We start from the raw sequence: 72,089 nt of genomic DNA on the forward strand, positions 1-72,089 counted from the left end.
GGGGTTGGAATTTAAAGAGGTGATGAAGGTAAAATGAGGTCACTAGGCTGGATCTTGATCCCATAGCACTGGGGTCCTTATAAGAAGAGGAGATGAGGACCCAGACACACAGAGAGGGACAACCATGTGAAGACACAGGGAGGAGCTGACCATCTACACACCAAGGAGAGAGGTCTCAGGAGACACCAGCCCTGCTGACACCTGGACCTCAGACTCATAGCCCCCAAGACAGGGAGAGAAGATGTATCTCTTGTTTACACCGCCCACTCTGATATTCTGTTATGGCAGCCAAGCAAAGCGTTACCAACCTCCACATGGATGTTGGGATCCAACATAAGACCCAATACAATGATGACAGTGACAATGGCGACCTTGCAATTAACAAAAGAGTCAAGCAGATGAATAGATACATTGCCTCTACTGTTTCAGCTTCTTGAAGCTACTGGAACACAGGCTTCAGCAAAGCACGTGTTGTGTTGCATTTTGACTCCATGTATTACGGGAGGCACAGTTTCAAAAGGAGAGTGAACATGATGGGCAGGAGGACTGAAAAGAAGGTAAACACTCACAGAAGAAGGGATGTAAGTGAAGACGATGTGTCGTTCAATTGCATTGTTAAAACCAGCCCACGGAGTTATTTTCCTACACTTTGTTGTGGAAAAACGTGTTACAGCTCAGTTGTGACAGCAACCTGGACCTGGGCGAGAGACCAAGCAGCACTCGGAGGGTTGGAGAACTCAGGTTTATTACACCTGCCAGCGGGCCCAGAGGAGTTAACACTCCAAGCGGTGGACCCCGGCTGTAGGTTTACACAGGCTTTTATAGGCTGCGAGTTTACGCTTTGCAACATCATATGCAAATGAGGTATAACGAAGGTTCACTAATTAGGAGCAAGCTTTGTAGAAATGGACCAATCAGGAGGGAGAGAAATAACCAATCAGGAGTGAGTGCCATGCAAATGAAGTACTACAAATGGGCCAATCAGGAGTGAAGGAAATAACCAATCAGGAGTGAAGGAAATAACCAATCAGGAGTGAGCTCGGAACCAATAGAATTTTAGGGGTAAGTTAGCCATTTCAGAGGCAGGAAGTGAGCTAGAGCCTCTGGGCCAGGGAACAGGATGGTGCTGGCAGGAGAGCAGTGGCCCTGCCTGGGGGCCCTGCCAGTCTTTTTATGGGGCTTCCCGCCTCAATTTTACTACATTATTCATCTGAGATGTCAAAGACCAAAGACATTTTGCGGGGAGGAAATGCCGAATTGCTCATTACACATTTAGATAGTGAATTAGGGGTGCTCAGTGTTGCTTATTATCAGAGAAATGCAAATCAAAATCACAGTGACCGTAGAAATAATAGCTGAAGAAAGAGTGAGCTTTTCAATTACTTTTTTTTTTTTCTAAGCTTGAATCTCTGGAATCAGCTGAGTTAAATCCCAAGAACTAAGTTCTCAAGTTACCCTGTACCTCCTCTGGGTGAAGTGTTCAACTTTCTATTTCTGCTCCACTCACCAGAGAGTTTCTTGGGTTTACAGACGGGGCCAGTGCCCACCAGAGAAAGCAAAGATTTGCAGTCTGCTTGACTTCAATTCTTGAGCCATAATGTTTATTCCGTATCTTTGGACCTTGTTGGGTTACGGACAGGATGCCATAAGATGCTGTGTGCCAAAGACCTGGCTCAAAGGATGTATACAAATTATCTTCCTATTTCTGTTTCCTAGGGTTTCACGTGGTGCCTCTTGCTGGATGAAATGAGCCCATTCTGATGTCCTGGGGTTACATCCAAGTCGAACATAGAAACACACATTTCCCCTAGTGTTGATGGAATTCCATATGCAGGTCTACACACACACACCACCTCCCTCTTCGTCTGCTGCGTCTTACCTGAGTCTCAAAAGTACTGTCATCGCAATTGGGAGCAGTACCAATGGGGAAAATAGAACTGTGGGAACCCACGACTTGAGAAAATAACCAGAAAGCCATGGCCGATCAAACTTACTTTCCTTTTCGAATTGATGACTCCATCTGAGGTGAGAAAGAATGGTGAGCGTTCCTTAATGACCTTGTTCCCTACAAGGCGTCCTGAACCTGGCTCCTGGTGGCTTGAGAAAACCTAGATCCTAGCACGCTGCTCAGCCTGCAGTCATAAGCTGGAGAAAGCAGTTATTAGGATTAATAGGATTTGAGACCAAACTGCTTGAAGAAGAGTTCTTACCCTTAGAATTCCAATGTTTGGATGTGCAACAAACATATGTCATAAAAGTCATTAAATACGTGTTCCCATGAGCAAAACAAGGAACATCTTTAAAACGTGGTCAGGAACTGTGCTGTGTGAGCTGCCCAAGTACATCCTTCGCTTTTCAGAACTCTCAGCAGGAGCCAGAACAGCAAACTCCCAAGGGACAGAGTTTCCTGTTTAACTTTCTCATCCAAGACAGACTTCCTGGTAGCTCTCTCTCTCTCTCTCTCTCTTTTTTTTTTAATTATTTTTTTTAAAAGACAAAGTAGCTTAGGAGAGACCATTGAGGGGAAAACGGGGAAAGTCTAAATGCATCCTTTTGGTTCAGTGATGTTAGCTGATATCTCATGGGCTCACTGAGAACCAAGGAGACGTGTGGGAAGGGTGAACTTCAGATTATGTCTGAAGATGAAGGGGGTGGAGAAAAAAAGGCTTTCAGTGTCAACAACCCCAGAATATTGTTCACTATATTCATTTAAGGATACTCCTATTTCTTTATATATCATCCATGTATGATGCAGGGTATGTTCACCATCTTCCATGGTTAGAAGCAAACTGTATTCTGTCATTTCTCTTACCAGTCCGTCAGGTTTCAATTCAGCAAGGAGTGGTGGATTATATTCACTGAAGGAAGGGCAATCTGTGGGTCTCTTATCTCCCTTAGGAGGGAAAAAAAATATTTAAAGTCTGGAACTGAGATAATGAACATGCAAAAATAGATAGATCTCCTGCACTGAATGGTGTGGCCAAGTGACAAAAGGCAGCCTTTGCGGGGGGGGGGGGGGGGGGGGGGAACGCTTCCAAAAGTTAACCCAGTCGATGAAAAGAAGAGGATTTCTGAAAATGTTCACAGTTTCAGCAAAGTATCGTATGTCCCAGAAGAAGTCACGAGGAGGGTCCCTGCTGCCCCCGAAAAAATTTGTTCAGTGGGAGGCAGCTCTGTTTTCCCCGGATGGAACCGCTGTGTCAGCAGTTTCCTGCACATCAGCTGAGCTGCAAATGGGATTTCCACGGCCAGCCTGCTGACGAGGCTGGACCGCTCTGGAGGGGACCGCTCGTCCAGATGCTCCGGGCCGCCCTCCTCTGTGGTTGGCATGAGGTCAGTCCTCCTGGGGAGGGAAGAGAGACAGACGGCGTGGTCCGGCGAGGGAAGGGCGAGGAGCCGGCATGCATCACCAGCCAGGGGAATCCCAGGGAGGAGGTGAGAGATCCTTGCTCCCTGAGAGAGCGCGACAGGATTGCGAGCTTTATACACCGCGGTCTCCCGGAGACCACAGGAAATATCGCGGGCGAGAATCTGGCGGCTGCCGGAGGGAGCAAGTTTCTGGAGAGGAAACTGGCCTCCCACGCCAAGGACAAAGCACAGAAGGGAGAGAATCAGAAAGTCTGGAGGTGAGCTGAGGAAACCTGAGAGCTCCAGCCGCAGGAACGGAAACGCCGTCGTGCAAGTCTCACTGGGTTCCTCCCTTCCTTTTCTTCTCGACCCACTGGTGCCTCCTCTGCCGTGTAGCCTCCTTGTCCCCCCTCTGCCCTTTCTGTCCCTCTTCCCCACCTCCTTGCTCTCTGCTCCCAGCCTGTTTGCTAACCTTCCCCCAAGTCTCCAGCCTCAGAAAATAACTTTGCATCCAGCTACCCAACCCCTCCTTCCTTCTCATCCCTTTGCGTCTTTGAGGGCACAATCTCCTTCTAATGCAAGGCTGTAAAACGCTGCCAGCCGAGAAGGTTCTTCCCTGGTGAAGTTGCAAAGCTGTGACAGCTGCATGAAGGTTCTGTGCAGAGCTGGAGAGGACTTTTATCAGGCCAGGGAGGCAGTCCTCAAATTCCCCCAGACCCGGGGCTGGCTCCGTGTCATGCTGGTGGTTAACGGACAGGCCTTTTCCGTGAGATGCATATATATATATATATGTATATGTTTCTGAAGGTCAATAAAAGGTTATGAAGATTAACCCATGAGTCCACACAGAGCAATAGTCATTGCTTGGGGAGCTTCACTTTAGGATCAACTGACATTATGGCGTTAGGACATGGCTTTGACCTCCACCTTGTGTCTACATTTGTTCAGTGGGGCTGCAGTATTGAAGCACCCCAGATGGGGGGGGGGGGCTTAAACAATAAACATTTATGGTCTCCCAGCCCTGGAGGCTGGAGTCTGAGACCAAGGTGAGAGCAGGGCTGGTCTCCCCTTGGTGTGCAGACGGCCGTCTCCTCCCTGTGTCCTCACGTGGTTGTCCCTCTGGGCATGTCTGTGTCCTCATCTCCTCTTCTTAGAAGGACCCCAGTCCTATGGGATCAGGACCCACCCTAGTGACCTCATTTTGCCTCCAAAAGTCCAGTCCCTTAAAGGATTCAAGGGTAAGTCAGAAAGCTTGAACAGGAAAGCTGAACCCTTTGATGAGGGTTGCAGAAACTCAAATGTTTTGAGCCCTTTTAGAAACACAAGGAAAACCTGCATGTGGATGGGACGGTATTTTTAGATCATCTGCATAAAGTGCAGATTCAACTGAGGTCAATCCTTCTGTGTTTCCATTTTTGTCAAATACACCCCACCACCAACATATGGTGAAGTGTTTATCAAGCTCGGAATAACAGAGCAGGCACATAAAACCAAAGCCACCCGCAAACCTCCCCCGCAACCCCGACCCAGAGATTAAGGAGGTCTACCATTTTAGTAGCCAAGGAACTATCACTGCAGTGGAATCATGTTCCTGGCTCCCTAAGAAGCCATGCTAAGTCACTTCACTGTTGTCTGCTTGCAGGTGAGACATGGCGGCCGTGATCTGGTGCCTCGCAGCTGGCATGCCTACAAAGTCTCCAGGCTTGGGTCTAATCGGAAGATTATCTCCATGTCTAGACAGTCAGTTTGGCTTTGCTCATGCACAGAGAGTGGGCTGGGTCTGTCTACCAAAGCCTTTGACCGCAGAAGCCTGGGAACAGCTCTGCTGTCCACGAGAAATGACACACACCCACCGCACAAACTAGCCTTTTGAATTCCAGTGGACACACTGGATCCATTTGACGAAGACCCTCCTACACATTATTTACCTAAAAGGCTGCTTGCTGAGGTCACTTTTTGGCAAGCATCGTCGATCATCATAAATCATTATTTCTTACTCTTCATATTGCTGTGTTTTTTTTTTTTGTTTTTTTGTTTTTTGGTTTTTTTTGCATGAGTTATTCTGTAATCCTCCAGGGAGATTTTCAGATTCCTAATGACCCTACCTCCCTCTGCACATGAAACTTAAATTGCCTTTGTGTCTTCTCAGTGGGTAGCATGTCTGGAATAGTAAGAGGCAAAAAAGAGAGCTAGTTGACCATTTTGCAGAAAAATAAAGAGACAGATGGCCATGACCCACCTTCCTCGTGGTAAAGCAACAAACGTGTTATAAAATCATCCTGACACTATCAACTGACTGCTCTGTGTTCGGTCCCGGGCTAATGGCTTCGCAGACATTATCTCCGTGAGTCACGACTGTTGTGATTATTTCAAGTGGGAGCTGGAGTCTGAACTCAGCCTTTGGCTTCTGTCTCTGCGTTCTTAACCACAAGTCTACACAACAGACAATTTTCAGAGCTAAGCATACTTATTATATGTGGGGTTTTTTTTTTTTTTCTTTTCACATCAAGATCTTGGAGAGCCTTCAACATATAAATAAATGGATTTTTTGTGTGTGTGAAACAGAAACTTTTTGCTAGAAATTCTTTTTTTAACTCTAATTTTTTTTTTTTTTTTTTTGCTTTTTCAATTTCATCTCCCTCCAGGCAGAAGAATATAACTGAACAAAAAAATGACAGTTAATGGAAGACTAGCTTATGATCATGGAGTGGGTACAGACAACCCTTGTGTTTTTTGTTCCAACATAAACCAGGAGTGGGGCCACAGCAGACACCAGCTCCCAGCCAACCCTCTCGGCTTTGAATCCACGGCTTCCCTGGAGGTGCGCTTTGCCGGTGGTTTCCACGAGGAGCCAGAGGATATTTCTCAACGTGCAATTTCTCAACCAGAGATCCCATGCAACTCTGTCTCTTAGGTTCCCCCCAAAGCCCTCGCAGCTGTGAAAAAGAAAGCATCTCTTTCCAGAAGTACCGTTTTGGATGGTCCTGACTTTTTCCTTGCTCTATTCAGCTGCCAGTGGATAAAATGGGATAAAGCTCATGATTCCCTCTTTTTTTTACCCCCACCTGGTTCACATTTCCATAACTCCAAGTGGTGAGAAATTGCCTGTCTGTGGGACCTGCCCTTGGGAGGAAGACGTGTTCAGGCTGATCTCATTGGGCTGTTGCGTTGTGCCGGTCGGGCTTCAGGCATGGTTGGTTCCAGCAGCTCTTCAGGGAATTTCTTTTGGGGAAAAAAAATATTTAGCACTAGTAATAATGTGTTTCGGATGATACAATTGGGTATGTCAGGGAGGACAGATGGGTGGTACAGGGAATGGGAAATTTCATTCCTCTGGAAAATGTGACTTTGCAGAAATGTGTCTTGTGTTGGCGGGAGCCCAGGGCAACCCTGATGAAAAACTTCTGTTGCCACCATGTGTATGTCTCTCTTCTCTCTCATGCTCCCAATGACCACCTACCTCCTCATCCCAGTGCCTCCAACTACTTTAATCAAAGATGGAGAATGCCTTCTTCCCCATGGGCAAGTGACACCACCGCCCAAGAAGGAATGGGAAGAATACATTTGTATTTGAATTTTTTCCTCCACTCTTGTATCTTTGAGACATCATTACAGGCTTTTGTGTTCTCATGCATCAAAGTCCTGCAGGTCAGCGATGCTAGGGTGATACAGAACCAGGTGCCAGCACCTGGGAACCAGGGAAGCAGGTTGCGGTTGCCATGACGCCACCGTGTTGTCATGGGAACACGGCCAAGTCCTAAGAGCCCTGGAACTTACATTTCCTCTTCTGGGAAACCCAGGCGTCTGGGTCAGTCCGAGTTTCTCAATCTTGATTGTGAATTAATGTGACCCGGGGATGTTGAAGAACAAATCCAGTGCCAGGTTCTGGTCCAGGAGATTCTGTTTTCATGGATCTGCTGCTCAAAGTGTGGGTCCTGGACTCACAACACCAGCATCACCTGGGAGGGGTTGGAAATGCAGAATTGGGGTGGTTGCGGGCGGCTGCCTCAGACTTGCTAAACCAGAATCTGCCTTGTAGGCGCTGGTCTGGGACGATTTCTCAGATCCTCACATTACGGGGTTTGTTTCCTTCTTGCAAAGCGTTACGCGTGACAGCATATGTACTGAAACTAGAAAGCACCACATTTTATTTTACGACGCTCTTACCTGCCAGTCCATCTATGAAACACATTCACCGAGCACCCTCTTCACATGCTTCATAGATATTCCATCTACAATTTTTTCATTTTCTTTTTTAGATCTCTTTAATAGACGCGCGCTCTCACAACCCTTTAATTTAATGCAGGACAAATTATGAGCCTTAAACCTCTTTCAAAGTCAAACAATGTTGAGAAAGAATCTTTCGATGGCTCATCTTTTTTTTTTTCCCCTAAACCAAAGCTAAACCCCAAAAGAGCATCTCCTCCAATTCCAGGGCACCACGTGGTCTCTTAGAAACAAATTATATGTTAACAATTCGCGACCGCAAAGTCCCAGATGATCAGTAACTTGGCGAGTAGGCACAGCTTAAAGAATAAAGCAAAAATTTAAAAAAAAATTTTTTTTTTTAAAGGAACCAGTCTTTCAGCTACGGCTTTTATTTTTTCATTTGGAAATTGGCTTCTTTTTTTTTTTTTTTTTTTTTTTGCTGTTTGTATTCCAAAGCAACTTTCAGGGATGGCCACTTGCCGTCTGCTTTATTCAATTTAAAGCTCCTCTGATCATGTTAAATTTTTTTTTTTTTTTGACGACTACTCTTCTTTTGTTTTAATCTACCTGCTTAGTGACAGTGAAAATGTGCGTTTGCTCTAAGTGGCTGTGATTTTCAGGATCTTTGCCAAAATCATCAAAGTAGAGGCAGTTGCTTCTCATTATTAACTTAAATGTTTTCTTTTCCTTCAGGCACTGACACGCTGAAGAGCATGGTTTCTTCTCCTTTCCATTAATACGTCTTTTCCTTCTAAGGAATTTGCATTATTCAGTGACCATGTCTTACGTGTTTTGCATTTCTTGTATATTCTACTATAGTAAAATCAGAGCGGATTTTTTTTTTCTTCTGTGCTGTGGTCTCAGTAAGAGCAGTTGAAATAAAAATTTCTAAAAATGCCAATTTTCCCCCCTTCTTTTGCATGTAGTGGAATTTAAGATCCAAGGGCTTTCTAGACCATCAAAGTTGACTTCTGACTCCAGCGTCAAGACGAAGACGTCCGAGCCTTTTGAACCAGTGTCATTTTTATTTTTCCAAACGCTAGTCCTTTAACAGTTTGCAAATGCAAAGGACCTACTTTAAAAACACCCAGAGGGCGGGAGGCTGAAACTGATCAAAGAAGGAGCGGATGCATACATTAGTGTCACATGTGGAGATGAATTTTTAAGATACATTCGGTCTGCATTTCTGATTTCAAAAGAAAAGCCTCTGTTTCCTGTGGGTTTAACAATTTGTCTCTGCCTCTGATTATCCTGACCTGGAGATGGGAGAAGAAAGGGCAGACAAACAAAACTCAGCCAGCAGGACTGACTTTGGGCGGGTGATGGGACGGCTCCTAACATGATGAGATTTGAGGCAAACAGGGAAATTCTTCCCGCAAGAGAAAATAACAATATAATAATAATAATAACTGTATTATGGTATATATCATATGGTAATCAATAGAATAATAATTTTTATAGCATAATTACTCCATAAATAATTTTATAGAATTATTATTCTGTAAATAGACTAGTAGTAATTACTATCATTCTATGCATGCTATCATTTTAAGAATGGTCAAAGTTATTATTATTCTCTTGATACCAATGAGTCCAATATTCAGTCTAATATCAAGACACTTATCTCTTACTTCTCAAATTGCCTATGGCCAGCAGTAGGGTGGTCACACTTAGAGGACGTCCAGTGAAAGCTGAGTTTCAGATTAAGAGGAGATATTTCTTACTCTAAGTATGATTGTATAAATATACCACAACTTCTTTATCCAGTCCACTTATACTAAAACAATAAACGGTTCATCAGAAAATCAAACTGCACTGAAGTCTTGCATTTAATCAGGCAACTCTCCATCTTTAGGGGGAGTTCCATCTTTAATAACTCTGAAGGCAGGGGAGTTCAGGCTTGCCTCTCCCCAAGAGGAGCAGCCGTTTAGGGGCGCGTAGAGCTGTAGGAATGAGGCACCGGAGGGCGACGTGGATTGCCACAAAGGACGCAGGCATTGTGGGAATCTCTGCCCAATCCATCAATTGGTCCTGAGCCAGCCTTGCTGCTGGGGCCAACCCCACAGATCTGATATGACCTTCTCCCCTCACTAAAGAAACAGTGGATGGAGAATGAATTAATGAGGAGATAGATGCTGATCGCTGTCTGTTTGTTGACTCTGCATGAATGCATAGGGAGGGGTTTGAATGTCCCATAACCTCCTTTTCCTTGAATGTCCCATAACCTCCTTTTCCATAACCACCTGGCATTCACACTGTCATTAAAAAGCAGGTTACCCTTTCCTTCTGTCATCCAACCTTGTCTCACCAACCCATGTTCTTCATGACCTTGGTTTTACTTAGTCAAATAAATGTTTTAAAAAGTCATTTATGAAAGCTTTCCTTTGAAAATATATATGCACCCCAATGTTCATAGCAGTACTATTTACAGTAGCCAAGACATAGAAGCAACCTAAATGTCCACTGACAGATGACTGAATAAAAAAGATGTGGTACATATATACAATGGAATACTACTCAGCCATAAAAAAAGAATAAAATAATGCCATTTGCACCAACATGGATGGACCTAGAGATCATCACTCTAAGTGAAGTAAGTCAGACAGAAAAAGACAAATACCATATGATAGCACTTCTATGTGGAATCTTAAAAAAAAATGACACAAATGAACTTATTTACAAAACAGAGATAGACTCACAAACATGGAAAACAAACTTATGGCTACCAAATGGGAAAGGAGGGGAGGGATAAATTGGGAGTTTGGGATTAACAGATACACGTTACTATATATAAAATAGATAAGCAACAAAGATTTGCTGTATAGCACAGGGAACTATATTCAATATCTTGTGATAACTAATAATGGAAAATAATTTTTAAAAAGAACATATATATATACATGTATATGTATAACCAAATCACTATGTTGTACACTTGAATCTAACATGATACTGTAAATCAACTATGTTTCAACTAAAAAAAAAACAAACCCTTCTATTCTTTATACACATTCTCTGAAATTTATTTGGCTTCTTGTTGCCTGCAGTATCTTCTCCCTCTTCCATTCTCTCACAAATCTATGGCAATACTGATGTCAGGTAGATCGTAATTGGTTCTGAGTGGGGGATTGGATAAATCAATGCATGAGGAATTAAAATAAAATTAGATCACTCTTCCCCCAATGTAGAGAATCTTTGATTTACCTGGAGCCCAGAAGTCTAGTGGAGAGAAAGTTTTCTCTCCCTCATTACCTTGTGTGCAGTACTTGGTAAAGCAGATTGCCCTCCATAATGTGGGTGGGCCTTATCCAATCAGTTAAAGGGACTTCATGGGAACAAAAAAAGATTGGTGTCTCCAGAGGAAGAAGGAATTCTGCAGGAGATGGCCTTTGAACTCAACCTGTACTATCACCTCTTTCCTGGGTCTCCAGCCTACTGGTCTACCTTACAGATTTTGGCCTTGCCAATTTCTACAGGCATGTGAGCCAATTTCTAACAAAAATAAATCTCTGTGTACATGGCATTGAATTTTATTTTGATATCTGCCTATCTCTATGTCTCTGTCTCTCTCTCTCTGTCTTTCTATCAGTCTCTACATATATCACCTATCATCCATCCATCCACTACCAATCAATTTCTATCTATCATTCTATTGTCTATCATCCATCCATCCATCCATTCATCTACTATCTATCTATCTATCTATCTTTCCATCCACCAACCCAACCATCCATCCATCCATCCATTCATCTATTATCTACATATCTATTTATCTATCTACCTACCTATCTATCCACATAGATTACAATAGATATAGCCACCCTACTAGTTTCCAAGATCCTCGAGACAATATTCATCTTCCTACTTACAGGGCAGATATATTACTCACCCCTTACATAAACATCCACAAAGTCCAAAACTGCCCACATACTCTGACCCTACTTTATTATCCAGTTTCATTTTCCCTATAAGCATTTCAAACTTATGTCCTGGACTCTCTTATGTCCAGGCCAGGGGGGGGGCCAATATTCCTAACTTGTGCCCTGCCTATTCTCAGTGCCAAGATTTCAGTTTTAGCCTAGCATTCTTGACTGTGTGAATCATTACATTTTTTTTTCTCCTTAATTATTTTGACTTATGAAATGGTCACCCCAGAATATCCTTGCCTGGGCTCCTCTGAATCAGAGCTTCAGGGCAGAACTTTTCTTGGCCAGGTGTTTCCCAGGTGGACGGGAGACAGACTGAGATGTGGAGCCAGGAAAGAGCTATAGAGGATAAGCCAGATTATGCTGCGGAGTGGATACCTTTTGCAGATGACTTGACCTTTGGGAGGATGGTGTTGAGAAATTTTGTGTCAGAATTGCTCACCAAGGGATGGAAGGGTAATCGTTGCTCCAGAAGCTTTGCACTCTCCTTAGGCATCACCTCACCTGCACTTCTAGGTTGTGCTTACCTGCCTGCAAGAGGAGAGGAACCTGCAGGGAGGCCCTGTGACAGAAGAAAAGGAGTGGCCCTCACACCTGAGAGGGGACCATCAGGTTACACTCTGGGGAGGGTGGCTGAGGGTTCTTCTGGGAATTGGCCACTGCGGTAGTAATTGGAAAAAGAGGTGCAGCTGGGAGGATTCGGTGTGACACCCCAGTGGTGTCCTATGAACTGGTCTATAAAAGCAAATAAAATAGAAGTTGGCATATAAAAACATTTTGAGTATCAAGTGGGATTCTTAGGTTCAGACATCAAATTTGCTGGCTTGCGATATCCAGATGTTTCATCAGTCACCAGTCTAGAGGTTGCGTGAAGATATTTTTCTGGATGGGATTTACACTGAAATCAGTAGACTTTGAGTAAAGCAGATTGCCCTCTGTAGTGTGGGTGGGCCTCATCTAATCAGTTGAAGGAAGAGGGAGGCAGATGAGAGAGAACCAGTGAAGGGGCGGGGGACAGCACAAGAATGGCTTGACCAGACACAGTTGATGCAGGAAGGGTCCATGAGCCCAGAAACATGGGAGGACGCAGGAAAACTGATTTGCCCTTAGGGTCCCCAGAAGAAATGCCATTGATTTCAGCCTGGCGACACCCACCTGGGACTTCTGACCTCCCAGCCTGTAAGCTGATCACTTGTGCATTGTTTTAAACCCCCGAGTCCATGGTCACGGCAGCCCTCGGAAACTCACACAGTGACTCAGAGGAGATGCTCGGGTGAAAAATGGCACCAGAAATAAAACGTGGAACAAAGAGGTGTCACTTCATACAATCGGGTGGAGATGAGAAGACAGAAGATAAGAAAAGAAAGAGTAAATAGCTATTCCCTTTTGCCTTTTCCAGGCAGGCTCATGCCCCTAGAACTTTCCTTATTGGACGACCGTGAATGTTAACAGGGTGGCATGTGATTCCACCTGGGACTGATAAGACCAGTTTCTATCTTTCAGTCGGATGTCAGGAGATGCGAGGCAATGCTGGCTGGCTTCTCGACCCACAGTCCTCAAACTGGGCTCTGAACCATTCGCTCCAAAGTCTCCCCTTTTATCCCATCAAGTGTTCACAGACACATGGACATCCTGTGTGTGTGTGTATGCGTGTGTACCCTTGGACCATTCAGAAAGGGTCTGTAAATACTTTCCAAAGATTTCTTCCTATAAATGTTACTTCCCTGTCTCCGTGTAGTGGAGGTCACTGAGGGGAGACACTAGCTTCCTTTGTTGAGGGTCTAAACTCTTGTTGGCAGCTTTTGGGGTCTCCCATGGTTTTCCAGGTGATTTCTAGGAATTAAACTACAGGGCATTCCTTAGGACAGAACTGCATGGAAAAAATACATATTTACCATTCTCTCTGGGAGCCAAAAGGCAAAGAGTCCAGGCACTAACGTTTCCCTTCATAACTTTCAATCTACATGAATTCCAACTGTCTCGAACAATTAAAATCCTGCTAGTTTCCCTTATGTCTGAATACACAGCCAAAAAAAAAAAAAAATTGGGTGGCTTCAGATAAGAGAAAATTGCATTTTTTTTTCCTTTAGGGCACTGTGTATATATTTTTATTTCAGAAATATAAATGGATAGTATAATGACTCTTAAGTCCTTAATGAATAGATCACACACACACACACACACACACACACACTCACTCACTCACACACTCAAACTCAGGTTAAAACCTGAGTTAATTTTACCCTGTAGAAGGAAAATATAACCATCTTCATACTAAAAATATCTGCTTTTTCAAGATTTTTCTTCTTCCCTGATTCCTTGTGGCTCCCCCCTCCTAAATCCTGAGGGAATTTTGTTTCTCTCTTGGGATCTGAGAGACAGCCCCGTATCCATACAAAGGGCATACCCATCACCTGGGGGAACATCCATGGCCCCAGAGTCCAGAGCACGCCCAGGACCAATTAAGTAGGAATCTCGGGTGTGTTCTAAAGCTCAGGGTGATTTCCTTGGGTCTGAGAACCACGCCCTGAAGGAGCTTCACCCCACAACAAGGGTCTCAGAGCCAAGGAGACACCTCCAGGAGGTGGGTGCCCTCTGGCTCTGGCTTCCAATAGTAATAGATGTGTTCTGCTCTCGTCCCAAGAAAACCCCACGGCTCTGTGTGTCCATTATTAGACCTCGTTCCTTAGAGGCTATTTTGTATCCATTCGGCATCGTACCCCCTAAACCTGAGGGTGCCCATCCTTCATCCAATAGGTACTGGTGGTTCCCAGCCGTCTCCTAGAAACCGCAGTGAGAATCCCATTGACCCACGTTCTAGGGGGAGCCGCTGGGTACCAGGCCATAAATACCGAATCCGAGGATTTATGACCGTTCCCAAATTCAGACAGGCCAAAGTGAGGGGCCAAGCTTATTCTGAAAAGCACAGGAGCTGGAGAGTCACTCTGAAGAGATGCCGTCTGAACAAAATCACTCAGCACTTGGAGAAAGAGGCTTCCAGCGGGCGTGAAGGGCCGGAGGGGGATTTGCTTTGCACGTCCATCTTGTAGGTGGATCAGCGGGATTGAAGTGTATCCCTCTCCTGGGGCTGCTGTAAGAAATGACCACCCACTTAGGGGCTGAAAATAACACACACGTCCTCTCTTATGGTTCTGGACACCCAAGTCCTAAAATTAAAGTGTGGGCAGTCATGGTTCCCTCTGGAGGCTCCGTGGGGAGAATGCGTTTCTTGTCTTTCCAGTGTGTAAAGGCTGTCTGAATTCCTTGGCTCACTTCACCGCCCCTTCCTCACAGCAATCCAACCTGTTTCTCGGATCACGTGTCCTTCCGCTCGCTTTGAGCCTCTGACCCCCCGAGATGACCGAGGGCACACCTGGAGAAGCCAGGTGTGCAGACCTGGTCTGCACCCACACCCACTATCTCTACACCCGATGGGCAGAGATGGCTAAATGTCTCTAAAGCCTTTTACAAATATTTGCAAATGATTCAGCATGAATCGGTCGTGAGAAACGCTCGCCCAGATCAAATGATGTGCGATGACATTCAGCTCCATCAGCTGCAGTGTGGCCACAGCCCTCCGCCCTACCTGGGCCCACCTGGATACCCATGAGCGTAGGGCGCTCTATATTGAAAGAACATAGAAAAGCAAAAACAAGGGCTTTTAACCAGGACATGCACGCACATGTATTTATTCTAAAGAAAATAAAACACAGGAAGCACAGGGATTTTTTTTTTAAATATGTAACAATTTAAGGGGCTGCCACGCAGATGAAGTTCCACAGGTACCTTACATATCCCCTCGAGGGCATCTCTGTGACCCATGAATGCTACAGAGAGACAGATTTGGGGCTGGATGTGATGGATTTTTGGCCTGCCTCTCAAAGAAATCAACATTGTGTCACTGGAGAGAGTCAACTCATTTAGTCTGGCCAGGCACTTGGATGTTATGGAATTAATTTAGCCATTGATGGGGTGATAAAATTAGATGGGAACTCTGTAAACCAATAGGAAACTGCACCCCCCCCACACACACATTGAATTTTATTTCCTTTCGAAGCACGGTTATCTGTTCTCTCAATTATTCCTGAAACAGCCGTCCTGAGCTGAGCCCATGGGCTATTATTTCCCTTTTTTTATAGGTCTCCTAACAATTCCAATTAAAGAAGGATCCAGATTTTATATGACTTCCTCTGGATCTGTACCTGCTTTTCGTCCATCAAGTTTATATTCATTATGGCAACGGTGTATTCCTTTGCAATTAACTTAGCCCCTTAGACTGTATGCACGGGCAGTTGTTTCCTTACTGTGGAAAGTATGCAAATTGTATCTATATTCCTTCAAAAAATATACACAGTATATGTATATATAATTTTCCAGGTATTTAATAGGTGTGTTGGCCCCAGGGTTGACGTTTCTGCATGAACATGTTGCTTGCTTTTTATCTACTGAGCAGTCATGAAATGTTTACTCTCTTCTTGAAAGGCTGTTATATAATATCACGGCATGATGGGTGTCACTTAAGGATACAGGATATTCAGTGACGTAAACAAACTCAGCTCCTCGCAGATACCCTTGCGGAACATGGCGGGGAGAAGGGTGGGTCCATTTAGAACACCGACCTCCTATTTCAAGATTCCAATTCACATGCACTCAGCACTTTTTTTTTCCCCTAGGACCAGCAGAAAGAGAGGCTCAAATCATGTTGTTAAATTCATGTAATATTTTAAAATTAATTTTATTTTTTTGGGGGGGAGGAGGTAATTAGGTTTATTTATTTATGTACTTTTTCTTTAATAGAGGGACTGGGGATTGAACCCAGGACCTCGTGCACGCTAGGAATGCACTCTACCACTGAGCTACATACACCCTGCCTAGCAAATTCATGTGATTTTAAAACATTCAATTATGCAATCTAAATTGCAGTGCGTGGCTTACCAGGCACTTTTAAAGAAAGAAAGAAAGTTTGAGGGTAAAGTCGGGAAACTGGAGACTAGGATTCTTAGATTTATGTTGTCCTGTTGACAGCGTGATCCTCGGATTAGAAGAGGAACCCAGGTGGCACGTGATCACCAGGGTTGATCCCTTGGAGCGATAACGTTCTGTGTGGAGAAGAAAATACAGGGCAAAACTTTACAACATGGGATTTGGCAGTGACTTCTCAGATAGAACACCAAAGACACAGGCAACAAAAGAAAACAAAAATGGACAGAGCGGACCTCATGAAAATTAAGAACTTTTGTGCGTCAAAAGACAAAAATCAGAAGGTAAAAAGGCAGCCTGCAGAATGGGAGAAAACATTTGCAACTCACATCCTTAGTGAGGGATTAATAGCCACAGTATCTGTCAAATGTCTGAAAACGTCAGAAGGAACCAGGAGTGATTTCTTTTCACTTCTTGCAGAGTTTTTACACACAGTCAAGCTTGTATATATGGACGGGTGCCATTTACAATACTGTAATACATGAAAGAATAAATATCAAGGCGTACGCTTATCTTTATCATGAGTATGCCCGAGAAATAAATGGGGAAAGACCAGTCGTAAACCATTATCTTAGTAATCGTTCTCAGGAAATCTTGAAAATTCTTAAAAAAAAAAAAAAAAGAAAGAAAGAAAGAAAGAAAGGAACCCATGGATACACAACTGTACCTTCTAATAATAATAAAACAGCATCATAATGAAAACAAAGCAAACACACATTTTCTTTATGATATTCCTCTGCCAGTGTTTTTTGTTGATTCATAAAGTGCTGAATGATCATTTGTTCTAAATGATGCAATTAAACCAAATCAAACCAAAAAAAAAAAAAAGGGTTAACATTTGAACCCTGACTGCTATATCATTGAGAACTTTTTGCATTGCGAGTAACAAAAACCCAACTCGATTTAGGAAAGCAATCCAGGTGCGCATTGGCTAAGTGGGTGGGTGCTGAGAAGGTGATGGAGAAGTTTCCGGAACCAAAGGGACCCACGCCGTGCGTGCAGATGATAACTAAGCTGAAACTCGAAGCTGCCACGTGCTTCTACCTGCCTCTCCTCCGGTCGTCAGCCTTTTCTGGGCTCCAACCTGTGACACAGTAAAGCAAGGAAGGAGAAGGGAAGAGGCGTTGTCTGCCTACAACACACACCTGTACTGACGGCCCTGCCGGTCGGTGTTTCCTGTTCCCTGACGTGCACGGACAATGGACGGTCACCCGACCCAAGGATGTCTTGTCCGTTTTCAGGAAAGGCTGAAACTCTCTCCATAACTTATCTGTTGCCTATTAAGGAGGCTGGCCCTTCCAGTTCACGAAAGAGGCATGTTTCCGAAGAATTAGGAACCTTACCTGGTGTTTTGAATGCATCCACAGGTGAGAGGAATACTCCAAGACCTTTCCTTAGGAGACCCACTGAGGGGCTGGGTCTCACCAGCCTTCATAGCTCAGAAGCAGCTTTTAATGACCTTCCATTAGACCTTTTAGGGCAGCTACTATGTGAAATCCCGTAGAAGCGAGTTGTTTTCTCTTCCTAGAGGTGGGGAGCATGCCTGGAGGAAGGAAACTCAGCATCCATGCAGACCAAGACGCTTTGTCAAGAAAGAAAAAAATATATCTTGACCCTTCCTGGAATTTTAAATAGCCACCATCACAGAAGGTCTCTCTGAAGGAAATATTTTCACGTCGATGGAGAGACCCCTTGTAATCTTTATTTTGAAAAGCGAGCTGGGTGTCGGTTTCAGACAAACAGCCGCCCAGAGCTGACGTCTTCGAAGGGACGCCCCAGGACGGGCTGCTTTCTTACTCTGTGGTACAGAGGAAAGAGGGAGCTGCCATTCCAACATCTTATCCACCGGCCGTTGGTTCTCTGCCTAATGGAACTGGAAGACCCAGCACAGAATAGCGTGTGTCTGTCTGTGCCTTCCCGCCTTCCCTTGTTCTAGCTGCTTCTGGTTCAGATAAGGGGCAGGGGTGGAGACACACTTTCCAACGTGCCAAGACATCCCTTTCCGCGTGCTCCCCACGATGGGTCAGGCTGAGGTCACGTCTATAAACGATGCTTTTTTCCTGTAGGTTGCTACCCCCCTGGCTGAGCAGAATTTTCTCCAGCCTCCCCGCCTCCAAAATCATTTCTGTTATTCAGAGATCTGGGGAGTTCCTCTGACATGTAGTTCTTTTGTTTTTTTCCCCTCTTCATGCTATTCTATTTAAAATCACGCTGCCGAGAAAATCTGGAAGCATTTTGGTAAATGCAATGGAACGGGAGACTTCCACCGCCCGTGGTAGGAAGGAACGAAACAAAACAAAAACTACCCCCTGATTTTCAGAGCGAGTGCCAGTAGCCTGTACTCTCATTTAAGGTTTACCCTAGACAGACTGGGGGCACGACTCACACGGAGCCTTCCTAAAAGTCTGTTTCTGCTCAAATAAAGATACAGCCCCACTGGCTATTAGCCCACCCCTGGGATTTCCCAGCTATGCAAGTAGACATTTCCTGTGCAGACTTCTTTTTCTGTTTTTTTCCTTCCTCCCCAGTCATCCTACAATAGCTAGGGTCAGCTCGCCTTCTGTGTATGGACAGCAGCCTGTGCTGCACTCACGTGATGCAACATTTACTTTTATGAACCCCCCGCTCAGCAAAGAACCCCGTCATTCCGCGGTGACGCCCAGCCTCCCTTGGAACGTGAAACTCTCCCATTCAAGAGTCAGAGCCTTTCAGAACTTCAGCTCATGCGAGAACTAGGCACTCGGTCCCCAGAGATCCTGCCAGGGGGCAGGGGTGGGGGGTTTCCATATGTCGCCCTATAATTAGACAAGGGCAAGTACCTGGCCATAATGCAAGCAAAGGGCCGTGTGCATGGGCCTGAATGTTGGTAGGTGCTATGAGATGGAAGCTGGGGAAGAGATTATCCATCAATGGTAGGGAAGGGACAATGACTGGACAAAAACAAGTACCTCAACATGACGACGTGCATGGACATTGAAGGAGGAGGAGAGGAAGGAGGAGAAGGAGGAAGAGGGATCTGCCACCATCCCCTCAAAGCCAGGGACATCAGCAGACACCAGGTCCCGGGGACAGGCTGGCAAGACCCTCCCGTGTCATGTGTCGCCCGTGGACAGCCTTCAGAATTGTTTCCAGGACGATGGCACCCTCCAAGTTCTGCTGACCCACTGGAGGTTGAACAAAGAAAGAGTGGGCGGCGGAAGAGGCAGGCGGGAGCTGAGCCATGACCACCCATTCCGCAGCACTGAGAAGGGGCAGGTCGCTGGGCCCAGAGCTTCTTAGGAGTCAGAATCCACTGGACTTGGAGGCCTGTTGCACTTCAAGGTCCTGCAGGAGAGGCACCTGGGGACCGAGACCTGAGTTTCCAGTTGAGCTGAGTAGGTGGACGGCAGTGCCGTGAACAAGGATCAGGAGATATTCCGGGGGGGGGGGGGCACAGGTTTCTGATAAATACAATCAAAGGATTTTGGGAATGCCGAGAAAAAGGACTCCCAAAGCCAGTCCCTGGAAATACGTCCACACATACAATTGAAAAACAAAACTATAGAATCAGCAAATGGACCCACTTACGAACCAGACCTATTAATGGCCTGCCCCGTGGACGCTGCCTTGGGCCAGGGCAGTGAGGAATTCCCAGACACTTCTTAGGAGAAACCAAGCCAGTCCAGACTCTGCACCTCAGCAGCAAGTCGTCTTAAGATTCATTTCCAGGCACCTCCTCACAGCCCTTGGCCGGGCGCCAGGCGGCCCAGCCGGCTCAGTCAGGACACCTGGAAGGGTCCCTCGTGGATGCTGGCCCGGGACACCCCTGGTTTTTCTCTTCGCAGTGGGAGCTCTAAGCCCGTCTCAGCTCTGCCCAGGTGGGCTTGCTGACGACCGTCCTCACCTGACCCCCTTCCCCACCTTTCTCAGCTCTGATTCCTCCTGGGCGCCAGGACCCCGCCTTCTTTGCCCCTCCCCTGCTGCCTGAGGGACGCACCACCCTCCCCAGCCTGTTTCCTGCCCTCTGCACAGGCCCTTCTCACTTGCCCCAGCGAGTATCACCAGGCTCCCCAAAGTTCCCGGCCCCAGCCCAGCCCCCTCAGGCTCTCCAAATAGGAGAAGAGCATCCACCTTTTTTTTTTTTTTTCTTTTGGCAGGAGGATTCTAGCAGGGGGAGGGAAGCTGGCGGCCAGGAGCTACGGGAGAGGCGGGAGGGCGTGGCCGCGGGGCTCACGTTGCAGCCGCGCCTGAAGCTCGGGGGATGCCGGCGGGGCGCAGCCGGCTCCCGCCAGCACTCGGGTTCCGAGGCTCCGCCAGAGGAAACCCCGTCCCGCCCGGGGGAGTGCAAACTCGCTTCCTCCTCTCCTCCCCGGAGGGCAACACACCGTCTCCAACTCTGCCGGGAAGAGCGCTCTGGGTGCGGACTTTGGGCTGCAGCTCGCCCCGCGCCCCCAGCTTCTGCGCCTCGGCCGGGTCCTCGGACTTGCCCTGGGACTGGAGACGTTCCTTCCCGCAGCCGCGCGCCTTCGGCCCCTGCGGTTCCTCCCGCCGGCGCGGGCGAGGCGTGCCCGCTCCGGACGCAGCGCCATGAGCGGCGGAGAGGAGGGCTGAGCGCAGAGCGGCGCGGCCAGGGTCCCTGGGCTGCGGCCCGCGCCCTGTGTCCCCGGGGTGGGGCAGGGTGGGGGTGGGCCGAGGCGTGCACTCGGGGAAGTCTCTCGGCGCCGGGAATAAAAGGGAGCCGGCTCGCCTTGCGGCTCTGGGAAGCCGCCCTGCCTCGCCCCCAGCGCCGGGAAGGGCATGGCCCCGGCGGACCCCCGGCGGTGACTCGCGCGCCCCGGCCCCGCGGATGCTCTGGGCGCACGGCTCCCGTGTGTCGCGGCTTCCGAAGGACAGGTGAGGACCGAGCGCGGCCAGGGCGCCCGGGGGTGGGGTGGGGTGGGTGGTGCTGGCTCTGTCTGCAGGGGGTGGAAAGAGTTGGGGGCGGCCAAAGGAGGGACTCTGCTGGGTTTGGGACGAGAGGGGAGGCGAACAGACACGTCGAACTGTTAATCTTGGCACCACGTCAAAGGGCTGAGGGGGCTGTTACCCTCCAGGGGAGAAGCTGGCGGCATCTTGAGGGAAGGTGCGTGGAGCAGGTCTAAGGAACGCTAACCCTTTCTCTTTACTCCTACCCTCCCCTCTCCGAGCGACCCCTCGCTCAGGCACCCCCGGTTTCCAGGGAGTCACCAGCCGGATCTCCAAGTAAAACCGGCTGCGCTCTTGGGTTGGTGGGGGGAGAAGCCACTTTTGCGGAGCCTCTTAACAAATTCCTCAGGTTCCCGGCACTAAAACCCTCTCCCCCGTTCCTCACCTCTCCCCCACGCCGACCCCGCTCCTCCTCCTCCCCTGGAACAGAGAGACGGAAAGCCCCCGGGGGTAGCGGGGTGGCTGAGCCGCGCGGAAGCTGGGTAAGTCGCCATCTGGGACAGTGTCCGGCTCCCAGGCCTCGGAGGTCTGCAGGGCCGCCGGGCCGCGCCCCGGGAAGGCGTTGGAGCGGCCGCCGGCAGCCCGCCGGGGGCGCAGGGCCACGCGCCCGGCCGCTGCAGGTTGTCCCCCGCCGGCGGGGAGGAAGGCCGAGCGCCGCGAGCCACGGCCCCGGCGGTCCTGCAGGCTTGGGGCGCCTTCCCTCGCGGCCTCGGGGCTAGGGTTCCCTGGGGCGCGTTCCTGCGGACTTCGAGGGGACCTGCGTGGAAGGCGGGGCGGAGAGCGAGGCTGCAGAGGAGGCAGCGGGCCGTCGGGGCCAGGCCCGCCGGCGGGCGCACGGCGCGGGCCGCGAAGCCCTTGGCAGAAGCCCCGCGCGGAGGTCAAGCGCGCGGGCGGGAGCGGGGGAGGCGCGGGCTCGGAGAGCGAGGAAACCGCTCTCCGCGGGGCTTCGGGAGCCGGTTCGCCCCAGGGCGCGGAGGAGGAGCCTCAGTGTGTGTGTTTCTTTTCTTCTCTTTTTTCTTTTTTTTTTTTTTTGCAAAGCTGCCTGCACCGTCAGCTCCTTCTGGGCAGCTGAAAGGCGAGACGCGTACAGGCTTAAGGGTGTATCTATTTCGAGGTCCTGTAAAGGATGGAAAAGCTGCGGATTGGGGATGCCCGTGCCGCGTGTGATCCGATGGAGAGCTTATGATCAGAAGTTAGGGGTTGCCCAGAGCAGGGGCGAACGGACGGGCGCGTTTCTCTACGCTGTTCTTTACTGCCCGTGTGCATTACCCCTTTCTAAATAAATCTCGTGCAAGAGTTGACAAAAATATCCCACGATGAAGGCCAGAATGGATGCATGAAAAAAATAATCGCTGACGTTCTAAAGGAGGTAGCTGATGCTAATACTTACCTGACCATCTTTTTCCTTCCTCCCTCCCTCCCTCCTTCCCTCCCTCCCTGCCTTCCTCCCTTCCTCCCTCCCTCCCTCCCTCCCTTCCTTCCTTCCTCCCTCACTCCCTCCCTCCTTCCTTCCTTACCTCCCTCCCTTCTCCCTCCCTCCCTTCCTTCCTCCCTCCTTCCCTCCCTTCCTTTCTTCCCCTTCTCTTTCTTTCTTCTTCTGCTTTTTGTCCTCTTGATCATATTTTTGTTGGCCTGAAGATTCTTAGTCAGGCACTTTCCGTCGTCTATCCGATAGTAGATTTTTCAAGGATTTCCCCCAAACTTTCTCCCTGATAAACAGTGACAGTGAACCAGCTCAACGTTCTGGTTCTTCCAAGAAAAAAAGTTTTTTAAACAGAGTAAACAAACCCACAGACAATGGAATGAATTTGGCTTTAGCGAATGCCTCTGTAGGCACGTTTAAGAAGATATAATTAAAACTTTAAAGGATGTCATTGAAAGAAGGAAGCAGTCCTGATAGCAAATTGAGATGCTTTCTGTTCACGTATGTACAATATATTAATGGCTCGGAATTAACATTATAGGTGGACACATATGTATTTTTATTATTTATTATGGAAACATAAATGTATCTCTTGTCTCTATACAAACACAAATATACATATATATATACACACATTTATACAAATACATATGTGTGTGTAAATATACATTTATACAAGTATATATTTGTATATGTTTGTGTATCTTTGTGGGTGTCTGTGTCGGTGTGTGTATTGCGTATGCTCTCACAACGTAGTGAGAGTTCCAAATCGCAGTATCCAAGTCAAGAATGGAGGTTACGTTTTACAGTAACGATGAACGTTAATGGCGAATTTTTTTTTTTTTTAATTGTTTTATGTTTCTTGACGCAGATGTTCTGCTTTTGGGGGAAGTTGCATCCCACAATGCACGGTGCAAGTAAAATCTGCTGAAAATACAGACGTGCTCCCTTGGCACTAAGCGCCTCTGGTTTTGTGGTTCCCCCCCGACAGGTGTTCTGGGATAACGCCCCCCGACAAGATGCCAACGCGGGCGCCGTGGCAAGCACTCTCCGTGGTGCTGATTCTGCTCTGGGGACACCCGCGCGCCACGCTCGCCTGTCCTCACCCTTGTGCCTGCTACGTTCCCAGCGAGGTCCACTGCACATTTCGCTCCTTGGCTTCAGTGCCCGCCGGGATCTCTAAACATGTGGAAAGGATCAATTTGGGGTTTGTACCGCATTCTTTGTGAGCAATTTCAGCCTCCTCGCGTGCGTGTTTGTTTGGTTTTCCGAACGTGTCTGTGCATTCGCGCAACGGCAGATGTATCCTCCTTCATTCGTCCCCCTGTTTTGAGTTATCTGCTCCTATCTGCACTGAATCACGGGGACGTGTGTAACTGGTCTTTTGGGGGGCTGTCATCTGAATTGATCCACCAGCCACAGCCTCCATCACAAGGCTTAATAATGAACCGTCATGGACAACTTCAGTTCCTCGATAAGTCTCCTTTGATAACAATTCTTCAGTACACTGCAGATGCGAACGCATATGACACACAGATAAATACACTCATAGTATTTAAGTAGACCTCAGAAACTACTAGAGAATAATAATTTTTTTTTAAAAAAAAGGATGAATCAGACATTTCTGACACCTTGTAAGTTACCCTCATGATGTGATTTTGACTCTGATGAAATAAGAGTTCTTTCAGATTCTGCCTTTGGAAAACATTGATGTCTTTGGAACAGATATTTCTGTGCAGCATTTCAAGGAGGATTTTTCTGTTTTTATTCTGTTTTAGACACATCGATGCTCTCTATGCCTCAGTGTGAGTTGCTGTGAATTGTAGCTGCCTCATGTACCATTTTCATACTTGACAATCACTCGTACAATGTTAATAGCGAACAATCATTTGGACTCCTTCAGCAAAATATATTTGCCACTTTCTACCATCTATAAAGCAACAAAACGATTAAGGGTTTGAGGAGTAGCCACCATGGGGACATTTTAGAGAAATGGCCAAGCTTGAGTCAATGAACAAAAAGCCATAAATGTGCCTCGATATCTTTGAGTAGAGAGTTTTTTTTTTTTAAATTCTCATATTTATTCATTATAAAGTCCAGCAGTAAAATCAAAGAATGAGAAGTTAAGACAATAAGATAGAACCTTCCCTCATCCATAGCAACAGACCATTAAATAACTTTCTCCAAAAAATGTTGACAAACTTTACAGTGTGATTATCTGAAAATCTAACCAGAAGGATGAAAGCTTTTTGCCAGAAGAGGGGCAATTAACAGTTTTTTTTTTTTACAGCTTTTAAACCAGTTCCTGTTCGTACAATCGTACAGTTTATTAAGAAGAGGAACTTGCTTTGAATCAGGGTAAAATGGGTCATGCTAGGTTTGTGGGAAGGAAAAATGGAGTTTGTGTGTGATTTCTCTTCTCTCTTACACCTCCTGGTGTGCAAAATGCCTCTGCCTACGAATTGTGTCTTCCGCGGGCCGTTCCTTAGCATAGTGCCCCACTTCCTGGGTTACCCACTTAATCCCTCAATTCTGACCCCTTTGCAGGGCACAGAATGGGGGGTCCTGTCAGATAGGCCATAGGGGGCCCCCTAAAAAGGGTAGGGGTGAGGGTGTGACTCCTGCCTAAGAGGCATGAATACCTCACCTGTTGTGTGTTGGGGGTCTGGGCTGTCAGGTTGGAACTGGGTTTGGGGAAGATACTGCAGGCACCCTAAAAAAAAAAAGTTTAACTGATGGCTCTAGTCGTGCAAAGACCTATAAACTGTATCTGTCAAGCTGTTTGCAGCTCATTCACATTGTTCAAGATGACTTTCTTCTGCCCAGCTTTAAATTGCCGTGCTCTGTAAGTGGGGGCACTTAAGTAGCGTTTCAATTAGAACACAGTTTTTGGAGGTTTCATTTCAAACAATGGATGGTGAACACGATGCGTTATGGTATCTTAAAGGCATTGCCCCTGGGAAGAAATTTAGATACCAAAATGCTTGTTTTTCGTACTGCGGCCAATAGTATCTTGAGATGGTTTTGTATTGTGTTAAAGATAAAATGAGGGGGGGGGGGACAAGTAAGGAATAGCTTCACTGCGCCAAATCTATGACTTCCATCTGGCTTAATTTGTAACATGATTCAGTGTGTCACATTTTTAAATCACTCTTATAATGTCACAGCACTGTTTCTGAAAATCAGTCTCAAAGTAGAAAATGAGGCATTGTGCATTCTGTTGGGGAAAAAAAGGGGGAAGGAAAAAAGAAACAAGATCAATGTTTACTACAGATAGAACTCAGGATCTGCACTGTCTTTTAGCAGTCGGCAAAGGGTTTAAAACTCTCAAGGAATGAGGGATTCTTGGCAGAGCACTCATGGAATTTTTCATTCCCACACACATTTTTTTTAGGGTTCTCATTCAGCATTGAAAGAACATTGGTTTTTCCTGTTTCAACAGCCCCAAAAAGCTTTCTCAAAAATTATCTTCCAAATATTTCTGAGTACGAAAAACAATCATCCACTTAATGTCTAATTTATAGACCTTTAAAGATTTCTTTTTCCCCCTTGATGAAAAGATGACTTTTGATGACATCTTTCTGGAATTTCCCACATGCCCATACTGCTTTTTGTTTTTTTATTTTAAATTTTACTTCAGATTTTATTTTAAATTTAAATTTTATTTTAAATTTTACTTTATTTTAAATTTAAATTTATTTTAAATTTTACTAGATACTCATAGATATCCATGAAGCAGTTTCACATATATTTATTTTTCTTTCTTTTTTTTATTGAGATATCACTGACCTATACCATTATGAGTTTCAGGTGTACAACATAGTGATTCCATATGTGTGTTTCTTGCAAAACCATCCTGTACTTCTGATATTAAGAAACCATTTCATCTAGGTGGTTATGTAGTCACTAATTGCCAATCAACAGATGAGGAAGGTAAAGAGGTAATCAATTACAGAACGGGGCTGTATCCCAGGTCTTCTCAGCCCCCATCAAATTCTCTTCCTTGAATGCCACGTGAATTTCCCCATCTCTCTGGTGGTTTTTACACAGACGCAGAGAGAATTCATCCCCACCCCTCAGGTGTGGAGGGAGACGGAATCACCTCCTCCGCTTGGCATTCAGGTGTTTCCCTTGCCTTTTGTGTGTCCCAGAAAAGTTCCTCCATTCTTATGTCTGACACCAACAACACTTGCATCTGTAGCTCTTGGATGTCTCTTAAAGACAAGCACCAAGAAGATAATATAGGGGGAAATCCTGTAGGATTTATATAGGTGATAGATAGATGATAGGTACATAGATAGATAGATAGATAGATAGATAGATAGATAGATAGATAGATAGATAGATAGATAGATTAGATGGACAGATGGATAGATTCATGGATGGATGGATGAATGGATAGGTAGGTAGATAGACAAATAGATTAGATAGATCGATAGGTAGGTAGATAGATAGAATGGATGGATGGATGGACGGATAGATAGGTAGGTAGGTAGATAGATAGATAGATAGATAGATAGATAGATAGATAGATAGATATGATGGATGGATGGATGGTTGGGTGGATAGAAAGACAGATAGACAGACTGACCAACACTCTCTCATGCTAAGGCAGTTTCCACTCCTGATATTTGAGGCTGAGTTACTCTCTGTGTTGGGCCCGTCCTCTGCACTGTAGGGTGCTGAGCAGGGTCCCTGTTTTCCACCCACCAGGTGCCACTCACACACCCCAGCCAGTTGTGACACCCCCAAAATATCTCCAGACCTCGTCCAATGTCCACAGTAGAACTGTTAACTCTCCAAGTTCTTTGCTGTTTTGCGTCGGAGGTGGAACCCTCTGCCGCCTTTCTGTCCCGCGGACTTGCTGAGGATAAAGGCCTGCTTGTCCCTGTCGCTTGATTTGTTCTCTGCTGAATCCTCTGATCAGGGTTTCTTAACTGGGCCATTTCTCTGTAGTATTTTACCTCTTACCCATCAAAGAGAGCAGAGGTCAGCTGAGAAGACCCAGGAGCAAGGCACTACAGAGGAACGGGGTTGGCAGGGCTCTCCATATAATGGTCCATTGACCGCATGAGTCAAAACGAGAAACAAGAAACGTGATTACCTTTTATGATATTTCCCCGTCATGCGCAATTTTGGATCCTTCTAGTGGTACCCTAAGAGGATGGGGTACATGTCATTCCATATGAAGTTTCCTTTGCCTGCCTTGGTCTCATTAAAACAATGCAGTGATGAAAAGCGTTCTTTGAAGAGTCAGAAGCAATTGAGGTGAGCGGTTTTTGCGGTCGAAGGTCATGTTGCCTGCACTCAGCCAGCATTTATAGCGGAAAGGTGCTTCCTAAGGCTGGCTCTTAGGGGAGTAATTACCCAGCTAAAAATTGGGATCCGCTTTGAGGCTCATGGGTGTTGATGAGAAAAACTGGACCTGGCTGTCATCTGCTGAGTTAGCTATGAGCTCTTCGTGTCCTCTGCAGACATAGTTCCTTTTATTTAGGTGACGAGGGGAAACAACAAATGGTGTTACGATAGGTGTGTTTCACTTGAGCAGAAGCACTGACCCAGCGTAACTGCCCGACAACAGAGCAGAGTCCAGGATTCTCCATTCATCTTGTAATTCATTCTCCAGGGATTAACGTTGGGGATTCTCCGGTGCCACTAGCAACGGCGGAGAAACGAGGAATTTCTGTCCCAGTCAAGGAAGCATCAATTGTCTAGGCGGAACCAAAACCCAGAACACACCAGGATGTTTACAAACAACTTAAATCATCCATCGGAACCGGCAACTCGTTTCTGTGAAGTCGGGGTGGCCTTGTTCACCTGCCAAACATTTCACTTTGGTTCTTTATCGTAGGGAATCTCCTTCTCTCATTATATGCAAGACTGCTTTTGATGCCTGTTTTATTTTTTTTGTTTCTTTGGTTTTTGGTCCATTTTTTAACATTTTTTTATTGATTTATAGTCAGTTTACAATTTTTTTTTTGTCCATTTGGCTGGCTATATGTCTTTGGTATGATTCCCAATCGCAAGCAGAATTTCCAATGAGGGGCCGTTTCCACCAGCTTCCTTCAAAAGCCTAAATCCCACCAACCACATTAGCATTCACCAAGTCAGAATTCCCAGCCTCGAATATGCCTTAACTGAATGAAAGCCGGTTAAAACAATGGGTCTGTTTCCTTCCCACCTTAGACAAGGACACTGAAGACAGGAATGTGCTTTGAGAATGGTACCGTTACAACGTTTTGCTTCGTTGCCCCCTGGGCAGGCTGGGAGATCCTCCCCAGACGGGACTGACGAAGTCAGTATGTCTGATTGCCGTGTTTTATATTTTCTAGGTTCAATAGCATACAGGCCTTGTCAGAAACCTCGTTTGCGGGACTGACCAAGTTGGAGCTGCTGATGATTCACGGCAACGACATTCCCAGCATCCCCGATGGGGCTTTAAGAGACCTCACGTCTCTCCAGGTAAACCCGGACGTTATGAGTGACATTGATTGCAGCCTGTAGGACCACGAAGAAGGGACTGAATGAAACAGCATTTAAAAAAAAAAAAAAATGAGCTTAATGTCATTCGTTTCCTGCCCTTTGTTCTGGTTTTTTTTGTTTTTGTTTTTGAATTATACACAGGATTTTCTGCCCTCCCCGTCTTTGCAGGTCTTCAAGTTCAGCTACAATAAGCTTCGAGTGATCACGGGGCAGACCCTGCAGGGCCTCTGGAATTTAATGAGGCTCCACGTCGACCACAACAAGATCGAGTTCATCCACCCGCAAGCTTTCAGCGGCTTAACGTCCCTACGGCTCGTCCACCTGGAGGGGAACATGCTCCAGCAGCTCCACCCCGCCACGTTCTCCACGTTCTCCTTTCTGGATTATTTCAGACTCTCCACCGTCAGGCACCTCTACTTGGCGGAGAACAGGATGAGAACCCTCCCCGCTGGCATGCTCCAGAACATGCCACTGCTGGAGAACCTTTACCTGCACGGGAATCCGTGGTCCTGTGATTGTGAGATGAGGTGGTTCCTGGAATGGGATGCGAAGTCCAAAGGTAAGAACAGCCAGTGTGACTCCTGGATGCCCTCTCCTTACCGTTCTGGAAACATTCCTTTCTCCAGCATGCCGGTGTTGCTCTGTCTTGGGTCGGCTTAAATCCCATCCCCAAATCAGCGAGGCAGGAAATGTTACAACTTAAATGTCAAGACACCCCCCCCCCCATTGCATAATTCAAATGTGTGTGTCATTTAGCAGAACATAGAGTAACCATCATTTAATCGACCACAGACCGTTGACCATGGTTGGCATAGAATGGGTGTCTGGAGTATTATCTTTAACCGTGGGCTACAGCTAAAGGTGAGATTTTTCTGTGCATCCATGTCCTATGGGAAATACTCAACGATGCTTGGAAAAGAGAAGGCTGGGCGTGGCTGTGAGATTATGATCTTATTACGGGGGAAGACAGGTGTTCTGTATTGATCCAGAGAACAACCACAGAAACCAGGATTGACATGTAGACGTTGCAAGAGAGGATTTTGAATCAAAATAAAGATTCTCTTTCCCACCCCCTTCTCCAAGCCCCACATGGGAACCCGTCCTCAGAGCCCGTTAGGTTTACCATCTCTGAGTCTCTTTGTCCGTTTCCGTCCCCACCGCCACCAGCCTGGGGCTGCCTCCTTTCTTAGGTGTCTAAGGATGCACATGGAGCATTCTGAGCGGGTTTTACTGCGACGTTGATGGATCACATTCCTCTTGAATCAACGCCTGCTCAGGGCAGTGGTCAGAACACATTTTTCACTGGTTTTTCACTGGTTTCCACCCACTCCCCATGCTCCTGCAAGGGGCTGGCCCCACTGTCCCGTGTATTCACCCAGTTCCATCTGCACTGCTCTCCTTTCTGTCCCTTGCACTGTCTGAACCCATTTCCAACTCACCGTCGCTGGACTGGTTCAACATCTGGCAAGAATACTCTTCTGCTGGATGCTCAAGGAGCTGGCTTCTTTTCAGATTTTGCATCTTCACTGAAAGTTCTCCTCTGAGAGGCTCTCCTATCCTGAATTTTGACTTAGCCTCTCAGCCTGTGTGCATCTGGGGACTTCTGGCACACCCACCTCATGTCACAGTTTAACTTAGGCACTGACGGTGGTCAGGTGGTCCCCCCCCCAACCCCGTGGATTGGTGGAGACTGTCAGGTGGTGTCATCTGTCGCTCCACTGCAAATCTGACATCAGATTTGCTCAACCAGGCAAGCGATGGGGAAAGACAGTAACATACCCACTGCTTCATAGTCTCAACCAGAAATGTCACATGTCACTTCCATTCCTAGGTCAGTGCTTAAACCCCCGTAGGTCTGGGCGTGGAGAAGGGTGGGGCGTGCTGAAAATCCTTTGGGAGACTCATTTCCCAGCAGAAACACTACAGTATGGAAATGGAATCGTGAAGCTTTTTCAGTCAGCAAGACATAGTCATTCTGGAGATTCACGTGTGTGCCTTTGTGTGCGTGTGTGTGCATGTATGTCTCTATATGTTTGTGTGTTTCCTCTGTGTGTATGTGCGGTGTGTATTATATTTGTTTGTCTCATATTTGTGTGTGTGTGTGTGTCTGTGTTGGGGGAGGTATGTGAAGCCATCATATTTGCAAATTGGGGGTTTTTGCTTTGAACAATGCATGGAAAACCCATGTTCAGTGACGCAGAAGTAAATAGGGTGACACCAGCTAGAAGGTTTATAATACTCCGGGTCACAGACGATGGGATGTTGGCTGGTTTGTTCCCAGTGGGATTAGATTAAACAAGTAGGCAGGTACCACGAAGACTGTCCAAAAAAAAAAAAAAAATCTTCGTCTTCTACTCTCCCCAATAGGAGAGATGAGGGCAGCAGTGACTAATACAGAAAAGCCATGAGACGTCCAGCAGGGAAGAAAACATAAGATGGCTCTACAAATGTCCGTTTCAGGGGTCTCTTTACCATTCAAATAGACATGTCAAGTAGGGCGTTGGGTGTGGGGCTCAGGAGGATGTGTTTGGACGGCAGCTGCACATGTGGAACTCATCGGTGGTGGGTGGATGCTAATTGAATCCATGCACGCGGGCGAGGCTGTCTACGGTGAGGGCAGACCAAGAAGTGGGAAGCGCTTAGACCGAATCAAGGAACGCTTCATCCCTAATGTGTTGGCCGGAGAAGGAGAAAATTCTGGAGGATTTGGTGTCCCAGAAGCCAAGCGTGGAACATGAATCCAAAAAAAAAAGTAATCAGTGCCTGAAATGAAAAATTCCAGCAAAAGAAATAATTATAAAAGGTAGACACGGTTCATGCCAAAGTTTGGTCCTGCAACCTGGAAATATTTTCGTGGGTTGCAGTTCCTTATGCAGATTCTCCTGGACCTTTGTAAAAGGTAAATTGTATAATATCTGTGAATAGAGATTCTTTTTAAAAAATTTTTGAAGGATAATTTATTTACAATGTTTTCTTAATTTTAAGGGTACAGCAAAGTGATTCATTATATTTATCTATCTACCTATCTATCCATATATTCTTTCTCAGATTCTTTTGCTTTGTAGGTTCTTACAAGATGTTGAATATAGTTCCCTGTGCTGTACAGAAGGTCCTTGTTGTTTATGTATTTTATATAAAGTAATTTGTGTTTGCTAATCGCAAACTCCAAATTTGTTCCTCCCCTCTCCCTTTCCCTTTTGGAGACTGTAAGTTTGTTTTCTATGTCTGTGAGTCTCTTTCTGTTTTGTAAATAAGATCACTTGAGTCATTTGTTTTAGATTCCACATATACATGATATCATATGATATTTGTCTTTCTCTGTCTTAGTTCACTTAGTATGATCATCTCCAGGTCCATCCATGTTGTTAAAAATGGCATGATTTCATTCTTTTTTATGGCTGAGTAGTATTCCACTGTATATATACACCACTTCCTCTTTATCCAGTCACCTGTCGATGGACATTTAGGTTACTTCCATGACTTCCATATTTATAAATAGTGCTGCCATGAACATTGGGGTGCATGTATCTTTTCGAATTACAGTTTTCTCCAGATACATGCCCGGGAGTGGGATTGCAAGATTCCTTTTTAACTAAAAAAAAAAAATACCTTTTAAAAAAGTACTCATTACTCATGTTCAAGAAGTGACAGAAGCCGGGTAAGTTACCACACACTGCGCTAAATGGGTTGAAAGTCCGAGGTGACGTCGGACAGGCAAGGTGGGCAAAGCATTAAATCATTCTGGAAATGCAGCCCCCGCCCCCAGGTGAGAAAACTGCAGATGAGGGCTTTATCCTCTGGCCGTTCTCCGGTCCCCTGACTTACGGGGTGTGTGTTCGATTATGTGTTTCAGGCATTCTGAAGTGTAAGAAGGACAAAGCTTACGAAGGGGGTCAGCTGTGCTCCGTGTGCTCCAGCCCCGAGAAGCTGCACAAACAGGAGATTCAGAAGCTGAAGGACATCACGTGTCAGAAGCCGTCCATAGAGTCCCCTCTGAGGCAGAACAGGAGCAGGGGTAGCGAGGAAGAGCAGGACGCAGAGGAGGACAGTGACAACCAGTTCCCCTTGGAGGGCTTCCAGTATCCCCCGTGGAACGTTTCTCTGAATATGAGCGACGAACACGGGAACACAGTGAGCTTGGCCTGTGACATCAAGAAGCCGATGGACTTGTACAAGATACACTTGAACCAAACGGACCCTCAGGAGCTGGAAATAAATGCGACCGTCGCCTTGGACTTTGAGTGTCCGATGACTCGGGAAACGTACGAGAAGCTGTGGAAGCTGATCGCCTACTACAGCGAGGTTCCTGTCAAGCTGCACCGAGAACTCGCGCTCGGGAAAGACCCCCGACTCGGCTACCAGTACAGGCAGGATGCGGACGACGACACGCTCTACTACACGGGCGTCAGAGCCCACGTCCTTACGGAGCCAGAGTGGGTCATGCAGCCGTCCATCCACATCCAACTCAACCGGCGTCAGAGCACGGCCAAAACGGTGCTGCTGTCCTATTCGTCTCAGCACGCCCTCACCGTGTCCGCCAAAGACGCGCGGCAGGCCCGGAGCAGGAGCTGGGTGATGATCGAGCCTGGCAGAGCGGTGCAGAGAGCCCAGACGGTCTTGGAAGGGAGCCCGTGCCAGCTGAGCTGCAATGTGAAGGCTTCCGAGAGCCCGTCCATCTTCTGGGTGTTCCCGGATGGCTCCGTCCTGAAAGCACCGGTGGAGGATGAGCACGGCAGGTTCTCCATCCTCACCAGCGGCTGGCTGAAGATCAAATCCACGGAGCAGTCGGACGCCGGCCTGTACCAGTGCATCGCTCGGGTGAGGGGTGAAACGGATCGGATGGTGTACAGGGTCCTTGTGCAGACGCCTGCCACGCCGCCCCCCAATGGACATACGGTGACCGTTCAGAAGGACCCAGGGGAGTCGGTGATGCTGCCTTGCCGTGCGCTGGCCATACCCGAAGCCCAGATTAGCTGGATCCTCCCAAACAGAAGGATAGTTAACGATATGGCTAACACGTCCCACGCGTACATGTTGGCAGACGGAACTCTTTCCATCCCAAAGGTCCAAGGCAGCGACAGTGGTTACTACAGGTGCGTGGCGGTCAACCAGCAAGGGGCAGACCATTTTACTGTAGGGGTCACGGTCCACAAGAAAGGATCTGGCAGGTCATCCAAAAGAGGCAGGCGCCCAGGTGGGAAGACTCTTCCTGGGGGAAGGGGAGACGTCGTGGAGGACGAAGGGGGATCCGGCATGGCAGACGGAGACAACGTGTCCAGGACGGTGCTGCTGCACCCGAAGGACCAAGAGATGTCCCTCAAAACAGAAGACGACGGAGGTATCCCCGGAGGTCAGAAAGCCAAGAAGGGGCGAAGGAAAATGAAACCCTGGAAGAGTTCTGAAAAGGAGCCGGAGACAAACGTCGCTGAAGGTCGCAGGGTGTTTGAGGCCAGACGGAGAATAAACGTGGCCAACAAACAGATTAACCCGGAGCACTGGGCAGACATTTTAGCCAGAGTACGCGGGAGAAACCCGCCTAAGGGAACAGAAGTACCCCCGGTCGTGAAGAGCACCACCCTTCCAGCGGTGAGTCAACAGGTGACGTCCCTTTCGCCCGCCGTGCGTGCCCCGTCAGCATCGCCTGTGCGGACCGCGACCAGCGTTGAAGAGTCCTCAGGAGATGCACCTTTCTTTGGGGAGGAAAAGCAGGCGTCTAGCGCTGTTTCCTCCACCAAGACAGCTCCAGTCGAACATGGCCACGACGGGGCAATCCCCGCCGAGCCCCACGTGACAAGCACGCGCCCGGAAGGACTTAGCGACGACGAGTTTTCTGCGAAGACCAAGGCTGAGGCCCCCACTGCAGTTGACTTGAAGTGGGCCGCAAGCACAACGGCTTACCAGTCCTCTGCTACTCGGTCGAGCCTGGGCGTGGTCCACGGAGAGCCCACCACTGGCAACGAAGCCACGGGGCGCTGGTCTGCACGAGACGCTGGAGCCGAGCCGGAGCGTACGCCCAAGGAGTATGAGTCGCCCCTGGACGCCACCTCCTTGGCCGAGTCTGAAACGGTGCCCAGCTCTTACCCAGATCTGGAGACGAATTCAGCACCAGGTGGGGCTAAGAGGAACGACTTGACCACTACGGACGTGACTGCAGCCCCCACGCCGGGGGTCGCTGACTCCAGGATGCCCGAGCCACTCGAAGACCCCACTTTAGGAGAGCCAGGTGTCCCAGCAGAAGCGCAGCTACAGGAGCAGACAGACGACCCGCAGCTTCTGGAAAACGGTTCGAGCCCTCAGGGCCACCCGCTGATGGAAAAGGGCAGAGAGGGGGGTTCTCAGACACGGCGGGGAGGGGGTCTGCATGAGGGAGACGCCGTGGACTCCAGAAGTGCTGAGAGCAGGAGGCGAGGCGCTGAGCCTTCCCCTCCGCTTGACCCTGCGCTGGAGGTGACGGACACCGTCGCTCCCTTCCAGCATCCCAGGGGAACCACGCGTGGCCCTCTGTGGGACGCGGGCGCCACCACGGTAGCAACGATGCTGATGCCACCCCAAACGGCCACTTCGCCACCGGCCCTGACCTCTCACGCTTCTCGAAAGAGGCCCAACGGCAGGAGACGACTTCGCCCCCACAGGTTCCGGCAGCGGCACAGACAAAACCAGCCCACGACGCTCTCCCCGGGGGAGACCTTTTCTGCTCCACCAACGACGCGCGTACCCGAAATGCAGACTCCAAACCAAGCGGCCAGTTTGCCGGTTCCTGCGACCGCGGTTGACAGCACGGCTGGAACAGCAAAACAACTGGATGTGGAGAAGCACACAGAACCCGCATCCAAGGGGACATACGCACGCCGGAAACACGGCAAGAGGCCGAACAAACATCGGTACCCCACGTCCACAGACGGTCCTCCAGCTTCTGCGTCCAAGCCCAGCCCTGCCCCAGAAGAGAGACACAAACACGTCGTCACCCCCAGTTCAGAAGCTGTCCCTTCATCGACAGCCATCTCTCTCCCAACGGGGGGCCCACGTGAGATGAGCAGAGTGGAAGATTATAGGACAACCACCACGAAAGTAAATCTGTCTCATGATAAACTGCAAGGGACAATTCCTGTATCAGATGGAAGGGAAATTAAGAACTATGAGGTCACAACCATCCGTGGCTACGAAACTGACAGGCTCGTCCCTGGCGAGTCCATCACGGACGTGGCGTCCCCTTCTGGGGCCGAGGTCTCCACGGTGGGAGGATTTAAGGCAGGATCCTGTCCTTTTGGCTTTGAAGGGAACGCGAGCTGCAACCCCCCCACGTCGGCCCGGCCTGAGAGGCTGCGGACAGACCGCACCGTCGCCAGCTCTTCAAAAACTCTTACAGACTCGCCCCTTTTAAAAGAGCTGCAGGACGTAGATTCTCCTGCTGAGTTTTCACCTTTGGCTGCCACCTCTGCGCTGTTGCCGCAGGAAGACGTCACCAGTTCGACGCCTCCCTCAAGCGTGAAACTAGAGGCGTCTTCAAACCAGGCAGAAACCAGCCTCAGGGAGGAGGGTCATCCCGCAACCACTCCAGCCATGACCCAGTCCGAAATTCGACCCCAGAGTCAAGTGTCGCCACCGTCCCCAGCGGAGCAGCCGGCATCCCCCAGCGTCCCACCCACAACCCCCGTGTCTTTGGCACAAACCAGCACGAATCCCACGCCTCTCACTCCAAGACCGTCGCCGACATCAAGAGCTTCCAAAGACAACGCCCCCTTCAACCATGTGGGGGTCCCAGGAGCCCGAACGCCGTCCGTGCCTACTGAAGGAACACCGCGTACGTTGAGGCCAAATGAGTTTTCCAGCCGGGACAAACCTAACTTCACTCCAAAGCAGGAGTTAGGAAAGGAAGCGTTTGACGGTAGAACCAAGAACGTTCTTCCACCACGTGGCCCAGATGCGAGCGCCCAAGTGTTCCAGCCACCTGCCAGAGTTCCCGACAGGGTGCTCCCTCCCAGAGGGACGGTGAGGCCACCACCGCCTGTGGCCACACAAAGCTCCCTGAGACACTTTGTGCCTTCCCAGGCCCCTCGGCACCTGACCAGCAAACCGGAAGCCACCGCATCTCCGTCGAGGGCTCGGCCAGAGCACAGGCATGTTACAACCCCAAAATGGTCAAGCACGACAGCTCCCGTGGTTCCGTTGCCCGGGTCCAAACCGGACCTTCCCAGTTCATCAGCGGACCGTGCAGCTGGCCGATTCAGCGGCAAGTCCAAGCTGTTCGGCAGTAACAGCCTCCCCGATGTGAGGGACCCTGCTGGCAAGCCCCCAAGTGCGAGAGCTCCTCACTACTCCAACGGAAGGTTGCCTTTCTTTTTCAACAGGACCCTCTCTTTCCCGCAGTTGGGAGTCACTCCGAAGCCCCAGATACCCACCTCTCCTGCCCCAGCGATGAGAGAGAGGAAGGTCAACCCAGGCCCCTACAACAGGATCCATTCTCAGAGCGTCACCCACGTGGATTTCGGTCCCCCGGCACCTCCGGTATTACATCCTCCCCGGACCGCGGCGCCGCCCTCGACCAACGTCCAGAGCGTCCCTCTGGTCTACTCTACCCGGAGCCCCATCCCCACCTTGACGCCTTCCGTCCAACCTTCCAGAAGCTTCCATCAGAGCAGCTCAAAGCTTTTCTCTGCCGGGGGACTTCCTGCGTCCAAGTTCTGGGTGCCTGGGGAAAAGCCCCAGATCGTCACCAAGTTCCCCCAGACCGTGTCTGTCATCGCTGAGACCGACGTTGTGTTCCCGTGCGAGGCAACGGGGAAACCCAAGCCCTTTGTTACTTGGACCAAGGTCTCCACAGGTAGGGGATTTGAACGTCTGCATTTTAACTAGGGCTTGTGTAAGGGGTTGTCTTGAGTCTGGGACTCCAGGTAGAACCACAGACTCTGGGGAAAGGACAGGTAGATGGGACAGGAAGGGACGTCTGAGAAGCCATCAACAGACATATTCCTTTACGAGAAACGGGAAGCAAGGAACCAGAATGGGTGTGAGATCTTCACGGAGCCGTGGAAACACGTATGAAGTTCTTTGGATAGGAAGGGTCCACAAAGACGCCTCTTGCCTTCTCCCAGGGGGATCCAGTGCAGAAGTCTTCCACAAGCCCTTTGTGGGGGCAGGGGGGTGGGGATAACAGTGCAGAGTCCCCTTGTCCTTCCACTGGCTTGAGAAGTCAGTACAGCTTGGTTTGCACTCATCACGCATTGCTTGGATTTAATCCTAGAGATACGGGCATCAGCTTGGGATATCATAACAAAGCACCGCAGACGGGGCACCTTACACAAGAGGCATGTCTGGTCTCCCGGTCCTGGAGGCTGGAATTCTGAGATCCAGGTGTCGGCAGGGCTGGTGTCTCCTGAGCACTCTCCCCTTGGTGTGCGGACGGCCGTCTCCTCCCTGTGTCCTCCCGTGGGCGTCCCTCTGTGTGTGTCTGGGTCCTCATCTCCTCTTCTTTATAAGGACCCCCCTTCTATAGGATCAGGACCCACCCTAGTGACCTCATTTTATCTCCATCATGTCTTTAAAGACCCCCATCTCCAAATCAGGCACATTCGGAGGTCCTGGGGTCAGGGGTTCAACATGTGGATTTGGAGGTGGAGTTGGGGGAGGCACCATTCAGCCCATGACAAAGGTCTTTTCAGTGACCTCTACCTACTTGGCATCCAGGGCTGGTGCCCCAAGAGCACTTGGCTTCGTAAAAATGACCATCTGCTTTGTCGATGGTAACACAGACTCTAGATGACAGAAGAAAGTAAAAGCTGAGATGGGAGGGAGTGGCTTCAAGACAGCAGAGCAGAAGGACCCAGAGTTCACCCTCGCCCACAAATACATAAAAAAAAATACACCGACACGGGGAACAGTTCTCTTAGGAACAGCTGAGGAGCTGCGCGTTGCATAAAGGACCTCTCTTCTCCTCTCTCAGCACGGCTGTATCTTTCAGGCTCAGATTCTGCTCAGAGGGTTAGGGTTTTGGTTTTTTCCCCAGTTTCCATTTAGACAATCCAGGGTAGGACTGACGCGGATAGCGCCGTCTCTCCGGCTGCACCTGCCCCGCTCAGCTTTATCTCACACACGTCAGATGTGCTCCGATGGTGAGCAGAGGCGCTGAGCGTAGGGAAGTCACCGCCGTCTTTGATCCGCCCAGCGTTCCGCTGCAGATGCTTTCGTAAAGACTGAATAAGGGATTTGCTTGAAGCAGCAGATGGGGGGCGCCAAGGGGTTTTCATTCTAAAAGGGGTTGTGCCTTTGCGGGAAAGCCCCTTCCTCCACCGGGACGCCCCATTTGCATTCACGCTAGGGGTCTTCCGTGCCCTGTGCCCCTTTAGAGCATCCGTGGCCCACGTCCCCTCCCTAGACATGCAGACACACTCCTGTCCTCGGTCAGGAATCTGCCTCTGCTGCTGGCTTCTCCCCTGGAAGCCAGCCAGCTCATGGCGTGCACAAACCACTTTCCCTCACGTGCACCCCAGCGTTGTCTGTCACCCTGGAACTGCACGATGCCTGCGTGTTATGGAGCCTTTTCTACCCAATAAACCAAATCAGTGCCCTCAACCTGGGCAGATGCCCCTGGAGTGCCCCATCCACGGTGGAAAGCCTTGTCATGGGGCGCGCAGATAACTCAGAAGGTGGAAGCCGTGAGTCATCCTTGGGGTGGGGGCTGGGGAGAGCTTCCAGGGCCCGAGGGCTCTGTGCGAAGGCAGGACTCCCGTCTTAGAGGAAATCATTAGGGGAAGAAGCAAAGGAGCTTGTCGAAACTCAGTGATGGAAGCGTGGGACCAGGAACCCAGCAGTGTGGGAGAGGAAGAGAGGACTGAAACTCGGGGTCTTCCAGTTTTTAAATATAGGATTCATTATTATTTAGGGATGGTGACACCAGCAGATCAGGAGATGACTGCCACTGAAGCGAGAGTTGGTCACTCACTGTCCCCAAGGGGAGAGGTGACACTGCGCCACACAGGGTTGCACGGGGACGCACCAGGGTCAGTCAGGAGGCAGAGGAAGAGGGAAACACTAGACAAGAGCTTTTATTGTGGTTCCCACAGAAAGGAACGGGTGAGGCGGGGGGGGAGCAGTCTTAGGATGGGCTCGTGTGGACAATTTCAGCAGGTCCTGGTTGCAGGGCCTGTCTGGTACCCGGCTCTGGGGTGATGAGAACAGGTGGACGATGGCCCTGAGTGTGGGAGCCCCTTAGAGGATGCCCTGGAGTGAGGGGTCGTTTTGCATTTGAAAGGTGAGTTGTTTGCTATATGCAGAAATTGGCCAGTCCTGGGCAGGGCAGTCCCTCCAAGGTCACCAAGACCCCTGATGTCAATGCATCAGAAACACTTAAAAAATACAGACCCGGACTGTGGCAGAGCTCCGAGAGGATGAGCTATAAAACATGTGTCGTGTAGAGGGAGGGAAGAAACAGTGACGCTGCCAGGCACCATCTAGAACCATGAGTTGGTGCTCAGCTCAACCAGGCTGGGCAGAGAATGAGCTGCCCAGCGTAACTCTCAGAAGCCTGGCTGGGCAGAGGTGGATGGTGACTGCCAACCTGGGGCACCCCTGCAGCCAAACAGTAACTAAAGTAAAGCAGGAGGCCACCTTGGGAAGGTCCGGGGCTCATGGCAGCTTCCACAATTGTCCATGAGACCCCTACTGGCTGCCCTTGGCTGGAAGGTTACGGTTATGCACCCTGATTTGGGGGTTAGTGCAAGATGGAAGAATATCGGAGGTGTTGGGGATGGGTCTTCGCTTTTGTTGTTTGGACATGAAGCGGAGGATTAATTTAAGTCATGATCCTCGTCTGGTCTGTTTGAAGGGGCACATCTGTGTTGGACCTAATGGCACCTGCTTTTGACTTCCAGGAGCTCTCATGACCCCACACACCAGAGTCCAGCGCTTTGAAGTCCTGAAGAACGGCACCTTCGTCATCCGCAACGTACAGGTGCAGGACCGCGGCCAGTACGTGTGCACCGCCAAGAACTTGCACGGAGCAGACAGGATGGTGGTCCTGCTGTCCGTGACGGTGCAGCAGCCCCAGATCCTGGCGTCCCACTACAAGGATGTCACGGTCTACCTGGGAGACACCATTGCCATGGAGTGTCTGGCTAAGGGGACCCCAGCTCCCCAGATCTCCTGGATTTTCCCCGACAGGAGGGTGTGGCAGACCGTGTCCCCCGTGGAGGGCAGGATTACTCTGCACGAAAACCGGACCCTGTCCATCAAAGAGGCGTCCTTCGCGGACAGAGGCGTGTACAAGTGCGTGGCCAGCAACGCAGCCGGGGCGGACAGCCTGGCCATCCGGCTCCACGTGGCGGCCCTGCCCCCGGTCATCCACCAGGAGCGGCTGGAGAACATCTCGCTGCCCCCGGGGCTCAGCATCCACATCCACTGCAGCGCCAAGGCCGCGCCGCTGCCCAGCGTGCGCTGGGTGCTCTGGGATGGCACGCAGATCCGCCCCTCCCAGTTCGTCAACGGGAACCTGTTCGTCTTCCCCAACGGGACGCTCTACATTCGCAACCTGGCACCCAAGGACAGCGGGCGGTACGAGTGCGTGGCCGCCAACCTGGTGGGCTCGGCGCGCAGGACCGTCCAGCTGACCGTGCAGCGCGCGGCGGCCAACGCGCGCATCACCGGCACCTCCCCGCAGAGGACCGACGTCCGGTACGGGGGGACCCTCCAGCTGGACTGCAGCGCCTCGGGGGACCCCTGGCCGCGCATCCTCTGGAGGCTCCCGTCCAAGAGAATGATCGACGCGCTCTTCAGGTATGTGGGGTTGCACCTGCCTTGCCGCCGATCCCTGGGGTCCCACGCTCGCCTCGCCTTGGGATGCTGGGCGCCCCTCTGCATGGAGTCAGGCAGCAGAAAGGATGCCTGCTGGTTCGGAGTGAATCCACACAGACGTTGCTTCCTGTGTGTGCTGCGTGGGGGTGGCAGGGGGGCCGCTTTCCCTTCTCACACGAGGAAATCTCGTCTTTATAAATGGATGCAGAGCACACACCTTGATCTTGCCCTGCTCCCCCACTGCACCCTCCCACCAAAAGAATGACAAACCAGTAGATTTTTTTTTTTTATTGGGGGGCATAATTAGGTTTATTGATTTATTTTCAATGTAGGTACTGGGGATTGAACCCAGGACGTAGTGCATACTAGGCATGCGCTCTACCACTAGAGCTATACCCTCCCCACCCAGTCGGTTTTGTTTTAATGATCATAGTTTACCTGTATTTTCAGTAATTAGATGAAACAATTTAAGTTGTCTTCTCTGTTACCTAATCTCAGCAAAACCCATGGAAGCCTCAGATGTTATGTTAAAATGGTATTAGGGGTAGAAGGAATGTATGTAAAACAAAAGAAAGTTTTAAAGGCATTATGACTGCATGAGGGTAGTGCATTTGGAATTCTTAAAGTTCATTGTGGCTAAGAAAAAAGGGGAAAAAAAAGCACCTTCTGTTGCCCTGCTTTAAATTTCCATATCTAGGGAAGTAAGTCTCAACCAAGGGAGATTTTGTCCCCAGGGACATTTAGTCATGTTTGGAGACATTTTTAGGTGGCGTGACTTAGGGAACAGAGTAGGGGGGGGCATTACTGGTGTGTGGTGGGTGAAGACCAGGGGTGCTGCTCAACACCCCACAGTGCACAGGGCACCCCCACCAGAGAGTCCTCCAGCCCCAGTGTCAGTAGTGCTGAGAAACTCTGCTTTATCAAGAAAAAGTATTATCTGTCTCTCTGTCGACTATCTATCATCTATATCCATTGATCAATCATCTATTTTAATCTATCATCACCTATCTGATATCTACCATTTATCTATCTAGTATCTATCTACCTATCACTCGTCTATCTATCATCTAATCTATTTGTCTATCCATCCATCCATCCATGTATCTATCCATCCATTCATCTAATCTATCTATCTATCTATCTGTCCATCTTATCTATCTATCTAACCATCTATCTATCCATCCATCCATGTATCTATCCATCCGTCCATCTAATCTATCTATACATCTATCCATCTGTCCATCTAATCTATCTGTCTATCTATCTTTCCGTCTAATCTATCTATCTAACCATCCATCCATGTATCTATCCATCCGTCCATCTAATCTATCTATCTATCTGTCCATCTTATCTATCTAACAGTCCATCCGTCCATGTATCTATCCATCCGTCCATCTAATCTATCTATCTGTCCATCTTATCTATCTAACAATCCATCTATCCATGTATCTATCCATCTGTCCATCTAATCTATCTATCTATCTATCTATCTATCACCTATCTATGGAAGTGCTTGTCAGCTAGATGGTTCTATGCCCCAGGGCACACTCATGAATGTCTGACGATATTTTTAATTGCCACAACTAGTGGGAAAGAGATGCTACTGTTTAATTAGCGGAGACCAGGGACGCAGCTCCACACCCTACAGTGCACAGGATGCCCCACCCCATCAGACAGTCCTCCAGCCTCTTATATCAGTAGTGCCGAGGCTGAGAAATCCTGGGTTAGATCCCAAAAAGGCAATGCCTGTCTAATAAATGTTTCAAGATGTAGGGGAAGAAGGCAATGATTGGCAACATGGAAGTGAAGACATGTCAGTGGCGCCATGTTGGAAATCCCCTGGCTTGATGTGGGCCTTCAGCCTCCACGGCCTGGCAGCTCAGGCCGGGAACCTCAGTGTGGGTTCCTCGCTGGGGCGTGACCAAAAGCAGTGCCCATCCAGGATACCACGTACCCAGTTGTCCCTGCAGTGTCTTCCAGCTGAGCCTTTGCCGTGCCATGTGGAGAAGTGTTTTCCATTGATGTTGGCAGGGTTGAGGCGGTGTTGAATGGACGCTGAAGAAAAAGAATGTTGCTCCCGTGTGAATTGGGGCCACCCTCCTAGTATCTCACGATTCAGTTGTAAACCACGGTCTCTGTATAGCTTCATCATTCTTAGATTCTGACTCGCTCCGTTCTCAGGGGCGTGTAATTCAACAGCCCAAGTGAGCGTCATAAACCAGCGGGCTCTTTTCCCCGCCTACACATTGGCACTATTTGGAAGCAGAGATGTCAGACTTCCATGTCTCGAAGCCAAGTCCCCTGCGATGTGTGCACATGGGCAGTTTTCAGAGCTGCTCTGTTGGTTCTCATTATGCCCAGGCTAGGAGCTGCTGCTACAGAAGTGCCGAAATGTTTACAGACATGTGCTACTGTACTCATTTTTGGATTCTAACTCCAAGAGACACCAAAATATCTCTGTCTGCTCTACTGTCATTGAATGACCTACTAATTCATGTTAACTTGACTCTCACTCATGGCCAACAAAACCATTTACTTGGTCCTTGTTAGGAGGAGGTTGGATGAACAATAATCGAGTTACTAGGTTGAGTTCCATCACAGGCAGACATTTTTGTTTGTTTGTTTAATCGATGACAGAGTTCCAGACAGGCTATTAGAATGACATAGTGTGCAGCAAATATTTAAGGATGAATATTCAAGCTCCCCTGGCGGATGCCACTATTATGATTTATATGAAATTGAGGGTGTTTTTTTTTTTTTTTTTCACTCTGGACGTTTTTAAAGTAGGAACTTCCCAAAATTCCAAACATTAGTTCTGCATTGCTGAGGTACACGCCAGTGTGTATTTCTGGAAACGTCACATGCCAAGGAAGACTCTTGTATTGTTCTCGCCATGTTGCATCTTCACACGGCAAATCTTTCTTAAATATTAAGTCAGCAGTGTGTGAGTTCAGGTCCATCCCATGAGGGAAGGGAACGACAGCATGGGTGGGGTGGGGTGGGAGCTGGTGACGGTCATTAAACTTTTGTTACAGATTCTAGGGAAGAAGACTTTAAAGCAGTAGCACCAAGCTCTGAAGAATGCAGTCTTAGCATCGAAACTCTGGGTCCAGCTGCGGTTACGTGATCCATTGCGCGACCCCTGCCTGGTTGCCTTGTAATGGGACACAATATAATCAAAAATTGCCAAGAGTAAAAACAGCCTGTAAAGCACTTTATTTAGGAACAAATTCACCTCTTTCTAAGGTTGGTGTGTATTCATTCTCTCCACGACTCTAGCGTTTCATCTGATTTTTTCATTACAATCAGCTCCACGCTGACCCCCATGCAAATATTTGGTCCCCACACCCCCACCCTCCCACACTACGTCTGCGACTGCATCGCACATCTTCAGTGGCCAGGCCAGCCAGAGGTCAGACTTCTACTGGAGAGCTGTTATTTGTGGTAAATAAATCACTTCCGCATTTGGACGCCATATCCCCTCCAGGCTGCAAAAACCAGCTGACGTTTTGAGCGGTAACCCTTAGCGCTGGTCGTTTTCAGAACCATCTGTTTCTGTTTCATTCCGGTGACCTCAAGCCAGGGGAGAGTGTTTGGGAGACTCACATCGTACTCCTTGTTCTTTCTTTCTTTTTTTTCGTCAGCTTTGATTCCAGAATTAAGGTGTTTGCCAACGGGACCCTGGTGGTGAAATCTGTCACGGACAAAGACGCTGGGGATTACCTGTGTGTCGCCCGGAATAAGGTTGGGGATGACTTTGTCGTCCTCAAGGTGAACGTGGTCATGAAGCCAGCCAAGATCGAACACAAAGAGGAAAATGATCACAGAGTCTTCTACGGGGGCGACCTCAAAGTCGACTGCGTGGCCACCGGGCTCCCCAACCCTGAGATCTCCTGGAGCCTCCCGGACGGGAGCCTGGTCAACTCTTTCGTGCAGTCCGATGACAGCGGTGGACGCACCAAGCGTTACGTTGTTTTCAACAACGGCACGCTCTACTTCAACGAAGTCGGGTTGCGGGAGGAGGGCGACTACACCTGCTTTGCTGAAAACCAAGTTGGCAAGGACGAGATGAGGGTGCGGGTCAAGGTGGTGACCGAGCCCGCTGCCATCCGGAACAAGACGTACTCTGTGGTCCACGTCCCCTATGGGGACGTGGTCACCGTGGCTTGCGAGGCCAAAGGCGAGCCCACGCCCAGGGTGACGTGGCTTTCTCCGACCAACAGGCTGGTCCCCACCTCCTCCGAGAAGTACCAGATATTTCCCGACGGCACTCTCCTTATTCAGAAAGCCCAGCGCTCGGACAGCGGCAACTACACCTGCGTGGTCAGGAACAGCGCCGGCGAGGACAGGAAGATGGTCTGGATTCACGTCGACGTCCAGCCGCCCAAGATCAACGGAAACCCCAACGCCATCACCACTGTGCGGGAGATAGCGCCGGGAGGGAGCCGGAAACTGATCGACTGCAGAGCGGAGGGCATCCCCACGCCGAGAGTGTTCTGGGCCTTTCCCGAGGGCGTGGTGCTGCCGGCCCCATACTACGGCAACCGGATCACCATCCACCGCAACGGCACGTTGGACATGAGGAGTCTGCGGAAGAGCGACTCCGTGCAGCTGGCTTGCATTGGGCGCAATGAAGGTGGAGAAGCCAGGCTGATGGTCCAGCTCACGGTCCTGGAGCCAGTGGAGAAGCCCGTCTTCCACGACCCGGTCAGCGAGAAGATCACGGCCATGGCCGGCCACACCATCAGTCTCAACTGCTCGGCAACGGGGACCCCGACGCCCAGCCTGCTGTGGGTCCTTCCCAACGGGACGGAGCTCCAGAGTGGCCAGCAGCTGAACAGATTCTTCCACAAGGGGGACGGCAGGCTGCACATCAGTGGCCTCTCATCCGTGGATGCTGGGGCTTACCGCTGCGTGGCCAGGAACTCGGCGGGCTACACCGAGCGGCTGGTCTCTCTGAAGGTGGGGCTGAAACCCGAGACGAGCAACCAGTACCACAACCTGGTGAGCATCATCAACGGCGAGACCCTGCAACTGCCCTGCACCCCTCCAGGGCGCCGGCAGGCACGCTCCTCTTGGACGCTGCCCAACGGCCTGGTTCTGGAGGGCCCCCAGACGCGGGGACGCTTCACCCTTTGGGAGAACGGCACCCTCACCGTGCTCGACGCCTCGGTGTTCGACCGGGGGACCTACGTGTGCAAGACACACACCGAGTACGGCCCTTCCGTCGTGAACGTCCCGGTCATCGTGATTGCCTACCCGCCGCGAATCACCAGTGAGCCCACGCCGGTCATCTACACCCGGCCCGGGAGCACCGTGAAGATGAACTGCATGGCCATGGGGATTCCCAAGGCCGAGATCACCTGGGAGCTGCCGGACAGACTGCACCTGACGGCGGGAACGCAGGCCCGTCTCTACGGGAACAGATTCCTCCACCCGCAGGGATCCTTAACCATCCAACAGGCCACCCAGAGAGACGCGGGCTTTTACAAGTGCACCGCGAAAAACATCCTTGGCAGTGACTCCAAGACAACTTACATCCACGTCTACTGAAACACCGGAGCTCATGGACCCCACGGCCGCTGCTTAGGGAGTTGGCACAAAGCCTTGTTTGTACGGGAGGCTGGGGCCCGAGAGTTGGAGCTCTGAAAGGATGTGTCGTGGGTCACCGTGGCCGCCCCGACCCCCGGGTTGGATTTCAGGCTCATACTGACCTTGACCTACGCTTGTTGATGAAAGGAAGGAACGCAGACATTGGGGAAACTTTATTCCGTGTTTACAGGATTCCATGTGTTCTTGCATTTCTCAGCACTTGGGTGCAAACTGCCGTCTCTGTGTTGCAGACACTGCCCGGATGCTTTAAGGAGCATCTCTAGGATCCTTAAGGAACATCCATGGAAAAGAAATGGTAGACAGTCACAGTGCCTTGCTACCCTGAGGAAGACACATCGCCTTAGTTAACCCGCTGCCGTTTTAACATGGTAGCACGTTCTAGAATGAGCACCCATCATCTGCTGCCGTTTTAACGTGGTAGAACGTTCTAGAATGAGCACCCATCACCTGCTGCCGTTTTAACGTGGTAGAACGTTCTAGAATGAGCACCCATCACCTGCTGCCGTTTTAACGTGGTAGAACGTTCTAGAATGAGCACCCATCTTCCCCTTCTTTCCTCTGTCACTTCAAATCTTCAGTTTGCCCGACCAGGGCTGAAAACCAGAGTGATTGATTTTTTTTGTTTGTTTTTTCATGTACAAGTTTCATACAATACAGCTATCATTTTATATGAAAGAATATTTTCTCCCTGGAACTCACTTTTTAAATACTGTTTTATAGATATAGATATAGATACAGATATATATTATAAAATTTTTTTCTTTCTAATCAGACGATGAGAGTAGAAAGAGAAAGACACGCTTTCTGTCTCATGAAAGGTAATAAATTATTGGTCTTTACAAGACTTGGATACATTACAGCAGTTATGGAAATGCAATTAAAAAATATTTCCCTCCCCGACTTCCTTCGTATTCATTAACCGCTAGAATATTTCCTTTCCCAGGAACCCTACGTTGGGGGAGGCTGAGATGCTGGACTTCCTTGTTTATGGAGTTAACCCTGAGAGAGCTGTGGGGGCAGGGAGCGGAGATGAGAGGAAGGGAAGGAGAGAGTTAAGTTGTGGCCCCACAAAATGAATCCAGAGCTTTTAGGAGAAGCCTGGAATATCCCACATCCTACGAATTTGTGTCCACGGAAAGTAGGAGACCTGTTACTTCCATGACTGCTTTACTGTATTTTTAAGGTCAATAAAAATGTACATTTGATAATAAAATAATATTTTCCAAACAACTGGGCAACGACGACAGTATTTTCAAGGGCAAAAGCACTTCAACGTGATTTGGGGTTTAAATCAGATTGGTTGAAAAATTGCTTTTATTCACCATATTGGAATTATTCTGTTCTTTGCGAAGGTTTGACAGGCAAGGAAGCTGGGTGAAAGGTAGTGGGCCCAGCGATCTCTTTGACAGGGACCCGCGGCCCCCTATGGTGACGGTTCCATTATGAAGCAAGACAATTTGAGGGTGGACAAATGGTGCCACAGCAATCCTCAGACAGTATGCTTTAGGAAAGAGATATCTTGGATCCACGTACCAGTATTCCTCAAATATACAAGCACGGCATTCTTTTGCTTCCCCCGAGAGGAAAGAGAAAGCAAACTCAAGGTAAATATGCGGGAAGAATGTGACTTTTGGTAGCGCTGCCAATCTTGAAAGACTGGCAGTCATTGAAACAAAAGAGAGCTTGGCTTTTCATGACTGTGGGAAGCACAGACACACTCACTCATTAATTACATGCTTGAGTATAACTGCACAGCCCTCACCGTGTGCCAGGTACCAGGGTGGGGCCCAGGGGTAACCAGATGTGCAGGAGATACATCCTGCTTGAAGAGCTCATGCTCCATAGTGAAGCCCTTCATCTGGGGCAGGGTTTCTCAATATTTGCACTGCAGATGGTTGCGGCTGGATCATTTTCTGGGCTGGGGGCTGTCCTGTTCATTGTTGGGTGTTTAGCAACATCCATAAGCTACGTCTACTAGATGCCAGTAGCATCCTCCACTCCAGGTGTGACATGGAAGAAGGGGTCCAGGTATTTTCAATGCCCCCTAATCACCCCTAGATGAGAACCACTGCCATAGATGTTAAATAGATACAAATACGAAGATAGATAGATGATACATAGATAGATGATAGTTAGATTAATAATAGATATAGATAGATAGAATTGATGGATGGATAGATAGATAGATAGACAGACAGATATGATTCACTGATAGACAGGTAGACAATACCTAACATAGATACATAGATAGTTAGACAGATAGATGATATATAGATACATGATAGTTAGATAAATGATAGTTAGATACATAGATTAGATAGATAGGTAGGTAGATAGAGAGATAGCAGATAGATTACATGTATGGATGTATGGATGGATAGATTGATAGATGATAGATAAATAGATTAGACGGATGGATGGATGGATTAGATGGACAGACGGATGGGGACAGACGGACAGACAGATAGTTACATGGTTAGATGATACATAGATAACATAGATACAGTATATAATATGTAAATGTGTACGATATACATGAATGTAAGGTTATATATACATGAGTATGTATTGGAATTGAAGAGTCAAGGACTCCTATTTGGGTATCTTATTAAATCAATTTTAAATTTCCTGCTGAATCCTTTACTGCGCAAAATAGTCACATACATCTCATACTCTGCTCACCACTGCTCGCCTGGGCCTGGTCCACACACTATCAACCTATTGTCCAGGATTCATTTGTTCCAGTTACAGCGTCTCACCTGTACAGATAACTCTCCTCTGTTTATAAAAAGCCTTCCATCCGCAGGAGAGAATGCCACCCTCCTGAGTAGTAGCCAGGTACGTTCACATATCCTAGCATCTTTTTAATAGTTACTTCTTATTTTAAATGTCTTTTTTTCTTTCTCTGGTGGGGGAATGTAATAATAGATGGAGAAATGAACAGATGGGGTTCCAACTATACAGGTGGGTAACCCAGAAAGTCATACACAGGAAAGAATACATAACTTGAGGGACATTTTCAACCCTCAAAAAATGAATTTTAAAAATCTCTGTTGTATTTTTTGGGGGGGAATGTCCCACATTTTACTGCCCAGAAGACACATTTAAGAAGCCATTCCACCTCGCTGTAAGCTGGCTCCCAGTTACTGAGTACCTAGTTCATTCATCTGCTAAAACAGCAACCGGGATGCATTTGCCCTGAGGCAGAGGTGGTTACCTGGCCCCCAAGCCTCAAGCACTGGCTGCCATATTGGTGGGAGGACAGCTTCCCAGGCAGAAACTACATTTCCCAGGCTCCTTTGCCTCGAGGTGTGGTCACTTGCCTAATTCTCACCAATGCTGTGTGTCCCTTCCAGGCAGAGAAGGTGGAGAAGCGAGGATGGCTTTGTTCCCATCCGCCAACTGAATAAAGAGGTTGTAAGACACTAGGGGACGAGAGAGCCACAAGATGGGCGGAACCTGAGTCCCTGAATCACTGTGGACCCAAAACACCTGGCAGGACGTGCCCTGTGGGCTCCATTGTGCTACGATAACCACCATGCCTCTTGAGAACCATCTTAGCTCTTCAAAGTGGAAAAAAAAGGACCATTCTTAGCATCATCTTGGTGGATTGACATTTGTACATGAGTTGTAAATTTTCAAAGTCTTTCATATACATGATTTAATAGATAACAAAGGAACTGTCAGTATTACATCTTTATTCTAGTTCATGGGATTCTGCGGCCAGCCCTGATTCTTCTGGACTATCAGTGGCGTAGAAATACTGTCTGAAGTCTAGGCTAAAGTTTTTAGATTATTAAACATGGCGTACATTAAACCTTTCCACGGTGCCTCAGTCAGCAAGTCCAGACCCTGACTCCCCCTTTATCATTTAAAAAAGAGAACGAGGAAATTATATTTCAATTTTTACAAACTCATGAGAAGATTGGGAGTAGTGCTGCATTGTTGGCGAAAAACCTAATTCAACTTTCTTTTATTAAAAATAAATGTGGACATGCTGCCTTTGGAAGGAAAAAAACAAGACCGTTTTCCATTAATGTCTGGCAACATGAATTTAAAAACAGTAATAACAAAAGCAAACAGAGGAATCCAAGAGATTCCATGTGTACCGTGAAGGTTCACAGTCTCTTTCTGTTATTTTATGTTGTATAAGCTCTTGTGAAATATGTCAAAATAATTCAATGATACATTTTCAGAATCTGGATGAAGCAGTGGAGTTTATAGATTTCCTCAGGATTTGGCTTTGAATGATTATAAAAATAGATTCTGTGTAAACCCCCCCCCCTTTTTTTTTTCCTGGACTATGGCAGGAACTGGAGGTCTATTTAAATGAATAGTTAAAGAGGAAGATATAAACAAACACAGTTTTCAGAGGACTGGATTAGTATCCACTGCCATTTCATTTTCTTACTGTTGATTCTGGAAAATGAGACATTTTTTCAAAGCTGGGATTTAAACTAATAATTAAAATAAAAACCCACTGAGATTTTTCCTACAGAAAATATTGCATTGAGTACATTTCAAAATGGGGAAAAAATAACCTTTCTTGACATCCGTCCAGCAGAAACCAGAATATTACACAGAAGGCCACCCACCATGAGGCCAGGTTGCTTGGAAAGACAGGATTTGGCCAGAAAGAAGGCAGATCTGACTGGGGGTGGGGAGCCTTTTTGGCGAGAAAGATCAAATTTCTAGTGTTTTCACATAGAAAGCTTGTAGCATACTGAATTTATGTAAAGCCTTCTTTTGTCTTATACATTTTATAAATAATCAGATATAGAAATGTAGGAAAACCAGAAAGTATTCATACAAAAAATTCACAATCCCATTCATTACCTAAGGAATAAACACTCTAAACATGCTCAGATTTTGGTAAGTGTGTGTGCAAAATATATATATATAGACACACACATATATATAACAGTTCTGCTTATAAGTCAAACCATATGGCTTTAAATCCATTTATTTTCCACATAACAATGTATGACTTTCATATCCCAATGTTATTAGTCAGACTAACACCTCTTTCAATGGCTGGACATGGAGTCCATTAATGGACATGGTGCTTCACCCTATCTTTGTGGGAATAGCTACATTGTTCCCCGTTGTTGGCCATCTCTGCCAAGACTCTCCCATAAATCTCTGAAATTCTGACATCTATCATTGCTACAGCGAGGGATATGAATATAGTTAAGGTTCCTGCCAACCATTTGGCAAGTGGAAACGTTTCAGGTTTTCCCAAAACCCTGGGAGGGTTTCCCAGTTCCTACTGCCGCCATATTGGCGTACGAGGATCTGGTTTCCCAACACGTTTGCCCAAGAAAGGCTCTCACTGTCACAACCCCTAGTTTCATCCTCAAAGACAGCAATGTATTTTGTACCTTTAATGCTTTTTAATTAACAGCCAAAATACATAACTTGGCTGTTTCATAAAGGGATCACTTACTAGCTTTTGGGCTGTTTAGAACTTTGGTTTCTGAGTAATGAGAATAATTTACATAACAAACCATTAACACGTGCTAAATACAGCAAGTACACAACAAGGCATTAACACTTGTTCTAAATTCAGCAGATAATTAATTTTTTTAGCCGTCATCTTTTTTTTCAGTTTTTTTTTTTTTTTATAGAACGGCAGATGTTTTCAAAATAGTTGGTCACTGTAGTTCTCATTTTTTTCCTTTTTTTTTCTTTTTACCCTTTTGTTATGTTTAAAAGTCCTTCTTCATTCTAAGATTAGATATTTCCCTGCTTGCTTTTGTAATAGTTTTCATTTTTAAATATCAAAACTCAAGACATTTGTAACTCACTTGCTCTATGGTAGGACGTGGAAATGAAATCTTCCTTGACCTGAACATTAAAATGGTTTTTCTACTACCACAAATTGATTAGTTATTTCCCCAGTGATCAGAAGTTTCCCTCACGCTAAGTACCCCTGTGAGTTTCTGTTCTCAGCCTTATTTTAGGGTTTTTTTTTTAATGTCCTATTTTAACAGGTCAGTTCACATTTCTTAGTATTTTCCATATTGCTCTCTGTATTCTTGCCCAATTTTTCCCTGAGATAAATCTCATTTAGTAAGATTTCCTAATAAAAGTTACCAAGATTTCATTGGGAAGTTTTTTTTTCAGTATGAACCAGTTTTCCAATATTTATCGTTTATGCAATTGTGTCTTCCCACACAAGCATGTGAGTTGTGCCTCTGTGTTTAAAGCATGTTTTTATATCAGAAACTCTCTGATCTCTTCTTCACAGTTGCCCTGAAAACCTTTGCTAAGTCTTCTCGTGGAGGTCTTTTTTAGATACATCATTTTCAGCTGAGCTACTAAATTGATCATATCGTCCGTGAAAAGTCATAGCTCGTTCTTTTCTACGTGGTATCTCTTATTTATGTTTCTTGTTCTATTCTATTGGTTGTACGTCTCAAAGCCATGCTTGGCAACATTTCTGCTTGTTACAGGAAGAAACTATGTCTGGAACAGCATTTCCTAGGTAAAGCTCAGAACTCTGGTTCTGGTTCTGCTAGATGCTCTCAAAAAGAAACAAGGGCTTCTCTACTCAAGAAAATCTGCTTCCAGCAACACAAAGCAAATAATTATTTAAGAAGAGTCTTTCTGACCCCAAATGACTAACCATGTTCTTTTGTTGAGAAGGGGCTGTTCCCATGAATCCAAGAGCTTTCCTGCACACGGTAGATGAGCCGTGTACTGCAGTGGCTCGTCTTGACTCTAAGACGATTTCCAGCAATTCTGCGAGCCATCTGGTCAACGACAGATAGTCTGACATCAACCCTGATTGAGTATTTACACCATGGAAATCGTATACCACAAATCTGTGTTTGGAAGATGGTCCGCTTCACACACCATGTATTCTGTAGATTGTCTCATTCATGCACTCATTCAATACGTATTTTTGAGCACAGCCCGTGTGCCAAATAACGTGGAAAGGGAATAATTGAAAAATGTCAAAAACGGAGGCAAAAAGTAAATGAATAACCACACAATAACCAACTGAGGAATGCGGTCATGATTAACTCTTACAAAGAAGAATAAGACATGATCAGAGTTTGAAAAGCAGGTATCTAGCCAATCCTGAACTTCCAAGATTTCCCCGAGGAAACAAGGTCTCACCTTTAAGCTTGTCACCTGCTAGGACTGTCTGCGTCCACCCCAAAAATATATAAACAATCGTTTTGTAACTGGAATTCCCTACATCAAATACAGAGAGACCGCTTAAAAACCAGCCCCTTAACCAACCAAACAAACAAACAATAACCCCTGTTTGCCATGGTAAGCAGAACCCACTTCAGTAAGCGCAACCAAGACTCAGAATGGAACAATAATGATTGACTCATACGAGAGAGACCTGAGGTCAAAGAACGGGGTGAAGCATTTACAGTGGAATCTGCAGGAGGACCTCAGAACCCACCACGGCTTCTGAAACTTTCTCCTGGTTGAAGCTTCTCAGGTTGTTTTTTCTCACACGTCAAACCTACCACCAGTTCTGGTCCTTCCGGTTTCCAGATAAGTCATTGTCTCTGAGTAGCAGTGTGCTCCGTGAAAAAGAAGCCTAATGAATTCCACATGGTTTTGAAAAGGAACAAAACAATAAAAGGGAACTTGGAATAATTTATATTCTCTCGCTTCCCACCCCAGTTCTGCGTGTGTGTGTGCATGTGTGTTTAGGAACTTGGAAACCTTTTCCTTCTCTCCCTGACTCTGTGTCTTGGGTTTGTAAGCAGTAGAAGGTAGAAGTAGGTTTTACTTTTTCAAATACTGTTTGCATTAGCCTCGTGTCCCAGAAGCGGTGTCTTTACTGTGTTTGCTACTAAAATAGCTGATGAAATAGCATGCCAACATGTTTACGCGTTGAGTTTCCTTTTGAGACCCAAGCTGTGTGCTTAGCTGCAGAGTTCCAAGGACAGGCCGCCTTGCCTGGCATTCTTAACCCAGAGAGAGATGATAATTGCACGTCGTGACGTATCTCTCAGCTTCACTCATTCACGTCTTCTCATATTTAGTGAAGACATTTTGTTGAAATCTAGCTACAATTTAGTACAGAAAGTGAGGAAGATATTCCAGTGACCTCAGGGACAGAATAGATCATCAACTACACGCTCATTAGCAGAGCTAAGTTTGAGAGAGTTTTAAAGAAAAAATAAAATTGGATGAGAAATGTGTTCCCGAAGGGTCAGTCCAGGAGGGTTACCATTGGATCGAGCACATCCCTGGCAGAAAGTCCTCTTGACAAGGTCGCAGGGATGTGTTGTTCTGCTGCTTTGAGAAACAGCGGCGGAGACGGGGGTGGTTCTCAGTGTAGTTCAGAGCAGAGTTTTGCAGGGTGTAGGGTGGAAGAGAAAGCTGGAGGCGGCCATGGTGCTGTGTTGTGATGTATGTCCTGTGGTGCAATGAACCAGAGAGTCCGTTTGGAATGGCTGGTAGGGATTTCTGTTTGCTTTCAGCTTTATAGCACAGATTATTTGACTACTAAGGAATTTCAAGAAAATCAGTGGGGACATGGCAAGTTGGACTGAATTCCATTAAAGGGGAAACACTCATGGGGCTCCCGGTAAAGTCAGTTCAGGAAGTGACTTCCGTAATCCAGACAAGGATTAATGAAGGTTTGAATTAAGGTGGTCTGGGCAAAACCAGGAGAAAAGACAGATGAGAAACACAACAGGAAGATTGTCTAGGATTTGGTGGCTGTTTGTATGTCAGAGAGGAAATATAAATGTCTAAAAATAGTTAGATCCGAGTGACTAAGAGTACTTTAGTATCTCCTTCAGCAAGCAGAGAACGTTGAAAGGTGAAGCTGTTTTTGTTTTTATTTTTCCCCCTAGATGTTGAATTGAATCTATCAGGCAAATGGTTACAAATTAACTAGATGTCTCGTTGGTATTACCAGATTCAGAAGTAATTACATTTTAAAAACTATTTTTGCCATTATTTTCAAGTTGAACTTTTTGACTATGAGTTACTTACGGACATGCTGCGAGCAGAAGATCCCAAAAGAAGGACGGTAGAGGTCCTGGGGCAGAGAACTCGAACCAGAGCTGGCACAGTGAGCTTGTGGAGAGCATGCACGGAGGTAAACTGGAGATTTGGGGTTTGATTTAAACAACCATCTCGGTGAAAGCTTTATTAACCTCCTATAAAACATTTGTTACTTGGCCCAAGTGGAGGCAATTGAGAGCCAACCCAGAAAACCTGCCTGTTGCAACAGAGCCCAGTAAAATCCACTCACAGGCAGCGTTCCCAGCTGGCCTGCAAAGCAACGCGCCTGGAGCTGGAGGACCCAGGGCGATTGGTTGCATAGGTGGCCGCCCAGTAGGATGTGGGGGCGTCATGGCTCTCTACAAGGACACGCAGGCGCAGAGCCTTTCCCTGCCCGGGTGTCAGCAAGAAAAATCTCAGAGGTGCAGAAGGACTCCGGTTTCCCTCTCAGCACATGGCAGTGATTCAGGCTCTACCATCACTGCTCGCAACCACAGAAGCCAGCAGGAGAAAACATACAGGGAAGGGGGAGAAAAAAATCACATTTCCTTTGCAAAACCAGGGACATGGGCAAGAGAGGGAAGACCCAATGGGTGCAGTCTTAAGAATCACAAAGGCTTGATGGTCAGCGCCATGCACGAGATTCTCTTAAAGCTTGACGCGATCTCGATTCGGTCTTCCTGCCAACAAAACAACCACCCATTGCCATCCAACTTGCCACAATAAATAAAGCAGGCTGGGCCAGTCCGGGCTTGGTGAATGGCTTTTGTGCTGAGGGTGGGGCAAGGGGAGGCTTGCTTTTCAACCAGGAGCTCACGAAAGCTCGGTCCACATGCCTAGAGAATGAATCACGCTAAAGCCGGATCTGCAGTAAACGCACCGGCAGAGCAGGCAGCAGGGTGAATTATGCTCACAGGCGGTTGGGAGTCTGTTGGGTTTTTATTTTATTTTTTCAGGGGCTGTAACCATGGGAGCAAGAAGGAAGGGTCGCGCTGAACCACAGACACCGCCATACATTTTGGAAAACCCTCCATTATAATTTTCTCATTTTACCACGTGAGGGAAACTGTATGTCATAATGGAAGCTGCGTACACCAGGGAGACAGATACACGTAAATAAAAGTCGTGCAATGGTGTGGAGAGACTTAACCCGGGATAAAGGATGCGTTTGTCCGAAGTGATGGGCGGGAATGCTGCCATTAAAGGGATAGGCTGGCATTATTAATACAAGAAATTTAATCAAAATAAAAATAAAATATAAGTACTGCAAATAATGATAAAGAATATGTATACACACACACACACACACATATATATATATATATATATATATGTATAAGTGAACCACGATGCTGTACTCCAGAAACTAAGACAACATTGTAGATCAACTCTACTTCAACCAAAAAAATATCAGTCAATAAAGTAAATAACTAAAGGTACTTATCATCACGAAACTAAGAGTGTAGCATACACGGTCAGCTAACAGAATGTTTGAAACCTAGCTGAATGCTGCAGAACTTTATAACAAATCAAATAACACATATAGGCTTGGCAGGACAAAGAAGTCAAGTTTTTGTCCTTTTGTAAACAAACTAGTGACCCATGGAGTCAACGATGTGTGTTTACAAAAGTTTGCGGACCTGAGCTTTGTGGATTTTCTGCGGTTGCTTCCTGAAACACAGTCCATCCTCTGTGTTCACAGATCCCACATTCTCAGATCCGCTGACTTGCTAAGGTGTTATCTGTAATCACTGAATCAACCCCACTGCTGCTTTTGCTATCACTGGCAGACCGCAGAGAGTGGCAGAAAGACAGGAGTCTCCGGACACGCTCTGCAGCTGAAGTTAAGGAGGGTTACGCTCTGCCCCCTGGTTTCCAGCTCTGCAAGGATTGACGTGTCCTTTCCGCCGGCACTTGCGTGCCGTGTTTTTCTCACGGTGCTGTTTTGCTCACAGTTTTGCTGTCTGAGACGGCCCCAAGCACTGTGCACAAGAGCTGTCTGGTGTTTCTAAGCACAAAAAGGCTGCCTTGTGCCCAACGGAGAAAACAGAAGCATTGACTTAGCTCGGTTGAGGCGCGAATGGCAGTACCGTGCTGTCGGCTGTGAGATTAATGTGGATGAATCAGCAAAATCTAGTGAATAAGCTGTCTTTAGATAGAAACACACCTGAAACAAGGTTACATATTAATTATTTACGAAAATGTTATGCCCAGAGGCTGTAAGGACCTGCTCTTGTGTATCCCTTAAGGGCAACGGTTAATTATTCACCAGCTCATTGTTCGTGGTGGCTCTGTAGGACTTAGTCACTCTGAATGAACAGAATTAGCCGAAATCCCAATTTTCCTCTTTTTCTGAATGGTGACCTCCATCGATGTGTTGGGTCTGCTCATTCTTGCATTTCTGGTGCCCAAGTTGAGTTCACTGCAGACGTTCGACAAACGTATGAATTCATCAGATTCGTGATCTACATGCAGTCCTACGGAAAGCACTTACTATCGTGCAAAAGGCATCACATTTGCTAGCAAAGAGAAAGTGGGACACAGAGAAATAAAATGCATGGAATTTCTGTACTAAATCATGGCGGCATATCCTGTGAAGTAGCCACAGTGGGAAAAGAATGGTCAGATCGCACCCCAACATCACGGCACGTGCCGTTTGAGGCAAGCAGCCGTGTGATTCCCGTTGACTTTCCCCAAGTGTCTGTTTCAAAAAGAAAAGCGTGCGTCACATGTGTACACCCTAAAGGGCTGTAATCACCTCCTGTGTTAGTTGCCAGTGGCCGTTGTAACAAATGACCACAAAAAGTGGCTGGCTTCAGACAGCAGGAATTTATCCTCTCACAGCTCTGGAGACCAGAAGTCGAAAATCAAGGTGCCGGTAGGAGACTCAGAGGGAGACTCTGTTCTTTGCCTCCTCCAGCTTCTGATGCCTGCTGGTGCTCCCTGATGCGTGGCTGCATCACTTCAGTATCTGCCTTCACGGCCACGTGGCATCCTCGCCTTCTGTCTGTCTTGTCCTCTGGGCATATCAAATAGCATTCATTCCACAAAAACTCATTCAACGACCTTGTGTTTGAGCGAAAAGGAGCCGGGGGAACGTAAAAATTTGCATTCAGTTGAAACTCTACGAGAAACACATGTGGACCAGTTCTTATCTGGGCTTCAGAATTGTGGCTGACAGACAGAGCACATAAACCATCTCCTTTTTTTCAAGGACAGTCAACGGACAGACTCAGCTAACACAAAGTGAAGACAAGCCAGAAGACTCTGGAAAGAAAAAACGTACGATCTGGACTTGTCCTCCGTGGTGCGAAGTACCTCCAGAAAGATGCCCGGCAAATGGTTTCACATGTTCCGTTTCTGGCAAGGAACACGCTGACATGTTGGGTGGATGTGAAGGAAGAGTGAACGCCATGTTTGGAACTCTAAGGGTAGCAGTCTGCGATGCCTGGAAGAGTTCGGAGGAGGTGACGCCAACTGCATTCATTTGTTGGTGGAGTCATTCATTTAATGGGCGCTCGGGGATCTCGTGGGACATGGCAGCGCCATGGTGGGTGACGCAGAGCATGGTGTGGATACATAAGGTGAACGAGTCCAGATCAACCGAGTCTCGACACTGTGCTTCCTCCAAGGTCCACGGGCTCATTTACCTTCTGTCCTCCAGGCAGTGTATGCGGGTAGAAGCATTTCTAAGGAACAGAGCATGGACAGCCTTCCCGAGACCATGCACTCAGAAAGGCACCTGCTCACAGAATGTGGCACAGACCCACACAGCCCCATCGCTGGGGAAGCACGTGGTAGCACGTCTGTGCTTTTTTTTCGGGAGGAGGAGTCTTCTCCTGAAAAGCACCCCAACTGGCCAGAAGGTCTCCCTCTTCCCCACCTTGGGGACAGTTAAGTCTCCTTACAGGAGCTTGGCAATTGTTTGTGTCTTCACGGCTCTGAGTAGACTCACGGTCATTAAGCTGAACGAAGAGAGACTCTGGGCAAATATCTAGTGATATTAATGAGCAAATCCTCCGCAGAAACTCCTAGTCACCCATTGGCTACTCGAACCTTTCAGTGACCATTAGTACATGATGTTGCCCAGCGGGGAGTGTCACCTAGATTTTTACAATCTGATGTTCCATTGCTCCTTGTGCTGTTGCTCTGGTTTCACACGCGCTTTGTTTTGTTTTTGTTTGGGGGGGAGGTCACTAGGTTTATTTATTTGTTTGTTTTAATGGAGGAACTGGGGATTGAACCCAGAACCTCGTGCCTGTGAAGCACACGCTCTACCACTGAGCTCTGCCCTCCCTTCTGTTTGGTTTCAGTACAAGGGCATTGATGAAAAAACCAGTGCTAGTGTTGATATAATTAACTCTGGTGATGTTTGAAATACTCCTTGGTGAGTGAGCAGTCATGTAGACGTCCCAGAGCGAGGAAAAGGCATCAATAATAAGGAGTCCACACGTGGAAGATCATAAAAGGAGAGGCTTCAGCAAGGGCTACGTTCTGTAGGATGGAGCTTTAAATGGGAAGGTGCCCTCCCATCCCAAAAGTAGTCCACAAACCATCAAAGCACCAAGCAGCCTGTGCCCACTAATCCTGCCTGTAGTGCAGTGGGTTGAATGGTGGCCCCAGAGGGATATACTGACACCCTGATTCCAGAGACCTGTGCACGGGAATTTATTTGGAATGAGGGCTTTTGCAGAGGTAATTAGATGTAAGAGTCAAGATGAAATCGCCCTGGATCAGGGTGGCCCTACATCCAGTGACAGCGTCCTTATAGGAGACAGAAGAGGAGAGACACAGACACGGAGGAGAAGCCACGTGGAGACAGAGGCCAAGACGGGAGTGAGGCAGCCACCAGCCCAGGGACACCTAGAGTCCAGGAAAAAAAAAAAAAAAACCACCTCAAAGCCTAAATATATTAAAATATATAAATACAATCATATGTCTAGAGGCATTTTTTTTCCCCCAGCTTTGGAAGCATGCTTGTGGTGGCCTCATTCATGGGACCTCATCAAATACGCCGGTTGCTCTTATCCTGGAAACGGAATTCCTTATCACTGGCTCGGTCGGGAGGCAGGCGGATGGAGGCCATCAGAGAGGGAGACAGTAAGGCATATTGTGCTAATTTAAGAAGCTTTTGGCTCCCCTACTTTTCACAGGAAAAGAAGGAAAGGGAACAATAAAGATTGTTGGCAGGCTTTGCTGATTTTTATCTGGGACACAGGATGGAAGGCTAACCTCACTGGCGAGGACTGTTAATATGGGTTTGTCCTTGGAACCAGATTTTTATGCTGTGTCCCAATGCCTCGCTCCTTCCTTCTGGAGAAGTTGCAATCTGCTTTTCCCCCAGATTCTGGGGGAGGGAGAAATCTCGGGTCATGCTGAACTCTCTCAGTTGGCTTGGGCAAAACGATAAAAAAAAACAAAAACAAAAAACCCACAGCCCAGAGTTTCAGAGCACTGGTAGAATGCCACAGACAGGAAGAATGTTTAAAGACGAGGGTGTTTCCAAAAGGCAGCCGCATAGCATAAAAGACCCAGATTCTAGTGCTTTTGGCACCAGAATTCTTTCCACCATCAGCTACGGGTCGTTGAGCAAAGTACGTCAAATCAGACAACTTGAGTTTTTTTAAACATGGATTCCAACACTCAGTGGGGAAGAGGTGAACGGATTCCGTTGTCCAGTTTGAATCATCTTTTATTCTTTCGACCCGAATGCAGCAGTCGGGATGTAGGTGCAAACAAAACCTACACGTGCATTACCCACCGTCTCTGGGAAGAACCCGCAGAGAAACCAGCCCAGCCTCAGCTAACTGCAAGGTTCATGACTCTCAAAGGCAATGTTTTCAGGCAGCTCACGTGCAATTTTCAACCTGGACCCACAGACCAAAAGTGGCGGAGGACCACATTCTCACCCTGTCCCTGTGTCTTCTTGATATCAGCTGCACCCTCCACACCAATGACCAAAAGCCCCCAGTCTCACTCAGTCACCCGTTGCCTTTATAGACAGACATCCCCGCTCCGGGCACACCTTTTATGGCCCTGCCAACCAGCCAGCCCTGTCTCCTTATGTCCATTTCATAGTCTGTGTTTCCCCGAAACTCACCCTTGATATTTTTGTGTGTGTACCACGCATTGTTCTGCCTTTGGCTTCACCACACCGGCCATCCCGCCTGGCTCTGCATTTCCCTTCTCCATCCCCAGTTTGAAAAATCTCTAGTTTTCTCATATTATTTGAACTTTAAAATGCAACCTTGGAACCTTCATGAGTGCAAGCTCCCTCTTTCATATGCGCCTAATCTCCCCAAATCAGAATTAACCTCCACATCCTCTCTTCTTTGACAGCAAATATTCATGACCTCCCTGACCAAACTTGTATTCTTTGATTCCTTGTCGGTTGCAGAAATGTTTCTTTTTTTCCAACTGGATTCCAAGACATTGAGAGAGTCAAGGTCCTTTCTTCTCTTTGGGCCTCCACTGTCACCATCGTATTTTTGATTTCAATCTGTGCATTTTTTTTTTCTACACACATATTCTGGCAAGCACAGGCTTTTCCTTGGAGGGAGGACAATGAGATTCAATCAGAAACATTAGCGACCCGATTGGATAGGTCATTCCCCCGAGGTGTTAATCCAGAAGAAGCATGACTTCACTTCCACCAGCAGCAACGTGAAGCCACACGACAGCTAAATTTAGCGCAAAGCGGAGAGGAAAAAATGCAGTCATTCCTGTTGGATCACACGCTCACCATCTTTGCCTGGAACTGTCATTCTATCATTGAAAACACATGAGGGTCATAACGCGTATCATAAAGGCGGCTTTAACACAAGCCAGCGGATCCACATCAGCCTCGGGCAAGACCTAACCCATGAAAATGGGTGGGTTCATGCTGAGCTAAATACCAGGTCACTCCCTGGATTAAAACAGCTATGCCACGCCACGCATATTTTATTATCCGCTGAGGACTAGACAGTGAAATGCAGGCGGAGAATGGGGTCCAATCCCACACTTTTATTTCTTGGACCAAGAACCTGTAAATGATTTACAAATATATCACAAAATGGTCCTCCAAACCAAAGAGAAACTAGAGTCTACTGTGGTACCCAGAAACTCACCCACGATATTTTGTGTGTGTATGATGTGTTAGCATATATAAGTTTTAGCAGACATATTTATACATTACTTATGTATTGTTTATATATTTATATTTACACCTATGTATATGAATATATTTAATATGTATGCTATTTATATATGTACATTATATAAATACATTTAATATGTGTATATTATTTATATATGTACATGTAATATACATATATTTTTACAGTATTTATATATTTACACATATGCAATATAAATTTGTGTATATATATGTGTGTGTGTGTGTGTGTGTGTGTCTACGTATAAATGTGTTACCATTTCTATTGATTCCGATTTACACAGGGACTTGTCTTTCCAACAAAAACTCTTGAAAGTCTGCTCAGGAAAGATCTGTGGCTGCAAATGACAGGCAACGGGGTCAAATTAGGTTACAGACTGCGGGGGATGCAGTCATGGCACCCACAGTTTGTAGTGGAACAGAATACTGTTTTTGTAAAAGCTACTCTTCCGAAATGAAGGTTGACACAGTGTTGTAATATATAATTGCATCTCAGTTCCTCACGGCTGGCAGATTTTCCCCCTGTTATCTCTGAGACGAGTCTTATTCTGCACCGGCCGGATGTTCTTTCCAGCAGCCGTGGGCGTCAAGAAAAACGTGGCCTGGACTTGGGGACCAGCCTTGATCTGGAAGCGAGACGGCCAGCCTCTGGTTGGGGACACGGGCGAGGCACACGGGTTCCGCTGTGTGGTCACAGGGCTTTTCCATTGCCAGCGTCTGGGCGTGTGGACGCGACCTTCTGTGAGCACCTTACCCTCACGGAGCAGGATTGAGCACGAGGGGTATTTTTTGATTGGCTCTGATTCAAGAGGGCTCGCTTGATTGAGACGGCAGAACAGTTTCTTATAAGGTGCTTTCGGCCGGAAGGCGAGCCCGCCACCCCTAGTCAAAGAGATGTCCCGCAAGGCGTCCCCTTGGAGCTGGGCTGAGGGCTCCCGCAGGTGTGAAGAAAGCGGACACGCCCGCCGGGCCGTCCGGGCCGTCGCCTCTCAGGTTCGCCCTCAGGACGCCGTGACCGGAGGGGAGGCCCTCTCAGGGGCGTCGCTGTTGTGGTCCGGCTCGTCTTCCAGCGCCAGGGATATCCCCACTCCACGCCCGGTTCCGAGAAGGATGGAGAGAAGACGTCTTCCTTGGGATTCCGGTCAATGCAAAGCTGTAGCGCTGGGGGGGCTCCTCCCCTGTGCAGCTCGCCCTGAGCACCCTGCACCTGACCCCCGCCTCCCCGCTCCTGCCCCTTGTCCAGTCTGGAAGCACGGCTCATTCGCTGCCTCCGGCAACCGTCGGGAGAGCCAAGGAGAGAATTCACGGGTAAATTAAACCCCACGAGACCCCTCTGTGTGCATCACGCTTCTCTGAAAGTTTGGGAGATGAGGAAGAGACCGGTCGCAAACCTGCGCAAGCAGTTAAGAATTGAATACGAAAAGAGTCCTTTCAGTTTTGTCATGGGTTCCACCCGCCCAGGACGGTCCCCTCATATCAGAGGCCTGGCTACCCTCTCTCTCCTCCGCCATCCCTTCACGCAGAAGCGAAACAAAACCGAACACTGGCTCCAGGGACGTCCCCCGCGGTTCTTCCATCACTGTTCCCCACGTGACCCACGTCTTACTTTTTCACAGCTGTGTTACTCCTCAGGCAGCCTTTCTTGGCCTCAGAAGTGCTCATATGTTCGGATGGATAATTCGTTCTTGCTGGAGGAGGTACCTGTGCATGGGACGATTTTGAGCAGCATCCTTATATCCCCTTATTAAATGTCAGTTGGACAATTCTGACAGTCGCCATGGTTCTAAACTCTCCCCAGACATTGCCAAATGTCCCCTGGGAGGAAAATTTGCCCCTGGGTTGTGAATCACCCCCATAGATAGACAGATAGACAGACAGATAAATGGATAACAGGATTCTCTTCTGCTAAGACAGTTTCTCAACTCAGTCCTGGAAACACTGGGAGGTGGATGACTTTCTCAGGTGGGGGCTGCCCTGTGCGTGTAGAGTGTTGAGCACGCAACACCTCTGGTCTCCACCCAGCAGATGTCAGAAGCACCTCCTTTTCCCTCTATGACAACCAAAAATGCCCAGAGATACTGTGAAGTGTCCCAGGGAGATAGGAGGTTCAGCAGAATCGCTCCTGGCTGAGGGGCTGCTGCTCTCAACCTCACAAACCTCTCACACCCACCGGCGGCACCTGCCCGGCCACCTGCAACCTGAATGGTTTCAGTCCTGTGAGCTGAACTGACCTTGTCAAAGTCCTATCCGCCATCTCAAAGACGATGCAGGGTGAGCTCTCGCCCTTCCTAAAAGTTTTCTAAAAGCCCTCATTCTGATTTCGTGTGACAACAAGCTCATCGAAACCAGGCTTCCATTCGAATGAGTGTCACTGAGGGAACGAAGAAATGTTTTGCTCATCACGTTTATCAGAGCCCACAAGCGTTACCCAGCTGTGCAGCCTGATCAGAGTGCCTCAGGATTTTCAAGCCAATTAGACAGAAGTTCTCCTTGCATACCAAAAGAACAGAGTCTCGGGAAAGCTACACAACCCAAGTTGTTGTCCAGATGTTACCGTCAACCCTAAAATTGAACTGATTTCTGCCAGGATGAATGAAATCCTCTGACTCGGTTAAATCCGTGGGTCAATACCTCTACGAGACCCTTGGGCATACGTACTGACCAACAATTAGGGTGGAGAGTTGGCCGCTTTTCATTTAACCCAGTGGATCTCCAGATGGAACAGTTCAAAGCCCAAGTGCTAAAACTCACCTACTTGGCTTTATGTTTCTCAAACAGCCTTATGTGTGGTTTCTCCATTTTGAGCATTGGGATCCACGTGTTAATTGTGGTGTGAATATTTTTCACAAAAGAAGACCTTCAGTATGGAAGCATTGAAAATGCAGGGGCTATGGGAGAGAAACACCCCCTCCCTCCCATTTTATTTCTGTACAAATTCGGCTTGAATGAAGAAACACCCGTCAAAGAACTCACCCCTCCGCCCCAAACAGGGGAAGAAACCCTATTTCCACATTGAGTTACACTTGGACGCTTGTGAGGCTGATGAAAGTGATCGATCCTCCAGAAAACTGCTGGGTCATATCCTTAAAAGTCCATGATCTCAGCAGTTCATTATTCCATAAAATAAAATAGTTTTCTACCCAAAATCATGTGGCCAAAGGTTTTGCTATTTTTTTAATGCCAGAAAAAAATACACTCAGTAGATAGATAGATGGATAGATAGATAGATAGATAGATAGATAGATAGATAGATAGACAGACAGACAGACGGATAGGATGGATAGATAATAGATAGATGATAGATAGATAGATAGATAGATAGATAGATAGATAGATAGATAATAGATAGATACATAGATAGAAAGATGATTGATAGATAGATAATAGATAGATACATAGATAGATAGGATGGATACATACATAGATGACAGATAGATAGGATGATAGATAATAGATAGATAAATAGACAGGATGGATAGATAGAGAGTTGATAGATAGTTGATAGAGAGATATGATTGGTAGATACATACATAGATAATAGATAGATGATTGATATAGAGATAGAGAGGTAGACAGATGATTGATTGATAAGTAGATCGACAGATAAATGGATAAGCAAAATGTAGATAAGCAAAATAACCCTTGCACAAAATGAAAAGTTTTTAAAGAAGATAAGACCATTGTACCCTGTCAAAGTGCACACAAGTACATCTCTATTCTCTGTTTTTGGAAACCACAATTTGATTTCAACATAGGTTCTTCCGATTAGGAAAAAAAAAAGTCCAGCTCCTCTGTTACACACTGTTTAGTAGCTAAGTTTGCCAGCTTGGAGAGTTGGAAATATGCAGGCTGCATCTGCTCTTATCAACTGGACATCTCAGAAAGTTTACAAATTCAAGCTGTGTCTGAGACAACCACCCAAGCATGAGCTACAGTGCTGAATGCAAGCACGGCTCGTCGAAAATCCACAGTCTTCTATTTTAGGAAACGTCTCTATACGGCCCTGATAATACACCCTTTCTCTGAGGATGCACTGTTTCCTGCATTACAGACATAAAAGGTGTCTGATTTAGCTAAACACAGACGAAACAGCTCTCAAGGTCCAAGAGAAAACAAGAAACACGGAGGGCACGCACATGATTTTTAAGTTCTTGGTGCATTTCAAAAGATCGGCTTCCTTCAGATTGTGTTTAGTCCACGACACATAATTAAAGTATCGTTTTGCCTGTATATTCTCCATCTTAATAGCTTCCTCAGGTGTCTAATATATGCGCAGCACTGGGGAGAGGCCACGGACCATCGTGCTTGCTGTCGCCAGATTAATCTCATGAAAACATGACTTTGATCACTTTAATGCAAGAATGAGCCCTTAATCACCATCCACCACCAACAGGAAGGGGAGAAAAGTGCACAGCCCATCATTCAAAACCCACCACCGTGTGATCTCAGTCATCGTCTTTGGCTTATCCTCAGCTTCCTCCCCAACAAAGGTGACTCCAGCAAAGATCGCCCACCAATGGCCACCAAGTGCCTCTCGACCAGCGACCAGCGTAGGAACCTCAGAAGAGCCAGGCGGGGCAAACCCCAACCTCTCCTTCCAGCCAAGCATGAGCCAAATGAGTTTCACTTTGTTCTTTTCCTTTCCGCTGAGGTTTCAGCGAAAGGAAGTGACCTCCTGTGATTAGCTCAATATCAGGGGTATTTTTATTGGCTTTATTTATAAAAGCCTCTGAACAATTTTCCTAGAAGGTCATTTCAGCTGCAAGGCAAGCCTGCATTGTGTCATCACACCGTGGCCTCTACGTCACAGGTCTCATGGCCAGGGAGGCATTTGTGGTGGGAAAGTCATGTGAAAAATCAGGGAGGGTCAGGGCAGATCAGAAGGAGAGCCAGGGAATGTACAGGGGGAACCTCACTGGTGGCAGACAGGGGCCTACATTTGCCAGGGGGAACCCAACCATGGGTTAGAACTTGAATGTCATTCAACGTTCCAGTGTGTTCATTGGAAAACTTGAGCTGGGAGGTACCAGGAGACCATATCAGAGACACATAACCCAACCACTGGAATAACACCCCATTTCACCCAGTGACAGACCATCAACCCACAACCCCAGGGAGGGAGAGACATTTGGGCTGGCAGGTGGACCCTTCATGTCAGGACTGAAGACCCACAGTGATGGGCGGCTTCTGTCCTCACTCATGGCTGGACAAGTGTGAGCCATCAGCCTATTCTCAGCCCTAAGTGAGCTTGAGTTGGCCAGCATCCGACCCTTTCCCATCAGCCTCCTCTGCCTGTCCAGACCTCATGGATCTGGGCATTCAGAGGAAGCGCCAAATTCCCCGTGAAGATGACTGTGGTCTTCAGAGCAGCATGCAACCCCACCCTTCCCCAGACTCCTAGACTAGTTACAGTCAAGTCCATGAATGCTCCTCTCCCTCCTTCCTGGGAAGTTTGAGATACTTCATCACGTGCACAGCTTCAATACACAGCCACCAGCGCAGCATTAGGGCCTGGGGTTATGTAGTATGAGAAACAGAAATAAAAGCATGGCCCGGAGGACAGGGCTTTGTAGATGGAAAGGGCGCTGAAGACCACCGTGCTGGATTCCCTCATTTTTTCCAGACGAGGTTTCACCACAGCCATTTCATTAGGATGCGTGGTCGGAGGGGAGCCGGGAGGAATTCTCCAGCCATCCCGGCTCCCGGGTTCTCACCCCTGCACCGCTCTCTCCGAGATCCAACTCATTACGCTACGTGCCTGGTATTTCTTGAGGACTCTTCTGGGGGAAGCATATGTAACTGGTGTGTTGAACAAGGGTGATTCATTGGGTGTAAACATGAAGCAATTTAATTTCATCTCCTATCATCCTTTTCAAATATATTCCAGGGAGTGGAAGGGTTCCTTGTAGACCTCTGGAGGAAACACAGGGGGTCTTATAACTTTTCTTCTGCTGGCTCTCATCTCTTTCTCCCTCTCTTTGTCTCTCTCTCTTTCTTTTCATTTCTTTCTTTTCATTTCTTTCTTTTCCTTTCTTTCTTTTCATTTCTTTCTTTTCCTTCCTTCCTTCCTTCCTTTCTTTCTTTCTTTCTTTCTTTCTTTCTTTCTTTCTTTCTTTCTTTCTTTCTTTCTTTCTTTCTTTCTTTCTTTCTTTCTTTCTCTCTTTCTTTCTTTCTCTCTTTCTTTCTTTCTTCCATCCTTCCTTCCTCTCTCTCTCTCTCTGTCTTCCCTCTGTCTCTACCTGTAACAGGTGTGTGGTCCCACCCTCTTCCTCCTCCAGGTGAGAATCACCAAGACAAGGGGGAAGCAACAGACTCTGTGCTGTGTTGAAATATCAGGGTTTTATATAATCTTTAAAAGTGCTGACTCACTATGTTGTTATACACCTGTAATTTATGTAATATTGTACACCAACTATACTTCAATTAAATTTTAAGAAAATTTAATTCGAAGATACAATGATATGGAAATGACTTAAATGTCAAAGAGAGCTGATGGTTTATTTTGTTAGAATCTCAAAAAGCTAATGTGTGATGAGTACTATTTTCTATACAGCTAACAAATGTAGAATTTAATTAAAAAAAAAAGTCAGGATTTCTCCTGTGGACAGGAGGAGGCTACATACAGTGCTGGCCACATAAGCCTGTGACCTTGCAGCCGCAGCACCTCACACGGTGGCTGAGGGCGTTGGAGGGGACGCCCCCAAACTCACAAGTGGTGTCAGAAGTGAGAGTGGTCACGCGGAGTGTCCCCTCCTCTGAGGGTCCACCTGCCTCCTTGTTTCGCTGGCCTCAGGCACCCCTCTGCCTCTCTGGGATCCGAGTGCGTAAGTAGGTTCATTTCTGCAGGGAGACAAGGGAACGCCATCATGGGTCATAGCCACGTTTTTTTCTCTTGAACTAGCTCTGACCTTAATGAAATTGTTTTCTGGGTTGTGATCTGAGTCCTGTAGATACCTCCACTAGACTTCCCTTCTAGGTTATTCTGGAAGCTACCACACTGTAGGGTCTGGGAAGGAGAGTACTGTAAATGTCACTCTTTGCTCCTAACAGAAAAGGAAACCAAATACAGCCACCTGCTTTTGGGGCAGGGGTGGTGTCCAGGGACAAGACTGTGCTAAATGAAATCACATCGAGAATTTGACCCAGACAGAGCCTGTAGACTTGTCAGGGACTCTCTGAATCTTAAATAAAAATAGTTAAAATGTGGTCTATGCATGCAATGGAGTATCACTCAGCCATAAAGAGAAAGAAAGTACTTCACAACGTGGGTGAACTTCAAAATTGTGCCCAGTGAGAGACGCCCATTCAGGAAGGTGACATAGTGCATCATCCCATTGATACAAAATACTCAAAATCCATACAGGCAGAAGGCAGATTAATGGTGTCAGGGACTCGGGGTCAGGACAGGATGCAGGAAGAACTGAGTGATCGCTGAAGAACGCGGGGCTTCTTGTCGAGGTGCTGAAAAGTTTCTAAAATGAATTGCAGGGGATGGTGGTGTAACAGAGAAGAGCAAACCCAACTCCACGTCGAGTCTATTCCTTTAGCTCTAACCTTTCTGCTCTGTTGCCTGCGCTGAGTCATGCTGGCTCTGCACCTTTTGTGAAAGAATGTTGCCTAGAGCCTGAAATATAATGGGGCAGCCCAGGCTCGAGGCTCTGCCTCCCAGGCGTGACCTTTAAAGCCGTAACACTTTCCATTCATGTAAAGCTACACGTTTGCAGAACAGAGAATAGCATTTGTCTTGTTGGGGGTTTGCAGGAACACTGTGACCAGACCACCGTGGAGAGCTACAAGAACAAAAAAATGACCACATCCCCTCTGGGGTCTGGCCGGCACCAAGAAGTTTGCAACAACCAACCGCACCCCCTCCCCTTTTAGTGTAAAACAAGCCCGAATTCTGACTCTGGGAAGATAGTTCTTTAGGACAATAGTTGGCCACCTTCACAGTCAGCTGACTTTCCCCCCCAAAAGTAGCTATTCCTTGCTCTAACACCTCGTCTCTGGATTTATTGACCTGTCATGCGGTGAGCAAAATGAGCCTGGATCTGGCAACAATTGTACAATGATGTGAAGATACTGAAAAGCATTGAATTATGCAACTTTAAATGGGAGAATTACATGGTGTGGGAGTTATATCTCCAAAAAGCTTGGTAAAAAGAGAAAATGGAATTAGCTCTCCATTCCCACATTATCTACACTGGTTATTGGACCCACCTGCCTCTGGACATCC

General features: G+C 47.6%; 1 protein-coding gene and 1 non-coding gene across 2 annotated transcripts; one reads left to right on the forward strand and one right to left on the reverse strand.

Moving 5' to 3' along the window:
• The first annotated feature begins 21,222 nt into the window (after window positions 1–21,222).
• LOC135320396 (matrix-remodeling-associated protein 5-like) lies at window positions 21,223–48,942 on the forward strand. The gene is made up of 7 exons (XM_064483498.1): window positions 21,223–21,335; window positions 23,822–24,037; window positions 29,163–29,292; window positions 29,482–29,872; window positions 33,167–38,134; window positions 41,181–42,081; window positions 45,744–48,942. Exons 1-7 carry the CDS (start codon window positions 21,289–21,291, stop codon window positions 47,650–47,652), a joined length of 8,562 nt encoding a protein of 2,853 aa, XP_064339568.1. The 5' UTR covers window positions 21,223–21,288; the 3' UTR covers window positions 47,653–48,942.
• Window positions 48,943–60,923: 11,981 nt separating this feature from the next.
• On the reverse strand, window positions 60,924–60,996 carry TRNAV-CAC (transfer RNA valine (anticodon CAC)). The gene has a single exon. It is a non-coding gene; the product is annotated as a tRNA-Val (tRNA).
• Window positions 60,997–72,089: the final 11,093 nt, after the last annotated feature.

This window comes from Camelus dromedarius, chromosome Y (assembly GCF_036321535.1).
Source record: "Camelus dromedarius isolate mCamDro1 chromosome Y, mCamDro1.pat, whole genome shotgun sequence".
Taxonomy (NCBI): Eukaryota; Metazoa; Chordata; class Mammalia; order Artiodactyla; family Camelidae; genus Camelus; species Camelus dromedarius.

What these genes read in the sequence shown, in the direction of transcription:
- LOC135320396 (XM_064483498.1), top strand. Translation starts at nt 21,289, where the DNA reads ATGCTCTGGGCGCACGGCTCCCGTGTGTCGCGGCTTCCGAAGGACAG. An exon ending in GTGGAAAGGATCAATTTGGG is followed by an intron (nt 24,038 to 29,162) that starts GTTTGTACCGCA and finishes TATATTTTCTAG; the next exon opens with GTTCAATAGCATACAGGCCT. An exon ending in ATGGGATGCGAAGTCCAAAG is followed by an intron (nt 29,873 to 33,166) that starts GTAAGAACAGCC and finishes TATGTGTTTCAG; the next exon opens with GCATTCTGAAGTGTAAGAAG.